Source organism: Tubulanus polymorphus, chromosome 10, assembly GCF_964204645.1.
Source record: "Tubulanus polymorphus chromosome 10, tnTubPoly1.2, whole genome shotgun sequence".
Lineage (NCBI taxonomy): Eukaryota > Metazoa > Nemertea > Palaeonemertea > Tubulaniformes > Tubulanidae > Tubulanus > Tubulanus polymorphus.
The window spans coordinates 8,903,464-8,975,552 of NC_134034.1; the positions used below are offsets into that span (position 1 = coordinate 8,903,464).

The 72,089-nt window shown below is 33.4% G+C and overlaps 3 protein-coding genes across 3 annotated transcripts; all 3 read right to left on the bottom strand.

Annotated features, from left to right (window-relative positions):
* Positions 1-1,795: 1,795 nt before the first annotated feature.
* LOC141911564 (uncharacterized) lies at positions 1,796-2,551 on the bottom strand. The gene has a single exon (XM_074802552.1). It carries the CDS (start codon positions 2,549-2,551, stop codon positions 1,796-1,798), a length of 756 nt encoding a protein of 251 aa, XP_074658653.1.
* Positions 2,552-13,676: 11,125 nt separating this feature from the next.
* LOC141911565 (plasminogen-like) lies at positions 13,677-38,061 on the bottom strand. Its single transcript, XM_074802553.1, has 7 exons — positions 38,015-38,061; positions 31,590-31,662; positions 31,186-31,428; positions 30,083-30,331; positions 26,668-26,916; positions 14,088-14,204; positions 13,677-13,846 (listed from the first exon to the last, which is right to left on the bottom strand). The coding sequence occupies exons 2-7, from the start codon at positions 31,660-31,662 to the stop codon at positions 13,677-13,679; spliced, it is 1,101 nt and encodes a 366-aa protein (XP_074658654.1). The 5' UTR covers positions 38,015-38,061.
* On the bottom strand, positions 15,733-20,454 carry LOC141912157 (uncharacterized). The gene is made up of 8 exons (XM_074803373.1): positions 20,219-20,454; positions 18,881-20,068; positions 18,378-18,501; positions 18,126-18,252; positions 17,773-17,891; positions 17,357-17,552; positions 16,349-16,427; positions 15,733-16,111 (listed from the first exon to the last, which is right to left on the bottom strand). The coding sequence occupies exons 1-8, from the start codon at positions 20,452-20,454 to the stop codon at positions 15,733-15,735; spliced, it is 2,448 nt and encodes an 815-aa protein (XP_074659474.1).
* Positions 38,062-72,089: the final 34,028 nt, after the last annotated feature.

Sequence of the window (72,089 nt, forward strand, 5' to 3'; positions counted from 1 at the left end):
CAATCAACAAATATGAATTTATTTGACCAGACATTTATTTTGGCATTCAAACATCATGATACTGTATCATCACCATGCTTAACTAGGGGTCCAGGGACACCATGCCCACTTGGGAAGTGGGGTTCAAAAGCTCAACAATCTAACAATTTCAATATTCAACGCCCCCTGGTGAACATATACAAAAACCAATGACCTTGAAACTCACCACAATCATAGAACATGTCATATGCAACGATTCTGTAATTGATTGTGATAACAAAATATGCCTCGTTACCAATTTAATATGGAAATACTAATTTATTCTACAATTCAACGCCCCCTGGTGACCATATTCAAAACCCAATGACCTTGAAACTCGCCACAATCATGCCATGAACTACAACTTTGCAGTTGATCATGTAAACAAAATATGCCTAGGCACCAATATGATAAGGAAATACTAAGTTATTCTACTATTCAATGCCCTCTGGTGACCATATAGAACAACTAATGTCCTTAAAACAGACCACAATCATAGGCGATGTCATGAGCTACAACTTTGCAATTGATTGTGGCAACAAAATATGCATTGGTACAAATATAATATAGAAATACTAAGATATTATATTATTCAACGCCACCTGGTGGCCATATACAAAAACTAATGACCTTGAAACTCACCACAATCATAGAACACCTTATAATCTACAACTTTCTAATTCATTGCCGTAACAAAATATGCTGGCCAAAATTGACAATTTTGGGCACTAAAAAGGTCATCGGATGGCCATCCTGAGTCCGATCGACCCAATTTTTGTTATGCTCACGGGCCCTGGGGGTTGCAAATATATACGAAAGATCAAGGTAATTGATCAAAGCGTCTTCAAAATTTCCCTCAAATAGTTCAAAAACGTATTAAAAAGTGCTGATTTTGGCAAACAACAATGGCTGCCAGTCGGCCATCTTGATTCTGACAGGGCCAGTTTTTGGGCTGATGATGTGTCTAGGGTAGATACACCAGTAACCCAAATATCAAGACATTACATTGAAGCGTCTTCAAAACTTCCCAAAATTACTGGATTCCGTCTATGGACGGACGAACAGACGGACGACGGACGAAAAGTGAACGCAATAGCCCGCTGGGACTAAAGTCCCAAGTGGGCTAAAAATGGATCTGTCCTTTTATGAACTCATCTTAAGCACCTGCTGAGTCGATAGATTGAGTGAATTTACAGATAAGAACGTTTTATGAATTGGAATAGTTTTAAGAAGTTAATCTTTTTATTGAAATATTTGAATATATACATATATTGTAGTGTAGATTCAATCAATAAATTATGAATTGATTTGGTCTGGGTTTCCGGCCAATTTTGATTTTGGCTTTAATCGATTACAAATTCTATAGTGATAAACAATTTATACCTGCAACATGTGTGTAAATCAAACCTATTCCACTAGTCGCGTGTGTTTCCTAATAAACGGGAGAGTCACTCTTGATCTGAGTGATTAGAAAAATAATGGGTATTTGGTTATAGAAGTTCATTGCCTTTTTGAAAATTCTATAATAATATTTGTTCTGTCCTAATTTTTTGACGCCTTATAAAACGTTAGCATTATGAAACCTAAACAATGTTAACCATTCAGCGTCATTTTACAAACGACAAGCGTAAATCGGTGTGCAAAACGTCACAGGTCTATGTGTACAGTAACAGTAACAGTAACAGTAGCATTGATTGACCGCTTTGGCGATCTTAACAGTGTTTAACGATACAGAGTTGTAAGATTTTAAAGTTAATGCACATTTGCCGAGGTATCATTAGCGTCTGTATAGTTTGTAGTTAGTTTTTAGTTCATAGTCTTTCCAATAATCGTCCAGCCGAGCCTTGAACGAATTCACAGATGGTGTTTCCACAACTTCTGTCGGCAGACTGTTCCAGTAATTGATAATTCTATTTGTAAAATATTTCAGTCTAATGTTCTTGCGGCATCGTCTTTTTTCCAACTTGTAAGGATGTCCTCTGGTGAAACGGCGTCTAGCATCTAACATGATAATATCATTATCGGTGGAATATACGTTAGTTACTAGTTTGAAGGTCTCGATCATGTCATAGCGTAATCGCCTATAAGTGAGACAAGGAATTTTAAGATATTTTAATCTTTCTTCATACGGCAAGTTTTTTACATTCACAATCATTCTCGTCGCTCTTCCTTGAATACTCTCTAATTTATCTATTTCCGACAGAGAAATATTAGACCACACTATTGGATTGTTGTAGTCCAGAATTGGTCGAACCAGTGATTTGTACAGCAACACAAACGCTTTGCTATCACGAACATTGATGGTTCTTTTTATGGTGTATAGCACCCTATTTGCTTTCAGAACGACGTCGTTCACATGACGTTTGAAATTCAATGTATCATCAATTGTTATTCCTAAATCGCGTTTGTGTTCCAATGTTTTGATGACATTACCCTGAAGTTCGTAGTTGGAAGTCGGTTCAACGCATCCAATTCGTAACCTATTTGCCTTATCAGGGTGGAATTTTAATTTCCACTCATCCGACCTACTCATTGCGATATCAAGACTATGCTAAAGATCATGACAGTCGTCTAAAGACTCGATAACTTTGTATAATTTCGTATCATCCGCAAAAAGCTTCACTGGAGTGGTAATTTTTGCAGGTACGATATTTTTTTGCTACATGTTTGTCACCCTTTTTAAATAATGGGGATATAGATCCCAGTTTCCAGTCAGAAGGAATTATGCCTGATTCTAGTGACTTCTGAATGATAATGGTTAATGGTTTATAAATCTCATTTCTCGCTTCGTATATTACTCGCGGATGTATGTCTTCTGGATCAGCTGATTTGTTCACATTCATATTTTTTAGAAGTTTCATCACTTTTTCTTCGGATATGACCAGATTTCCTAATTCAGTATGGTCTGAATGAAACTTGGGTTGGATGCTGCACAATCGGGTCTTCATGAGTAAAAACGGATCAGAAAAACTCTGACAAAACTTCCGCTTTTTCTTCGTCTGATTCAGTATAGCGATTTCCATCATCGGGAACAATTAAATGTGGAATACCATTGTTAGAGGACATTTTCGATTTGGCATACTGCCAGAAAACTTTCGGATTATTGTTCACAGAATTAGCAATATTAATTTCTATATCTCTTTTTGTTTTTCTCACTTCTGATCATGATCTTTTTCTCGCCTCAATGTAGATGCTGTAGTCTTGGTCGCTTCTGGTTTTCAGGAATTTTTTCCATGCTTTGGTTTTTGCTTTTACAGAGTTAAGGGTACACTTTGTCATCCAAAGCGGTCTTAGTTTTTTATCTCTGTTAATTTTGATTGTTGGGATACATATCTCTATAGGAGCATTTAATTTCTTTTTTCAGATCAGCCAACATTCTTCGGGATTTTTACCATTAAATAACTCATACCAATCAACAGACATTAATTCGCACAGTTTCTTGTAATCACCTTTCGAATACTGAACTCTCCTGTAGAGTGATCTGTCATATATAGTTTCAGTTTCATATTCCAATGAAATTAAATTGTGGTCACTTCTTCCTAGACCTGCATTGTGACAGATGTTTTTGACTTTCTCGTCTGTGTTAGTAAATATCAAATCCAAATTACTGGGTCTGTTATCGGCTCTAAAACGAGATAGTTGAAGTTGGTGTTGAATCAAGGATGCATCAAGGCTACTCTCTAGAAATTGTGATGCTGGATGAGTGTTTGGCTTAGCACACGTGAGATTTGTCCAGTCAATCTCGCCGTAGTTGAAATCACCAAAGAAAAGAACTTCACCATTCCATCGCGATATATCATCTAACAAGTTCATTAGATTGTCATTGTTATCTTTGCTGGAGTTCGGACTTCGATAAATACAACCGATGTATAATGATCTTTTATCACCGACATTAATTCTCGCCCAGACGTTTTCTGTAAATTCTTTGGTCTGTTTAGTAGAATATTTCACTGGACTTAAGTTAGTTTTCGATCTTAAAATAGGGATTGTCCCCATTATTTATTTATTTGGCTGGTAAATTTTGTTTGATTTTTCGATTGAGTGTCCCTTACAGACCCACCACACCTGCCGGGAGCGAACAGGGGGTTTGATTTTGAAATCGGAAATCGAAGTACAGATATAGATGTGTGATCGGCGGTCGAGTAAACAGAATATTTTAAAATCGAAGTACATAATTGGAAATTCGGTTCCGCTTCATCCAAACAATCTTCCATTCAGTCTGAACCGGCAAGCGACTGATTGGGATGAATTTTTCTGGCTGCCTAATTTAATACAATGAGATTCTGGAAATAGCTATATTACAAGATCATTTTGTCCATTTTTATATTTTTTGGTCGTTTTCTACGTGTAAATAGTCCGATAGTTTAGTGTGGTTTTTTTCCTCGGGTAGATGTTGATGTAGAAGTCCTCTAAGTTGATGATCCCGCGTGTTGACTAGATAGGAAGAAAGCACATTTCGAAACGCAAACTTAAGTTAGTTTTAATGTATAAACATATTCCACGTCCTTCTTCGTTAGAGGAAAAATTTGTAAAACACTCATAGCCATCTAGTTTCAATATGTTTTCATCAGCTCTATATCTCCGTTGATTTTTCGGTTTAACTTCACATACTCCTATGATTTGGGGCATTTGTTGATTAACTAACAGTTCGAATTCGTCAAATTTATTGAAGAGTTGATCGGCATTTGTACACATACAAGCTATTTGGCAAAATATAGTTGACTAAGATTTATAATGGCTTCCTGTGATTATATAATGACCTCTATTTGAACGTCGAAATGTTATATTGCATTGAACATCATTAGAAGACGTTTTGTAATAGTAAAGGATGTATGATTATATCAGAAGCGGCAGGCATAAATAGAAATGATAAGTAAATCGGATTTTTCGGTAGAATGGCGGATGTATACACGATAAAAAGTTTGATATAAAAGTCAGACACTGACATGGGGATGCTGGTGGAATGACGAAGCTATCTACGATCTGTGTAGGGCCGGCGTGAATTTCATCAGCGGCTACAAGTGGTCCATATAAAAATGTGTGAATATATTATTTCAATATTCAAATGTTTTAGAAAATATGCTGTCATATACGGCTCCGCGTCCTCGTGGCGTGTGTATTAATTAGGTGACAATTCAATTCAATTCTTTATTGATCCTTATTACATTGAAATTCCGGGATAAAATTCCCAAATTCAATAAAGTTACAAATTTTAGAATAAGAAAATTTAACATAGAAGACACACGGGTAATTCATACAGAATAATATAAACAAGTTATTTTGAATGACAATGTCTACTTCAACCCCCAGATCAAGATAGGATATCGAGTGACAGCCAAACCGGGCCGGCTGGCTAAGCCACATTATATGCTCGAAGTCATGATGAAGCAGACATCAGAAGAGCTCTTTCTTCAATCATGGAGGCAATGAAGTTGCATTGACAATTTTCAATAAAAAAAATTAAACCACTACTCAGTACAGTCAGATCTGTATCATCAACCCAATCGCCAAATCTCATAATTCCCCAAATTTCTTAAAGCTTCGATTTCAAATTTGCAATTCCACATTAGATTATCCCAGAAATTCTACATTTTTTCGCAGGCGTCAAATAATTTATTAAAATTAATTTTCTTGTTATTACTGTATGGACCAATGATATGCTATGTATATGATGTAATAAAATAAATTTGAATTTAAATAAATTTGAATATGAGAATCAAGCATAACTTGTGTTTTTTCAACTTGTCTTACTTGTCTCTCGTTAACAGTTCCAGAGTTTCAATTACAATCAAATCCAAATTGGCTAAAAAGTACATAGGACTAAATGAAATGAACTGTTATTCACTGCAAACCTATTCCAGTGTTATGTCGATCGTGTTGAATCACTTTGCTTGAGTTGAAAGAATCAGAAATTCTATGGTGCAACATCGGTCGAATAGAGATATCTCGGTGTTGACTGTCCTTGACCATTTAACATGTGTTTATTAGGGTTTTCTGTTGCTTCACAGAAAACCCTATTGAAATTCGCGTGATTATTATTTTTTTCCCTTTTCCACATAGTTTTTTTTAAAGTGTAAAGGCTTCCTTACCTTACCGCTGTCGCCGATACAATCCGTATGATATCCTTCAGCTCACTTCAATCTCCAGATACTGCATGGGAATTTTGATAAATCCACGTTATAAAGGCACTGTCGAGCCGTAAACATCGGAAATTTGGCTCCGTTCAATTAGAAGCCATGTTGTGTTTTCTTTCCGAAATTTCTCTCTTCTTTATGAGAAAGAGCTATCGAATTATTCCCTCTCTTCTCCACAATCAATTTCAAAGTCAATTTTATGAATTTATTGCTCAGTGGGTCCGAGTCCAAGAGTTGACGAGTCTGGCGTTTGCGTGTCTGACAGGTTAACGGGCATTTGTTTGTTACTACTTTAATATTTTTGATTTCTTGTTATTCCGGTTATTTCATTTAAGTATATTGCTGATCAGTTCATGTAACTAAAAGCGTCAATAAACAGATTTTGAATTGATCAAGTTTAAATCAAGGTCGTTGAGTCGCGGAGGGCTGCTAGAATTACGTTCGTCTCAGAGAGAAAACAAACGACGGAAAAGTATCAGGTGATTATCGATAGCCTACTACGGTACACACAGTTGACAAACAGTGTTAGGCCTGTGCCGGTTGGTGCGTACTGGGAATAAAAATACTGGTTGGTCAGTTGGTTCGGTTGTGAAGTGTGGAAGCTAAGAAAGCCTACCGCAGTACCGGTATTTATTTGTCTATAGGCCTATTATATAGTTGCCAATACCAGTAAGTACGTAGTTGTTACTCGTACGTGACTGTATGGTGATCTCCACAGGTTAACCGTACGTGAGTTCCCTACTAACGCCGTACGTGAGTTCCTAGTAGCCAATACCATTTTTTAAGTACGAAGTTGTTACCCGTACGTGCCAGTGACTGTACGGTGATATCCACAGGTTAACCGTACGTGAGTTCCCCATAAGTGAGTTCCTATAATCTGCAAACGTGCATGCGTGAAAGAATAGAGTTTGGGTTAGGTGAGGCTAGGCTATTTGTAAATCAAATTTCATCCACCCTGCAGTTACAGTTAGTCTGTGGCACATTGGGTAAATCACTGGACTACAACTGGATTTTTTTTTCGTTTGGTTTCGAATCCCAATATTGCAAGTCTGAGCGTCAACATACTCACATACGGCTAACCTGTAGAAATCACCGTACAGTCAATCAACCGTACAGTCACGTACAGGTAACAACAGCGTTTTAAGTACCGGGTATTAAGTGAGTACGACAAGCCTACCATGCCTATGTACTACAAACACAACTTTTTCCCTCTCGTCGGCCCTACAGTGATGTTACTATAACTGGTGCAATTATAACATGGATAGGATTTGGCCAGGACTAGCCTAAAGTCTAATTCAGTCTATGTACTAATTCACTCGATAGGCCTATTTTTAAAACAATACACTGAAGTATTCACACGCAAAAAGGCTAATTGATTTGAGCCATGCTATTAAATTTTGATGCAGATTGAAGTGAGCGGAAGGATATCATACGGATTGTATCGGCAACAGCGGTAATGTAAGGAAGCCTTTACACTTTTAACAAAAACTGTGTGGAAAAGGGAAAAAATAATAAAAATAGCTGCGAGCAGCGATAACGGGTTTCTGCCTTTCTGGATAAAATTTCGTTCAGGGATGCGAGCAAAGATTTCACCCGAAATCAGTTCGTTACATTCCGATTTTTTTGAAAGAGTGCCACCTAGGGGTCAACTCACAACATGGATATGTTGACCCACATGTGCTACTACGCGCAAAGTGCTAATCCTCTTCACCCGTCAAGGGATTCGAACCCACTCTGCTAAAGCCATTCCCCGAACCCCTTGACCTCACGAGTCGTTGGAGTCGTTACTAGCCGACCAGAATCAGGTCGGGCCAATCACAGCGCTTGTTACAAACGACATTAGGCATCTATGGAATTTCCCGGTAAATGGAGCAATCAGCGAACATGTAGCGAATGCGGAAGTATTGTCGCATGTTGATTTATGACGTCATGCACAACAGCGCCAGTAATGAAATCACGCTTCGTGAAGCCAGGGGGCTGGTGGAAGCGAGTTCGGGAGCGATACCGGACCCCTGGCAAGCGAGGATGAGTACTAATGTGCCAGGTTTTGGGGGAAATAACATCGAGAAGAACGAAGCTACGGTGTTTTTACGATTCCCTAGTTACAGTTTAAGCGCATATTCGGTTATTATTAGTTCCAAAAAAAGTTGACTAGATAAGAAAACCGAATTTGGCCCAAAGCACAAATTTGGCCTATAGGGTAAACTATGCAGGAGGGAAGGCCTTAGGCCTATAGTGTTACTATTAGTAGAGGAGTGACAAGTCAGTCTGACAAGTCAAGCGATCAGCTGGGGACTGCAATTCACAAATGAAATTGACATCCAATAACCTTTATAAAAACGTAATCACGAACGGTACCATCACTCCCCATTACTGACTGTCACTGGTCTCTGGCTCGCAATCATTCTTTATCGGTGCAGTGGGTAGGTATTTTCAACTGACTTTGTTCTTCTATGACATTACCATCGCCGCTGCGTCACGATGTGATGTACATGTACAAGGGACCTCCAATTTGTAATGTATGTGATGTATAAACTGACTTTAAACCGTTTAATATCGACGATAACAAGGTATCACCGACGCTGACATTTTCTGACGCTAACTAGTATGCTAGTATGACCCGCCTTTTGGACCGGACCAATTCAATTCAATTAAGAAAATGCGTACCGGTACAGTAAATAAATAAACCGCTGTTGATTTTTTCGAACTATTGAAGTATCCACGAACAAAACTATACTATTATAGAATGTTTAAAAGGAATTGCTTTTAATAACAGCATGAATAAACTTACTTTACAAAAGAGGAAGTACATTTTTAACTTTTGAATGGTCGAACCCCAGTTATTCACAGTAACCTGCAATTTGGATATTCTCGGAGCCTTCCTTCTTTATTTATTTATGAAATGACGTCACAAACAAAATTGTTAGACTGTTAAAATGTTAAATTTTTTGACTGTTGAAATGTTAAATTGTTATTTGATTTAATCATTTAAAAGTTTAACATTTTAAAAATGATTATAAAATATTAAATCAAAAACTAGTAAGTATTTATTAATCTTTTAATTTTTTTCCTTAAATAAATGTATGATTACAATATTCCAACCGGAAGTAGTGACTTGAAACATCATCGTGTAGCAGGAGGGCTAATTCTAGCCGCGCTATACTTTTATTTTAAGAATATTAGTAAAGATTTATTAAATGAAAGTATAGAATTAAGTAAGAAATTAAAGAAGTTGAAGTAAAATGGAAATAATCATTAGAATAATAATAATAAAAAACTTAATATTGAAAAACATTTAGCGGATTAAGACATTTCTTTACGCGACACTAGAATTATATTAGTTAGTTAGTTCATTAAATTTCTAATTGAACACTATTTAAATATAAAGTATCAAGAAATATAAGATTTAAATAAGAATTATAATAAATTACTTCATAATGAAACCTAGTTAAGATCTAATGTATAATTACCTAATAGATTTTAAAAAGAATTGAAAAAGAAATTTCAATATCTTTTTTATATCTCTCATTTTAATTCGATAATCTATAAGTATGTGTAACATCTTCTGTTGGATATTTACATCTTCATATTGCCCATATAAAATTGTTCATCATCACCCAATTTACACTTACTCACGAAGGCAGTTAAGGTTTCAGGTAATTTTATGAAATAATAGTTTAGTCGTACATGTATGTATGGTTAATGAAATATGGTATGATATTAAAAGAGATGAATCTGTTTAAGTTTGCCGTGGTTTGAGTCAGGAATCTCCGTCGCTTGTTGGTGGTTTAGACGAAGACCGGAGTTCTTTCGAAGCTGTTAAAGCGTCAGGTAGTTGTAAAATGAATAGTTCGTTGTTGTTCCTGATAAAATTCCAATCAAATTACCGCATCTAATTAGATGAGGCTCTTTTAGGCCGTTGTGGTTTGAGGCAGGAGTCTCAGTCGCCTGTTGGTGGTTTAGACGAAGACCGGAGTTCTTTCACATCTGTTAAAGCGTCAAGTAGTTATAAAATGAATAGTTCGTTGTTGTTCCTGATAAAATTCCAATCAAATTACGGCATTTAATTCGATGAGTCTCTTTTAGTTTGCCGTGGTTTGAGTCAGGAGTCCCCGTCACCTACTGGTTTTTTAAACGAAGACTGGAGTTCTTTCACAGCTGTTAAAGCGTCAGATAGTTGTAAAATGAATAGTTCGTTGTTGTTCTTGATAAAATTCCAAACAAATTACCGCATCTCGTAATAGGAGTCTCTTTTAGGTCGTTGTGGTTTAAGTCAGGAGTCTCCATCGCCTGTTGGTGGTTTAGACGAAGACCGGAGTTCTTTCACAGCTGTTGAAGCGTCAGGTAGTTAAATTTTTTCAACATTTAGATTATGTGAGTGCAAATATCTTTGATTTTGAAATTTCACATCAAATAAGATTTATTTGTTTGTAAAGTTTGTTTTGGATATTTTTACATTTTTGAGGAATTTCATTTGATGGGATATGCAAGGGACTTTCTACATGATTTTTCTCAGAGATATGAATCAATGTTAGAAAAGTTAGCCACTTTTGCTATGATGAATGGAGATGTTAGCGTAAGTCGCCTAGCCCAATTATGTTGATTTTTCAATTTACGAAGTACACTTTGAAGAGTTCTTCTGATACCGCTTGGATAATGTAACCCTGCTATTTTCATATGTTAGCTTCAACATTTTGTCCATGTTTCAACATTTGGCTAAATCTATATAGCTGCGTTCACACGACAACTAGTTAGACCGGTCTAAATGGGTCCGCACTGCGCCCGCAGGATGTCGCCATGAGTATTTTACCCCGAAATGTATGTAAATGATCATAGATTTATGATTCCCTGGCAGTTTTTTATTTGAACAATCTTGATGCAGTTTACCATATATCCGGACACATCAACCTATAATACATTCTAGGTAATTTCCAGAACGATTTATACGGATATCTATTCAACTCTCAACATACGCTGAGATTTTAAGATAAATAATAATCCTTTAGCGTACACATTAATTTTAGGTAATATAGAAATTATATGAAATCTTAAACTATAATAATAAGCTTGATAAGGAATTGCTGACGATATAATTGAATTCATATTGCGAGTACGATTTAGACCGGTTCCTACTACCATTTTCTCTCCGCACACACACGACCGTTCTAAATAATGTCATCTGAACGCGCCTATACATTATATGTATGATAAACCTACGTATTTATCATTCTAGGAGGATCAGCATCAGATTGCTTTGATTGAGTTTGTATACAAGGAAACAAGCTACAATTATTCACGTTGTATAATTTCCGTTATTGACGTAAGTTCATTTGCCTAAGCTTGAGCTAATTATGAAAATATCTGGTACTTAAAACATTTCAAAATTGTTCTCTGTATTTATCTCTGACTTGAATTTAAGGATAACTAAAATCTCATACAATGTTTTTATGGTAACAGTATTGGTATTTTTAGGAAGTGGACTTTGGAAAGACCAGCAATTCAGAAAATTCAGCATGGTTGGTGATGGGGTATCGTATTCGCAATATTTTCTTTCTATAGGAACAGTGCTTATCGATTATACCACCTACAAAGATCTATCCGGAATCGAGTTAGCATGACTGGCAACACTGGTATTGTACTACATTTTTGACTTGAACTATCCGAGACCTTTCAAGGAGTCCCTATCATATTTCAAGAAAATTGTCGTACAGGCGAACGGCCAAATTATTCAGCCATTTTACATGTAGTTAAATAATACATGTAGTTGAATTCCTGGAAAATCCAGCCTTGGTAAACTAATGAGTAGTTTGAGTAAAAATAAAATATCAGAGATGAAATTTGACAGTGGGATTTAAAAGATCAGTTCGGTGGAGCAGATTTTGTGGCCTCTTAAAGTGAGAAGGGTCAGTGTGATTCTACGTGGCATTCATCAATTCATTCATCCTGACCCTACTCACTTTAAAAGGCCACAACATTTGCTCCACTTAGCCGATCTTTAATTTCATGGTCAAATTTCATCTTCAATAATAATTTTTCATTAAAACTGTATGCTATAAAACTACATTTTATATAGGCAGTAACTATTAGGAATTTCATTTCAGGGGATATGTAAGGGATTTTCTAAGTGATTTTTCTCAGAGATATGAATCAATGATTGAAAAGTTAGCCACTTTGGCTTTGATGAGTGGAGATATTATCATTTAGATGAACTAGAAAATGCGCATTCAGAAAAGAAATAAACCTAGAAAATCGGCAGAATTTTGAATTTGCTAGAACTATATGCTCTTCTTTGATTGTGTTTTTATTCCATGCTTAAGGCTGAACTGTTCAGATATACTATATTATGTTTTTTTAGTGATGCTGACTGAGATGGTCAGATATATATTTTAACATGTGAATGACATGTACTAATGCAGCTATCTAAAGGCAGCATTCTCTTGAAAAGAGCGTGTATGTATTTGATTTGCACTTACCGTGGCCAAATACATTGGTTGAGAATTTTGATTCAATCGAGTTTGTGCACAAAGAAACCAGATATATTTTATTATGTTTTTCAGTGTTGCTGAATGAGATAGTCAGATATATATTTTAACATATGAATGACAGGTACTAATGCAGCCATTTAAAGGCAGCATTCTCTTAAAAAGAGCGTGTATGTATTTGATTTACGCTTCCTGTGGCCAAATACATTGGTTAAGAATGTTGATACTTCCTTTTTGACAACTTTAATTCAAGATAATAACATTTTGGATTTCAAGACTAATTTCATCTTTTTGGTTATTCTGCCGGGCATCTGCTCAATTCTATAATACATGTATTCTTATTTTACGTTCTCGATGAGTTTTGCAATGTTCCCACTGGTGTTCCGGAGTTCCGAGAGCATGTTCCCAAAAGGTGTTCTTGCAATGTTCCCACAGGTGTTCCGGAGTTCTACAAGTATGTTCCCAAAAGGTGTTCTTGCAGTGTTCCCACTGGGGTTACGGAGTTCCAGGAGTATGTTCCCAAAAGTAGTTCTCGTAATGTTCCCACAGGTGTTCAATGATTTAAATGTTCCAAAAGTCTACTCAACTGAAAATGTTCTAAGTAGTGTTCAAGATATGTTCTTAGTTTTTACAACGTACGTATATGAATACGTATACGGGAAGAAGGCTGAGGAAACGCCCAAATAAACAGGTCAGCCACCGAGAATAACCGACTAGAAAGATGATCCAGTGGTGCAGCCGGTCAACAACATTGATGGAGATTGTAGGGCCAACACTATGATTAACGTCTTGACGCAAGATCATCATTCCGATTTGCTGTGTGGCCTTCATCAAAAGTGATGTCAGATTAGATTTTAGAAAAATTTCGAATTTACCGCGTTGTTTTCTCACAAAAGATTTACCTCTTACATTACCTCCTATACATTATCTCCTCGGGTATTTTGGCAATCATTTTCAAGGAAGATAAAAAAAAACTCGGCGAAAACAGGAACATCTTCCATTAATTTTAATCATCGTTCTACATAAATGCACATCGACTTATTTAAATATCGGAAGTAGCGTATACAGAATTTCTGGATGAGCCTCCACATATTTCTTTTGGGTTTCCTCTGCATTTCATGTTGCATTCAACATCCGGCGCACGACCATATTTACCGACCTGGTCACCACAGAAACACGCCACGGTATATTGAAGTCCAGCAAATGCGAATCCTTGAGAGAAAGCAATCTTCATTATCAGTAATTCCTGTGATTATGTTTTTGGAGTCAATAACTCAGGAAGGGCGCTAGGAAAGGCAGTGGTAACAATCTGTTAAACTGTGGTGAGAAGTTTTTTCAGTATATGCCAAACGCACGAACACACGCGTATTTTTAGACAGTAAAATGGGTTTGGATAGCACCCTCCAGAATTTGACACAGTTCCCTAGGAAAATAATACTGCGAGAATCCTTACCTCTGTATTTACAAATACTGATGCATTTCTCAATAGTCATGGCCATGCTGTTTGCCGCATACGTTGCCAGATCTCTGGTATGACCGTCATTAAAACATCCAGCGTAATTCCGACCTCCTGATGAGATAGTAAAATGAGAAGTCAGAAAAATGGAACAAAGGGAAACAAAGTCGCTGTACAATTGCGAAAACTTGCATTCTTTTCAAACCACTCCTCGCATTTGAACTGAAATAAAATCACATTTCAATTTCATCGATCATTCATTAATTTAAAAATCCATAGCAGCAAAAACAGTACAAATCTCATTTCTAATGAGTAACATGTATTTGTTATAGCGAACGTTTTCAGGAGTTACATTATCCTTCCTTCAGGCATAGCGCAAGTGATTGAATTTATATATCATACTGGTATTTATATAGAATAAGACGACGCTTATTACAAACAATTTCAAATTACTGAGTGGCAAGATAATCATAATACAAAGATAAATAATTACACACAATCTAAATTACTGAGTGAAGATATTTGACTAGTAGTTAATTATCTCAAAACATTGAGAATGAATCCTGAACCGTGTTCGAATAGTTGTTGATTAAGGGAGGGCTGTTGAGTTTTGATAAAAAGTGCTTCTCTTCAGCAATTGGCCAACATGTATCAAACTGCCGTGACTGTCAGGTCTCGTTTAGCGAAAAGAATTTCAAAATTTTAGATAAAGGTTCCTCCGATTTAGATTGCAAAATTATAGAAGCACTTTCTATCAAAACTCAACAGCCCTCCCTTAATCAACAACTATTCGAACACGGACGGACGGACGGACGGACGGACGGACGGACGGACTAACGAAATGCACCTTTTGTGATTGCTGACCTATGTGGCTAAAAGGCTTATGTGGCTAGACATTATTATGTGTCTTCAAAAACTTTTCTAACAAAAAGCACCTTATGTGACTTGATATCCTAATTTCATACAATAACATCAGGGCTGCCTTTTTGCAACAACCATTCTGCTGTCTGTACGGGAGAATATCACTAGCCCGGTCTAATAATGGGACAGGGTCAATATTGACCATTAGTCAATCAGTGCTAATGGGTGAACGGTGGACAGTTTAAGCTATTATATGGCCTCTAGTATTCGATGAAAATGACTTGTGATTGCAGGCAACATGGCCTACATCCTCGCTTGCCAGGGTTTGATTGCCGCTAGCCAAGGCCCATGTCAACCAAACCCAGCTGCAAAGCCTTCATTGGTCTATTATATCGCCCAAGATTTTTTGGGCAGACAGGTTCCTGCTCGGCGCCCGCCAATCTATATATCTAGCCAATCAGATGCATGGTTATTCATAGAGCGAACTTGCTGGTAAAAACAACACATCTGATTGGCTTAATACATAGACTGGTGGGCACTGAGTGGGAAACTGTACAGACACCAATTATAGCTACATTTGTGAATTTTTTGAAAGGCCCCTTATGTAGAGAGTAAGCACCATCTGACAATTGCAAAAAAAACAATGAATTAAAATTCACCATTTTTTATTTCAACATCAGAAATGTTACAAATAGAATATTTCTATACTTGTGAAGGGACAAAGTACTTCTTGTCTTTAGCATATCGGTTCAGTATTATTTAGTTGCGAATGTGGATAAAATTACTTTTTATTTTTCAAAGATTGCCGTTTTGTTACATTCATGTTGCTAATTTTCTTTACGATAAGGTGACTTTGCCTTAAATGCAACTCTCCATTATTGGCTTTACTAAGCTTTTTAGCTTTTTCACATGCAAATGTGTTTGGAGTGATACCACTCTCGAGATATTTAATGAAATATTTCTTTATTTCATTGAGTTCTTTCAACGACCACTTCTGTCGCGTACTTTTTCGGTTCACTCCCTTTTTAAGGTTAACTGGTTCCTGCAACTGTTCACTGTCATTACTATCACGGTCATCTTGATCATCATCATCTTCATCTTCATTGCCACCGAACGCAACAGCTTCATCAGCATCAATGTCTGCGCTATCATTGATTTCACTGTAAGAATTAATTTGATAGACTTCTCGATATCAAAGTTCAAAGTACCTTCACATAGATGCGTAATGGAACCTGGCACTAAAATTGGTTTAGTCATGTTCAATTAAGACTAAACTAAATAGTAGTCGTTAAGTGGCTTCGTGCAAACACCTTTTTTCATACGTAAATTTGTAGATATTAGATTTTTTAATGATAGGGAGATATACTTAAATGAATGTAAACTGATCTAATACTCACTGATCATTTAGTGATGGCAGGTGTGCATTTTCAATTTCCTTTCTGTTATCATCCCTGGTAATATTACTGGTAACAATTTCTGAAAAGTGAAGAAAATTTCATGGACATAAATAGATTAATAAATGTGTTAATTGAGCAACTGCAGATGTTAATTGAATTGATATTGATATTTTTTATTAGCGAGCCTATGCTTTCACTATTTGATGACATCATACTTCCAATTCATTTGCCTATCGCAAAAAAAAATTCAGTAAAATGGGTGGCACACTTTTTATCTAGATTGGTCTGAGATCTCCTTTTCTCAAGGGAGGTGTCATATAGTGTCTATTTGCCATCTGAAAATTTCTGATAAGTCCAAACTCCATTTCTTGTGAAATAATTGATTGATAAAAATGCAATAATCAAAGCAAATTGCCAATCTTGCAGTGAATTCAAAATTGACCCGGACTGCTAGTACTATGAATTTTTTGGTGTTGTTCATACATTTTTACATGATTGCAAATTTCAAATTTATTACCAAGCCCTACTAAATGAAGGAGTCTCACCCATACCTAACTTTCTAATAACATGGCTTGACCATTGGACTATTGTTTCTTTGACAAATCCATCAAGAAATATGGTAGTCTATTTGGAACTTTCCAAACTTCAAGTATGGATGGAACACATCGAACGCTAGATTTTGTTTTCAAATTCAAACCAATTGGATGGGGTAAAATTTAATTGATATTTTAGTTGCAATGTTGACATTTTGTTTTCTAAACATTGATAGTTCCACGTTTCTTTGATTACATTTGAGAATGTCGCCAATGTGTCTCCATACACTACAGACCGTGCGCAGTACAGCGCATCACCTGTGGGTGTATTTACATAAGTAAATTGTCACTTTCATTGCCAGATAAGAATAAATGTGAATCTTTTTGAAACAAAAGCTGTAGTTTGATTTTACCTTTTTCCTTTGAAGGTTTGAAAGACAACACGTATAATGTATGGTTATTGCTGCGTACACACCTTTTATATCAATTTGACTCAAATCTTGACCTTCGTATTTCTTTGTCAAATTCAAATCTTGAAGAAGGAACAGCTTTGTTAAGTATACACGCTCAATCAGACCAGACATTGCCTGATAGTGCTCTATGTTGACTCGTTTTGTATGACCAAGATGTTTGCAAACCCATCCGAAGTGGTGTTTGTCAAGGTTCATCATCTGAAAAAATGCTTTCCATTAGGCACTTTAAAAAACTACACAAGCAATTAATACCTCTCACTCATGGGGCAGGTAGATAAGTATGGCAGTTTAGCAGGAAATACATATAAATGAGTGTTATTAATTATGAAAATTATCAGTAAAAAATTAAAGGCTGTATGCTGCCTGCCAATGGTCAGTATAAACGCATAATCTACTACCATCTACAAAGGATTATCACCTGTGTAAGAGTCGCGGTATACTTCCTTATAGTTACACTCGTGATTCGGGCTGGAGCCTTCAAGTTACATATTTCACATATCGATTTAAGTGAAGAATAGGCACGTACATAAGCCTTCCCTGAAAATTAAAAAACAACATTAGTAACAAAGGAGCAGGGCAGTTAGATGATAATCGGGGAGGTTCAAAGATCTTATAATGTAATGTAATAATTAGAATCATTTAATTTCAAGGAATAACTTATTGAGAGATGCTTTAAAGAGGTGCTTTTAGCATAGGCTAATTTTACAGAAATTTGCAGAGAACAGGCCTGCATTTTGATAATGTAACAAGGATCACATTAGGTATATATACCTGTGGTCGGAAAAAGATATTTATTTTCAACACAAATGCCTGCAGCACATCTATTTTCCAAAGATGCTATGAATTCCAGTGGTTTCAGTACATGGGGTGGTATCAAAACTGGAACAATTTTTGATCGCTAGAAAAGGAATTTTGATTAATGCAAAAATAAAACATACTTTCAATTAGTACCCATTGATGTGAGATGGGTATAAAAGATGGTGATAGAGAGTTGGTACTGCAGGATTTAAATGGCATTTTTACCTTTCCTCGAACACGCATCAAAGAATGAGTGATCAAAAGCTGTCGTTCAATGTCTGTAAGTTCACTGGCAACTGAATTATCGATATCCGACAGAGATGTCTCACGATTCAGAAAGCTCTGCAATCTGTAAATAACCATCTTCAACAATGTAGGATTTGCGAAGTATTGCACCTGTATTTTCAGCTCATTTTCAAATGATCTAAAATGCTTCATTAAATTTCGATTTAAGTAAATTGTATAAAATTTTGCTCTGTATTCATTCTCCATAGATAACCATCAGAGAAACGAGGTATAATTTTTTAGCCTTAGATTAGTTCATTTTCAATTCGTTTAACTATATTCATAGATTCAAACTTAATCAGGAACTGTGGAACAGGGTCCAGGATCTCTAAAAACTCAGTAGTTTTGTACTTAATATTTAAAATACATTAACATGTTATTGAGAATTTCACTTTGTGACGGTGTGATAACTATACATAAGTATACTATATATTTATACTTACTTGATGACTTCAAGTTCACCAGACCGTCTACGATTGAAATGGAGGAGCTTAGCTTGAACTAATTTAATTATTTCTGGAAAATTATCAATGATGAGGTCAATGTCTTTCAACTTTCTGTCCAAATAACGACTCAATTTCTCGATGTCGTCAGGGCTTGGAAGCTCCGTTTTTGATTCATATCTTCGTTTCATGAGTACATACTGAGCAAATTTCGTCAACTTCTCGGCCCACTCAATGTCCATGAGACCAAGAAAAGCCTTACATTCTGCTAATTCACGATCATTTCCTTCCTGCTTCACTAAAGTTGCCCATTTAGCATTGATTAACCGTTTCAAATCGTATTTCAATTTAAATGCGTTTGAAGGAGACATAAGATCATCCTCATCATCCATGTATGGAGAACATGTTTTAATAGCTGCCAAGACCACTGCATCAAAATTCTTTGGAAGCAGTAATTCCCACAACTCTTCTTGTTTGTATTCCTCAGGTTCATCCGGTGAATTTTCTTTATTGACAGCTGCACGCAAATTAATAAGGAACCGAGCAGCAAGTCTCATTCGTTGACTGGCGTAATATTTCCTTTTATCCACATTTTCAAAATTTCGCCGGAGCCAGCTTTCACCTAACACAAGAATGAGTCTATCATTTTGAGCAATTCGTCCAATATCATCCTGCGTCATTATACTAAAAACCTCATCTAACATAAGCTTGGATGGCTTAAGTTTAATATGTCCCGCCATCATTTGTGACTGGATAATCAAATCACGCTTTTTAATCTGACTCAGTTTTCCAGATTTTCTTAGCTTTCTAGTGCATCTTCTGTAGTGATATTTTATACTTTGAAGAACAATCCATGCTCGACAATGTGGACAAGGACCATATCGGCTGATATCTAGAAAGTTATCACTAGGTCTTCGTGCTAGAATAATCTCGCCATTTTCAGCTTCTATGACTGCTCTATTGTGACGGTCATCTCCACGCTTCCTAATATCTTCCCATTTACCAGGGGTATCACAATTTTTCAACAAATGCTGCACCTCCTCCACATCAGCATGAGTTTTCATGTGAACACCTATGTGCTGCACTAATTTACCACAATAAAGACATGCATGGTAGTTATCATATACACGCTTATTCTTCTTATGATGAGTGTTGCCATGAGCAGCGGCTCTGCTTGATTTTCGATATCTTCTTATGTAAATATTCCGGAAATTGACGTCCCGAACAATTGGAAATTCTGGAAAATCATTAGAACCTACATCTTCACCTACATCGTTGCTTTTTCATTTTTCGGGTTTATTTTCGGATAACTTAAGATGAATTTTGAGATTAGGATACATTTCATCAATATCCATGTCACTATCAGTGCTGCTGTCTTCATTAGAAATGTTTCGTTCTTGTTTTGACTGTGAACATATGTTTTCAGCCATCTGATCCAATTCACCCTCAGTTTCATCCTGAATTTCAATGATAAATTCATCTAAAATTTCTTCTGTTAGGACCTGATCTGTAAAAACATCTGATTCATTTATCTCCTGAAAGTAATCTGCACCCACGACCTTCAATTCGGCCATCTGCGAACAATCTGCACCAACGACATTTGCTTCAGTCAACTGAGAGGAATCTGCACCCGTGACGGTTGCTTCAGACATCTGCGAACAATCTGCACCCGAACGGTTTCTTCAGTCATCTGAGAAGAATCTGTATCAACGACGGTTGTTTCGGTCATCTGCGAACAATCTGCACCCGTGACGGTTGCTTTAGTCATCTGAGAGGAATCTGTACAAACGACGGTTGCTTCAGTAATCTGAGAGGAATCTGTACAAACGATGGTTGTTTCGGTCATCTGCGAACAATCTGCACCCGTGACGGTTGCTTTAGTCATCTGAGTGTAATCTGCACCAACGACGGTTGCTTCAGTCCTCTGCAAGTAATCTGTACACATGACGGTTGCTTCGGTCATCTGAGAAGAATCTGTACCAACGCCGGTTGTGTCAACCATCTGAGAGTAATCTGTACAAACGACGGTTGCTTCGGTCATCTGAGAGTAATCTGTACCAACGACGGTTGCTTCGGTCATCTGAGAGTAATCTGTACCAACGACGGTTATTTCAGTCATCTGAGAGTAATCTGTACCAACGACGGTTGCTTCAGTCATCTGAGAGGAATCTGTACCAACGACGGTTGCTTCGGTCATCTGAGAGTAATCTGTACCAACGACAGTTGCTTCGGTCATCTGAGAGTAATCTGTACCAACGACGGTTATTTCAGTCATCTGAGAGTAATCTGTACCAACGACGGTTGCTTCAGTCATCTGAGAGGAATCTGTACAAACGACGGTTGTTTCGGTCATCTGCGAACAATCTGCACCCATGACGGTTGCTTCAGTCATCTGAGAGGAATCTGTACAAACGACGGTTGCTTCAGTCATCTGAGAGGAATCTGTACAAACGATGGTTGTTTCGGTCATCTGCGAACAATCTGCACCCGTGACGGTTGCTTTAGTCATCTGAGAGGAATCTGTACAAACGACGGTTGCTTCAGTCATCTGAGAGGAATCTGTACAAACGACGGTTGTTTCGGTCATCTGCGAACAATCTGCACCCGTGACGGTTGCTTCAGTCATCTGAGAGGAATCTGTACAAACGACGGTTGCTTCAGTCATCTGAGAGGAATCTGTACAAACGATGGTTGTTTCGGTCATCTGCGAACAATCTGCACCCGTGACGGTTGCTTTAGTCATCTGAGAGGAATCTGTACAAACGACGGTTGCTTCAGTCATCTGAGAGGAATCTGTACAAACGACGGTTGTTTCGGTCATCTGCGAACAATCTGCACCCGTGACGGTTGCTTCAGTCATCTGCGAACAATCTGCACCCGCGACGGTTGCTTTAGTCATCTGAGAGGAATCTGTACAAACGACGGTTGTTTCGGTCATCTGCGAACAATCTGCACCCGTGACGGTTGCTTTAGTCATCTGAGAGTAATCTGCACCCACGACGGTTGCTTCAGTCATCTGCGAACGTTCAGCATCAACGACGGTTGCTTCGGTCACCTGAGAGTAATCTGCACCCACGACTTTCGATTTGGTATAGGAAGGACTGTTCATTACTAGAAAAATAAATTTAGTATTAGGATACGAATAGTGGCAATATTAGATAGCCAGTATTAATGCTCCCACAACATTCAAGGTAATTGGACAGCCGATGAAGTACGGGGAATATGTAATTACTTTTACTCACTCTCGGTCTCGACCCATTCATAATCATTTACGAAGCAGTTTAATGTCTCCCATATTTTCTTCTCAACAATCGGCCTATCAGCTGACTTAGCTCCGCCGCATTAAAAAATCTAAGCTCTTGTTAGTAAAACAAAACTGCTACGATAACTTCATTTATTGAGCAACATTCTCAGCTTAATGACTAATAGCAGTAAGTTCTAGATATGGAACCTCAGCAGAAAAGAATCTATTCACGAAATTAATACCGTAGTTCAAAAATTTCTATAAAATATAAAATTAGAAATTTGTACGATAATTGGAACACAGAAAAAGAACCAGAAATTGACATAAAACTAACTGCTATTGGTCTACCCTAAATAACGAATCATTTCTATAACAGAACTCGCTAAAAACTCAAAAAGCCCAGAAGAGCCCAATGAGGTTACCACATCAACTTGATGCTTTTTCACAAACACCCAGAGAGAAAATGACCCAAAAATAAATGGCCACCTCATTGTACAGTATAAAAGCAAGGTAGGTACTTGTTCCATTTTCTTTCAAATTCTTATTTTCTTCAAAACCAAATATGCATTTATCAACACGCACAAAAAATCTAAAATAATGAGATTGTGTACATCTTAAACTGCAGGACTAAGAATAAAGCATTTTGTATAGGCCTACATCTCGGGGAAAGACATGTCATTGAAAATAGAAAACTCAATAGAAAAGGTTCAAAAGGTGAATCAGTGTGCAAGAACTTTGAGTACAAAGTGTATCCCTGGGACTTAATGTGTTAAGTATTCACTTTTTGACAGCAACTATCATCTTACGGGTATTCTTGGTTAACCGTCTCACACCAAATACCAATCATTGGATCAACATGAATTCAAAATGCGGAAGATGTTAAACCCAGCTTATACTTACATAGCTTTGTCTGAAGGCACATATACTTGGATTTCTTTATCACATGCCGATACAATTCTTACAGGCCAGTATACCCCCCTAGGAATTCCCTTCAGTTGTGACCATCCATATTTTTCAGCCATTCTAAAAAATAAATTAAGGTTATGAATGCACCACAGGAGTTATCACTTGACCATGCCTTGGATTTTCCCTATATTTAAGTGGTTATTGTCTATGCCTTAGGCTGCTTACATCCATACTTAAGTGACCCTAGCGTTTAAGACTATCCTGCTTTAACTGATAAATGCTAATGAGTGTCCAAATTTAAGTGGTTATTGTCCATGTCTTAAGTTGCTTATGTCCATACTTAAGTGGCCATTGCGTTTAAGATTATCCTGGTTATGCTAATAAATACTCACCGAGTGTCTAACTTTAAGTGCTTATTGTCCATGTCTTATGTTGCTTATGTCCATACTTAAGTGACCCTAGCGTTTAAGATTATCCTGGTTATGCCAATAAATACTGTGTCTAAATTTAAGTGGTTATTGTCCATGTCTTATGCTGCTTATGTCCATACTTAAGTGACCTTAGCTCTTAAGACTATCCTGGTCATGCTAATAAATACTCACGGAGTGTCTAATTTTGAGTGGCTATTGTCCATATCTTATGTTGCTTATGTCCATACTTAAGTGGCCCTAGTGTTTAAGATTATCCTGGTTGTGCTATTAAATACTCACTGAGTGTCTAACTTTAAGTGCTTATTGTCCATGTCTTATGTTGCTTATGTCCATACTTAAGTGACCCTAGCGTTTAAGATTATCCTGGTTATGCTAATAAACACTGTGTCTAAATTTAAGTCGTTATTGTCCATATCTTATGTTGCTTACGTCCATACTTAAGTGGCCCTAGTGTTTAAGATTACCTTGGTCATGCAAATAAATACTGACTGAGTGTCTAAATTTAAGTGGTTATTGTCCATGTATTATGCTGCTTACATACATGCTTAAGTGACCCTAGCGTTTAAGACTATCTATGTCTTATGTTGATAATGCCCGGAATTATAGACTACAGTAGTTCAATCTTTCACTACATGACTAATCATTCACTAAATGACTAAGTTAATGACCACAAAAATTGCTAACCAAACCTGCAAATTGTTTTCCTGCACCACAACTGAACACAACAGCAATTCAAAGTCATTTTCAAGGAAAACACATAGTGCATCTGCATATTCACTGATGTGATGAAATAAAATAAAGTTCACATTGTCCTCAAAAATCTCTTCAATGTCAAACTCATACTGTGAACATAAATCCAATGCGCTTTCAAAGTCAGTACTACATGGAAATCCTATTAAGTGGCACACTATTACATTTCCAGACATTCTGTTTAGAAATCAAAAAGAGGCTGAAGGACTTACAACCACATAAGATTTTACTGGATTGACTGGCCACTTATGGATAGACAGTGATAGGCAGGCTTTCTTATCTATGAAACAAATTTGCAAAATAATATTTAGAAATATTACTAACTGACGCAAGTGACAAAGCGAAGCAGTAATTGTTAGGGGTACAAAATTTTTCTTTCATCAAATGAATTTTGATTTTCAACAATTTCATGGGTTAAAGTAATTCTATCAAACATGTCCACTTAAAAAAGACTTGAAGATTCAGGCAGCATTTTTCTGAATGGGTCAGACGGGGTACCGTAAACAAGCATGCCGTAGCCTATTTCTAAAAATGCATTATTTTTGAATTGAATTATATTAAAAATCCTCATTTATTAGATCTATTCTATTAATCTATGTATAAACATTAAAAGCTGAAGTCAATCATAGATTCATAAGAGCTTATTTCGGGTAACTTTAATTTTTCATGACGAAAATGTAGATGAGGCCTAGAGCCCATATAATTCCCCAAATGATGTTCTCATTCACATGTTTCAATAGAACTTCTGAATGATGTTATTTCGAATTATCCAGTTGCATCATAGATAGGCCTACAAAGCCTACAAGGCCTAGTATTGATGAAATAATAGACCTGAAAGGCCTAATAAATGGACCATGCCTTAATATATACTTGATGCAAAAACTTGAGCAGGCCTCCATAATCTTAATTACTTCGTTGAATTTCAATATCCTAAGTGAAAGAAGTTTTGAGACAAACCATGACATTTCTGAAGCGATAAAAAAGTCAGGAGTAGCACTACACTAGCCTAGGCTAGGTTTAGTCTTGTGATAATGTTCTTGGCAAAGAAATTATGATAAAGGCCTATTTCCAGAAATTAACAGCAAATCCAGGACCACATTTTTCAAATGTGAGGGGAATTCAAGGGGCTTTGAGGGAATAAATTATAAAAATTTGAGTGGCATTTTAACTTTAAGGTCAACTATAAACTACCAGTAATTGCTGGATAAATACAAGGGTGAATCTAGGAAAATTGATTTGAGGAATTTGAGGTGCTGTAGAACCCAGATTTATTACTTTTTCCTTATATCTTTGCCTGTTTTGTAATTGATTAAAACCTTTTGATGTAAATAAAGACTCACCTTGTCATCGAATTTGCCGCCATATTGAATTGATCATGTGACATATTTGTTTGAGTTGACTCACAGGTGGCAGCACTGTGCAGACACTGAATTGAACAGCACAATGGAAATCCATAGACAACGACGGACAACGGACAAAAAGTATCCATACTTGTGTGACTAATTTCGTGTGTGGCTCGGAGAAACCACATAGATGCCTTTTAGACACATCACAGATGTTGCTTATGTGGTTAACCACCCAAGCACCAATGATGAGATTTTCCAAAACCTTAAGTGGTTATGTAGCCACATAACACACATTTCGTGAGAACGGACGGACGAACGGACGAACGGACGAACGAACGAACGAACGAACGAACGAACGAACGAACGAACGAACGAACGAACGAACGAACGAACGAACGAACGAACGACAGCTCACCCCCTAACCCATTAGCTCCGCTGACCTTCGGTCACAGCGGAGCTAAAAATAAATCGCACGTGCACAACTGCATAACCATGAAAAATATACATGTGTAAAAAAAGAAGAGCCAACTGTTTAGGAGATCTCCGGACAAGGTTGTGCCCACGGACGGACGCCTGATGCCGGATGACCTGACTCCACTTCATTGTGGGGGGTATAATAATAGAATAAGAGCCGAGTTGCTCATAGGTTGAAATGAATCAGTGATGGATTCATTGAAGAATGAAACCTTAGGCGCATTTGTTTGAAACCGGTTTGTACAAACCGGTTTATGAATGATCGAAACCGGTTTTTACAAACCGGTTTATATCGGTTTATTGCGTCACAAACCGGTTTGCCATTGAGTGAACAAATGCCACAGAACGAAAAGTCGGTTTGAGTCAGCTGACCGCTGAAATCTCCTTATTCGGCCATGTTGAAAAGTCGGTTTGATGATGCAAACTCCCCGCAAAGCGGTTTATTCGGTTTGTTCAAAACGTTTAGGTTTACGCCTGAACAAAGACGCCGGTTTATGCAAACCGGTATGAACAAGGACCATTTTCCCGTGCAAACCGGTTTCAAACAAATGGGCCTCTTGTTACGGTGGTATTACGGATGGTTAACTTATTGTGGGGTTTGAACAGCTCTCCTCCTGTCAGATAGAAAATATTTACCTGGGCACATTTTTACATCGCAGTATTCCCAGCGTGTTGCTGGATCAGTGGTATAACACCAGGGTCCTTTCGGTGAATTGTCAGGGTTTCTACAATAATTGGCAGCCGTGTTCTTGTCAGAGAGCATGTCGTAACGGTTATGTCTATGAGGAGATTGAGATTTCCAGGCTTGACACATTTTACCGGAGTGTGCATGACTCAAAGTTCCTCTGTATTCTCTGCCCAACATAGTCCTTTTGCATTCATTAACTGAAATGAGTAACGCCGTAGAATCTTGACTGAGAAATTTAACAACAATTACTTAACAAAAGATAAGTTCCATGGTGTGTATCGTCTAGGCTTGTGATTTGTCCACAACTATGTATTCAATGCATATTGGGAAACTTCCAAGATCATATGCATCAGTTATCTTGTGGAAATGATAAGATAAGGATGTTGTCTGTAAGAATAGTTGTAGGAAAGTAATATTCAAACAGGGCTTAGTTAACCAAACGTTGCTGGGAGCTCGCAGTCTCAAATGTTTGTGACGTTCTCAAAATGTATCAAAAATTTAACTTAATTTTTAGTTTCAAGTCCTGTAGTGCCGTAAAATCAACCTATGAACAGTTCGCAATGTTTTTTCGATATGGATTTTTACCCAGGGCATATTTACGATGTTTACCTAGGGTTTATAGATTTTTTAGATTTCTACATAGGAAATTTTTACCCGGGGGATTTTTTTTGAACGGATGAAGGTATTTTGAGGGATATATTCTGGATTCGGGAATTTTAATTGTCCTTTCTAGCTATGGTAGAATTGCTCGTAGGTCGGATGGATGGACAAATTGGTGTGTACCGGTCTACAGTGTCTTTAATCAAATGTGTACAAACAGAAATATGAACCCCTATACCGGGTACAAATCAGAAGTTAAAACTAGGACAATGGCTGATTTGCAAACATAAAGGGGAAGATTTGTCTCATCACCCATGACCCACATAAGCCGGGGATCACATAGAAACAATTTGTCGGGGCCAAATTGGCTCGAATCAATCCGACTTAAATTTTACTAATGGCTTACCAAAGAGCGTGCCGATTTTCATGTTCAAATTCATTTCACATTCAGATTCAAACCCATTCATTCGATACTAAACAGTGCTTAAACTATGGAATCTAAAGCGAGTCCATACTTAAACCAGGGAAGTGTGATGAGTCTCATCACACTTCCCTGCTTAAACAAAGCGAAGTGACTGACTTCCAGAACCAGTTTGAATAAACACGCTTAATTTGACTCAGGTCTGGTCCGTCGTTTTTGGTCGGGCACTTAGGCACGGGCCCATTTTGCAACCATTACTGTTTTCTTTCGCCAGATCTATCCGTCCTACACTTTTTAACTTGATCTACATCATCCACGTATTTAAATTTCGATTTCTTCAGCTGCTGTTAATTTTATACTCATGCAAAGCACACTGATTACAATTCGCAGCAGTGCGCTATATAATGAAATAAGTAATATTGATTATTTATATCAATATCAAGTGTGAATTTGCGGTTGAAAAATAATTGATTTGATTAACAATATAATTTGATCTGGACCTTCCAGCGTGAATCAATCAAGAAAAATTTAACTAGTCAAAGCCTCAAGATCAAGTCAAGAAAAGGGAAGATGCATTCTAACAACTGCTTGCGACGTGAAGACTATATTAGGCTCATTATTAGAACCTGCACGACAGCTATGTAACTTTCTAAAAATCATTTGTCGCAGACCCTGAAATACCATGTATATTATCACTCAAATTGCCTAAATATCTCTGGTGTCGTCGCTATAGTATAATACTTATTAAAAACAATTACACCAATATAATCAATATGGTAACAGGTAAAAATCCTCCATAGGTAAAAATCCCCCCTTGTAAAATCCCCCCAAATTTGATTTCACAGCAATTATCAACAAAATACTTCAATATTCTTATATTGGAAAACCTATAGTAGTTTTTCAAAAATTTCAGATTTTCCGTGATGTTTTTCACAATATTCACCTTGGATAATCAATGACTTTGACCAGGCTACGTGCATAAAAATGACATTATTCTGTGACTTTTAGCTTGTAACATGCATAAAAATGATATAATCGTATTTCTGAAAATACATATAAAGAAATCTAGTTTAAAAGTAATAATAAAATATCTGTGTACCTATATGTATTATCTAAGTATTAATGTAAAAAGTATTATCGGTTTTCATTTAGGTTTTCTACTTAAATTTGATAGAAAACTGAAATTGGGGGATTTTTACCTGGGGGATTTTTACCTACATTCAACTAATATATATACCTATCATTCTAAAAGCTCAGGTTTTTAGCGTTTAGTGGTTTGAAAGAACATTCATCCCAAGTAAATATTTCGAATATCAGAACCGGTCCATTTTCCTTCGTTTGACATTCAAAGGAATATTCCTCCCGAAGTCGATACTTTGAATATCAGACCTGAAGGTCAAATTCTCTTCGTTTGACATTGGGATGAATATTCCTCCTTAAGTCAATTGTTAGAATATCGGACCCCTTGGTTAAGCCTCCGTCGATTTGAACTTGAACTTGAACTTGATTGACTTTGGGAGGAATATTCCATTTAGGAATATTCCTCCCAAGGTCAATTTTTTACAATAGCGGTCCTCTTAATTGGTGACACTCAAAGAACGCGTGGCTCAGATACTATTTTGCGCCTAATCAGATACTATTGTGCGCGGCTTAGATACTATTGTGCGCATAATCACTCACGTAATCGTTTCTGTAAATGTGAAGACCTCGGGGGCATTATGTTCTCTAAAGCCCGACATTATCCCACATTCCGGACTGTTAATAGGTTGATTTTACGGCATGTCGACATGTTTCAACATTTTTTAACTGTTCATTTATGAATATTTGAGGACTTATGAGTAATTGGAATATCAGGGGTTCAGATCAGAGAACGTGAGAACGACACAACAAACGCAGTCTCAAATGTTTTGTGACTTTCTCAAAATGTATCAAAAATTTAAGTAATTTTTAGTTCATAAGTCTTCAAATATTCATAAATGAACAGTTAAAAATTGTTGAAACATGTCGACTCAGCCGTAAAATCAACCCATTCACAGTCCCGAATGTGGGATAATGTCGGGCTTTAGAGAACATTATACCCCCGAGGTCTTCACATTTACAGATAAGATTATGTAAGCATGTCGCGCGTTACACCGGATAGGCACACAATAGAAATATGAGCCGCACGTTCATTTGATCATCACCAATTAAGAGGACCACTATTGTGAAAATTGACTGCGGAAGGAATATTCCTCCCAAAGAATACAAAAAGGCACAATTTTTCTGCGTCGTAGTATGCTTGACGTAGGTTACAGCCCATTGTGCCCCTTGATTTTAAGCATCTAACCTCCTAGCATATTTACCTGGACACATTCTTACGTCGCAGTATTCCCAGCGTGTCGCGGGATCAGTGGTATAACACCAGGGTCCTTTTGGTGAATTGTCGGGATTCCTACAATAATTCGCAGCCGTGTTCTTGTCGGAGAGCATGTCGTACCGGTTATGCGTGTGAGGCGATTGCGAATTCCAGGCTTGACACGTTTTACCGGATCGGACTTGGTTCAAAATTCCTCTGTATTCTCTACCCAACCTAGTCGTTTTACATTCTCTAACTGAAATATTTTACGGCGTAGATCTTAGCTTAGGAGAAATATAACTGCATTATTTGACAAGCACACATAGATTAGCTTTCTTTAGACGATTCACCGTTTCCTAATAGTAATTTTTAGTAATAGGAAATAAATCAATTCAATAATTCATTCGTTCATTCATTGATTTATTTGTAACAGCAGCTATGGAGCTATTTAGAACAATTTCCCAGTTCCTGGTATCATCACCGGATTATGTTTGAACCGAGCTAATTCGGCCTCGAAAAACAATTTAGGTCTGGGGTCGCCAATTTTATAAATCATTGTTTTAATATCGGATCAGCATATGGTTTTCATGTTAGTTACAGTTGCTACCAGGGACAATTATCACTTTCTCAAAAATTATTGAATTATTATCAGAAAAAGGCGACTTCAGACGGTTGCTGTTACCATGAAAGGGAATTTCGATATAGTTATCGCTCGCGTGACGTGGCAGTTTCGCGAGTGCCTATATAAGGAGTGTCCCCGAAATCTAGAGAGAGACACCGGGAGACGAGAACGGATTGAGAGCGAATTAATAAAAGCATATTATCTCACTGAAGAAGATTCTCCCGACTTTCATTCTATCATTAGGAACTGTGTTCAGTACTCTGTGTTCAGTACTCTGTGTTCAGTACGATGACCATTGGGATAGAATAGAACGGCGAAATAAGATACGTCATGTATAGTTCGATGAAAAACTTTCAGTCTTTTCCTTTTCTGTATTGAGGGATCTGTCGTATAATAGCCCCTAACTTTCGAATAATTGATCTAGGTAACAGCCTCTCGTGCCCCTTAATTATAAGCATCTTACCTCCTAATAGATAGAGCATATTTACCTGGACACATTCTTACGTCGCAATATTCCCAGCGTGTTGTAGGATCAGTAGTATAACACCAGGGTCCCCCTGGTTCATTATCAGGGTTTCTACAATAATTCGAAGTCGTGCCCTTGTCGAGGTTGAACCGATCATGTTTGTGAGGTGATTGAGATTTCCAGGCTTGACACATTTTACCGGATCGCGTTCGACTCAAAGTTCCTCTGTATCCGTTGCCCAATTGGGTCCTTTTACATTCTTTATCTGAAATGTGTGAATAGGGTCGGTACTGGAGCAGTATAAGTCTGAACAAAATAAACTGACTCTCTATTTTCTCAATTCAAACCGCATTGTTACCCTATCGCCGTCTAAATCCGTTCGTTAAAACCAGGACTGATACTCAATCACTGTACATTGAAACTTACCGTTGTTATACTGCGATGGTGTGCATGACGTAACCATTAGTAGCGTGGCTCCCAGGATTGGGAAATAAATCATCTAAAATGATAAACACGGTATCGTCTAATATTTGCCAGTCTGCTAAGACTGAAAGGGGCCTACTACTACCTACTACTACCCGTGTACAGCACGTCAAGTGTTTTTAGCCAATATCCAGATGTTTCGAATCCACTTCCCGTGGAGACGAGGTCACTCACCTGAACATGCTATGTGCCCGTGGATGCGACAGGTAACTGAGGTATGGGTAGCGATCGAATATAGTCCAGTTAGAACTAGATATAGGCGTAGCGTCTCCGATACCTCCGCACACACAATTTCAGAGAAAATTCATTGACAACGACATTTGCAAATCTCCCCGATTAGGTACCAGTTTCATGACCACATGTGCACTCAGGACACAATTTGGAAATGTTTTTGAGAGTTACACGCGCCATTAGGGTGTTTCTCAATCATGTTGCCGATTTTCAACACAGCCTCCCGTGGCCATATTTCGAAGTCCAGACACGTCAATTTCAATATAGCAATTTACTATAGATCAATCATTGCGCGTACAAATTTAAGAACAAAAGACAGTTAAGAATTTAAGGCTCTTATCGCGTCAGTGTTGTTTTTCGACCCGAACCCCTGGTACGTAACTAGATCTGTTACCCAAATAAGTTTAAATTTCAATACGAATGTACATTTCACCAATTTCTCCCTTGTACAATGTAATTAGAAACAATGGAATTAATCATATTTAATTAATCATTTACGACATGGATGAAATATAGAAAGTTTTGCCGAGAAGCAGTATAAAAGCCCGATCAATGTCGAAGATGGCAGCATAGTGGATTACTTTACGATTGAAACTGCCATTTCTCTGTTATCTCTTTCAGATCATCGATTTTGGTCATCCTTTTTGTCTGGCATATATAATGTGTGTATACATTTCATTTCTACAGTCGAAGTATCTTGTAGGCCCTCCTCTGTGAAATATTAAGCAATTTGTTGGTTATAATGACATTAAGGGAGGACGTATCTACGGTACAGCTTAAGAGTGAATTGCAGACGAAACATGAAGCCATAATGGCCGTTTAAATAAACATTATAGCAATTACAATTGAAAGATAATAATGATATACAAATTAAGTTAAAATTATGGCTATTTCTAAAATTATATTACTTATTTGTACTATATAGTCAGTGCGGAACGTTTGGTTTTGGAACAATAATGAGGGGTGGTAGGTAGTCATTCAATTCAAGTGATGATTTACCACATGTTACTTCCGTGTTGTTGTAAATCTTGCGAGAATGGCGCAACATTGAAACTGGCAATAAGTGCCAAATATCATACGTATTTCTTTTTGCACATATTCAAAATTTATCCGCTATAAAGTGCCAATAAACAATTTCATGTCTCGATCAGTATGTTTGGCCGCGACAGTTGCCTGGGACGCGATTTTTTTTCACAAGACAGTGAGTTTCCGCCATCTTGTTTGCAGTGCGCAAGCTACTCATTCTGTTTGTAAACCCAATCCACACATGTGCACTACACTCGCTTATCAGCGTTCGCGGCTCTCAACCTACAAACGAAACAGCGTCACATAGCCTACCTTGGCACCTTTCTTCGATTTTACATCTACATAAGTAAATCAATTTTCTGACAGCGCTTTCGCATTTTTTAATCTAGTGTATCTAGTGTTTCAACATGTTTATCATCACATCAGAGGACCTCCATCGGTTAAGATGGATTCGATTAAAACAAAAGAAATTCTGTAAATTCGACCACCGATCACACAACTACATCTGTACTTCGATTTACGAAGATGGAACTTTAGACATATGAAAAAATTTTGAAATATTGATTTTTGTCGCGTATGTTATTCATCTATTTCAACTCCTAAACTTTTAGAAGTTCATTAAAGAAACAGTCGTAATGCCTTCAAATGATAGCACATGCGGTCGGCCGCACCGCACGGCCGAACACTTGAAAAATTACTTAGTATCTCGTACGATGATGAGTGATCGAAAATAAAAGATGGAATCTAAATCATTCGATTCTTTCAAAGAGATGCATTGGGCAATGTGGTTTGGAAATAAACTGATTTTCTAATTACCTCATTTCACATGTCGCCAGCCTCTCCCTGGACGTATTAACTACATCGAATTATAATCGTTGTGATCTGTGTGCTGAGCAAAAATGCACACAGATCAGACTACACTACACAATCAACCCCCAACTACCCACTGCTTTGATTTATCCATCCTATTATCTGGTGTGTTTCCCTGGATATGAAGATGTTATGAAATTGTCAAATTGGCTGTTTATGACCTACAGCTACTGTTGTGAGCCTTCTGTATTCACTATAAACATTATTGCCAAGATAGCTACCGTATTTATTGGGACGGCCGATTTCAAGTGTTTGCCAACCGGTGACCTATAGTTGTTCAGTGTGTAAACACCGTTCGTTTTCAAAAAATCATGGTAATTTTTACTTCCAGGCTAGTGCTGTACAGACGGATTTTGCCGATTTTTTTCAGATTAATCGCACGATTAAACAATCTTAACGGCAAATCTTTCTCAAACCACTCGGTCTAACGCAGAAATTCGTTATCTCTAAGAATAATCTTACTTAAAGCGGATTGGATTAGTAATAATGAAGTGCACGATACACGTATCGACCGATGTGACGGAGATTTGGCTCCCTTGTCTTTTTATATATAGTACGTAGGATACTTGGATCAAAAACGGGTCCATGTGGTACAATGTAACGTAATACGATACAGTATTTTGCAAATATGACATGACACAATAGTCTTTATTTGCAAACGATACATGAACATGAACATATGTGCAGTTAATTGAATATTTTTTGCGGACCGAGCAAAGGCCAAAGGTTTCTTAACGCTCGCCACTAGAGATTAAAAGAAGCGTGAAAACCAAAACGAAGATTCAGCATTTCACAGAAATACAAGTTGATGACTGGGAAGGTATACGGAAATATAGTTATTCATGTAGCAATCAGTGTAATCATATTGCCTCGGTTGATATAGATTGCGATAGGTTCGAATTATATTGGGAACAGGTTTTTTGGGCAAAGTAATTTTTAAGAAATGAAAAGGTACCTTCTACCAATTGGTATGGAAAATACATTTTAAAGTTCATCAGTTACAATTAAAACAAAATTCGTAATATGGAAAGTAAGTTTACATGAGTGTATGTATAATCCAGCATAAAGATTTAAAAAATCGGATTGCGAGTGGACAATTCAATTCAATATTTTATTGACACAACTTTGTCGGCAAATATGTACAGGGGTGCTAAACATTTGCCTTTCTTACGGGGCTTTTCTCAGTCGATCGATTTTGGAAAACTTCAGTTTCTTCTCTATTTGATAGATTTATCATCTTTACTGAGGTATGTATATAAGAATATCTAAATTTATAGAAAGTCTCCGTTACCATTGACTTGTCAACTATCATTCTTATTTATTCGTATTTATTTATTTCCTGAATAATTTACATCAATAAATAAATACCAGACAAAATTACAATAGATGATTAATTTGGTTCATACAAAATATATATAAACTGATGTAAAATAACAGCAGGGCAACCAGAGGAAAGCAGAGCTTGTAATATCAGGCACCCCAAAAGGAACAAATAGAGATGAAATACGCACGATACACACAAACACACACACACGCACACACACTCGCAAGCAAGCAGCACACACGCACACACCAAAATACCCACCACATATAAGAAAACCACACACATATATTCACACACATTTACAAGTAGACACACACACACACACAAATGTATACATATAAATACATAAAGTTATACCTCGGAGTTTATTCCAAGGTTATACATACATCATATGAGCATAAGTAAGTACCATTTGAGAAGGTCATTGCACCTTATACATAATTATCATTATTATTATTTTCATGAATAAACTGTAACGATTAATAATGAGAAAGTAAAAGGTTTTTTGTTCGATTTTTGAAACTTTCAATAGAAGGGGAGTTTTTAATTGAATCATTCATAACATTCCAAATATTTGGACCGTTGACTTTTATTGAAAAACCTTTTAGATTTGATTTGAATGAGTCAGGGCGGATGTTGTTGCTGTTTCTAGTGTTGTATCCAACGTCATTCGTCTTAAAAAAATTATTGAACATCTCAGGTAACTTGTTATTGACATATAGATACATGAATTGTCCAATTTGAAAATTGTTTATATCTGCCAATTTAAGAATTTTTGCAGACTTAAATAATGGTGAGGTATGGGCTCTAAAATCGGTTTTAAAGATAATGCGGACCGCTTTCTTCTGGAGAAGTTCCAGCTTTCTTAAGTTTGAAGGATAAGTATTACCCCATACAATATTACAATAGGTGAGATGGCAATAAATGAAAGAATAATACAACTGCAGTAAAGTTGTTTTTGACAAAATTCCATAAAGTCTACCCATTATACCAATGAACCGTGATAGTTTAGTACAGATGCTATTAATGTGTGACTTCCAAGTAAGCTGGTCGTCAACTTGAACGCATTAGTACTCAATTTACGTCGATTGAACAAAATAACAGTACGTTCCAATTCATTTTTAGTTGTTGCACAGGCTAACATTAACCAGTAATAGTATACCAATTAGCAGTAACTACTAATAGTAGCAACTACCAATAGTAGACCAATTAGTAGTAAACGACTGGCTGCGCATACGCATTGACGATGACGTGGAGAAATATCTAAAAAAAGCGAGCATGCAAGCACCGTAGTATAAGCTATGGCCTTCTAACCGCAGGCTTACTTACAGCTATCAGGCATTCAGGGTTCGCTTCCTGCCACAACTTTTTAAATACTTTTACCCTATAGTAATAAACCAATAATCTAACCCCATTATCCTAACCCTCCAGACCACTTTCTCGCCCTCTTGAGGCTTTGCCCTGAAACTGGACGCTTATTACGTATAGGCCTAGAGGGCGGCATTATCGATCGACGCATTGGAAATAGACATTCATTTTGTCGGAGAGGCTATATCATCCAACCAGTCAAATTAAATACCAGTTAAATCATGCCCTGATTATTTTACTTAGATGTTTAATTCATTCATTCCAGTTAATCAATGAACAACATGTTGCGCCTTGCAAATTCAAACGCCAACTACAGTTGATTTATGAACAGTATTTTGTAATTCTTTAACAATTTGCCTGAATTGAAAAGCAAATTGGAAGAACATTCTGCTGATGTCTAATTGGTGCATTACTGGATAATAAATACAATAACACATTATGAAATGAAATAATTATAATTTTCATGATATAAATCAGTGTCTATTTTGTTATTCTTTAAAGGTTACGTTCCAAACGTAACCATTAAAGAATAACAAAATACTATCGGTGGTTGATTTTAAATTATATATATCACACAATGTTCTGTAATATCGGACCGGAGAAGTAATAGAAATAGAAAATGTTCGTCCCGGGGCCGATAAGCCAGTGATGGGCGATCGAGTGTACTGCATTTTATAATAAAATCTGAAAAATCTGGGGAGGGAGTGGAATTAAATTTTCAGTTTAGCCAATAATAACGCCGTCGATGATATATTTTATAGAATTATGCTGATAGAATGTCGAATAAAATTAAATTGAATTTTAGAATTCAACCTAATAACCCATATTGGCCAATAATAGCGCCGTCAATGATTACTGTCGAATTAAATCTAATTGAATTTTCCTGGTCCGGTTTTTAGGATTTACTCTCATATATCCCAGGTAATGCGCAATTTTGGAATAGAATTTGGGAAACCCTTGTATAATCTGCGAATTCCGTACAATCCAGAGAATCCGGACATTCCGCGAAGTTTAGAAACCCCATGCACAGATAAATGCACCAAATAGCACAGGTTTTCAACAACAAACAAATAAGTAAATTAATTAATAAGGAACGGATTCCAACGAAATTCAATAGGGTTAGAAATTTTATTACTGCATTGAATGTTTTGAAAGTCCCGAGGAGAAACTAAGCCTTGTTTGGAAGTTATTTTGTACCAACGGAATGAATTATATTCAAATTTGAATTGAGTTGATTTGCTGCGGAAAACCTGTCGATTCATTAAATTAGTCCAAATATACGATCAGGATGGCGCAACAGAACTGAATGAAACCCATGTGGCTGTACCGGAGAAAAACCAAACGCGCAGTGCGCACATTCACCCGGAGTGTTTCACCACTGACAAACACTAGCAAACCGCTACGAAAAAATTTGATGGGGGGGGGGGGTTAATTAAACAACCCACAGTGGATAGTGTTGAAAAAAACACTAAGCTCTTGAACTAGGCCCGTTGTCAAATAATGAAACCCTTTGGATGTTACGTGTCATGACGCGTGTAAACTTACTTACCTTGTTACTGTGTGCAGATGAGATTGCAGACAATCAGCTCAGTACAGTATCAATTCATTTTATAAATGTAATGAAAATGTATAATATATACTTGTTTTAAATAATCGCATTGAAATAATCCATCATGACGGAATCATATTACTAATTATGCGCGAGTGCGATTTATGTGAATAATCAGGATTTATCAGGTGTGATGGTGTGCTTGTGGACTACCAAAGAGTTCCACGTTTTGCTAGACGAATAGACCCTACGGTCTAAACCCGGGTTACCTCGAATCCTTGATCGGGCTTATAACAGAAACAAGTAATTTCGGCGTTAGTTTGTGAATTGCGCACTTTGAGGAAAGCAATATTATAGGAGAGCAATTTAGAACCTCATAAGCCATCTTTTAAGGATTCAAGCCCTGCATCATGCGATAACTGTTGTTTCTTCGTATCAACATTCCCTGTCACTCGTAATCATGTTCATTTTTGAAGATATGCCATTAGCAGAGCTTCAACTCAGCTAGGTTAGCTTTGGATGTCTGGGGTCATAGTTTGTGTCAGATCATTCTTCTGCAGCATAAAAAGAATTCCATTGTCTAGACAGTTTGAATAATATCTAATTAATGAGTGCAGAGTGGATCTCTCGTTAGGATTCAGGGGATCTTACGAGACATCAGTAAGACCCTGAAAATGTAAGTGCCCCTAATTTCATATGAAAGGCATTTTGTGTGATAATGGTTTGAAATCGGGATTTGTATACCCAAACGGATAATTCGTAAATGTATGCGGAAATGACACCATTTGGGAATCCGAAGATTATACATGATCCATGGTATGAGTGATGATAACATTATAGTAAAGAAGGTACATTCATCAAATGCTTTAAAACCATTACATGCGGTACAGCTTGGAATTAACTTAACCCATATCGTCAGCGTGTTTTAACGCGACTTGAACGCGTTCTTAAGCTGATACAACGATGGACGGTACGCGCCAATCATTCTCCATTTTAAACGAAAACGAGGCGGAAAATAATAGTTTACGATATTGATTTAATACTAGGTTGTGAACCCGAACACATATAAACTATTAGTATGGATTATTTTTGATAAATATGGCTGAATCTTAATACGATTCTGATTGTACTCATTCACACGTAGAACAGCTGGAATGAGCAGATTGTTTTCGGCTTAAATGCAGCGTGAACGCGTTGAATATGATACCCAGCAGAGTCGCTGCCAGATAAAATCCTAAATAAATTTTGAATACTGAATTTGAAATCTAATATAACGGACGAGTTTGAACTCTCTGACATAGCTCAGTAGCAATACTGGACCACAATTTGTTCTAGTGATGATTGAAACATTGAATGCGCTTTGAATATTACCAAACGTTTTCACCCGCTCGAGTGTCCATCGTGCTATCTATTGCGTGAATCCTGTAGATTTATCTTGTACTAACTTGTATTGAAGTTAGTTCTATTCATATTAGGGTTACTTCCATTATTAGAGAACCATCTCCTTTCCTTTCGGCCGGTGCAATTCGTGATATCTCAACATTTTACCAATTATCACTATCGATTGCAGTTCATCTCATCATGAGCTATTGTGAAACATTCACGTACCAAATGTGTTTTGCATACGTTAAAATTGAGATGAGTGAATTTTTACTATTTCGCATATATTTTGTATCTATTTCTGTATGTTAAATTGCTTCTAGTTTTATACATAGCTATAATTTGATAGAAATACCAATAAACGTTGGTGAAACATACTACATCAATTTTAGTTAAATATCTGCGCATCGCGTTTGCTTTAATTTTGTCATACATCAATAATAGGAGGATCCAGTTCATATTTATGTGTGGTCATTTGTATAGAGGGCGATAAGTGGTAAAGATATCTGCGCAGCGCCGACGTACTAACTCTTACTAGCGCTCACTCAATGAGTACTGCCTTCCATTGAGTAGTGTTTTGGGCTAGATATGCAGCAACAGCATACATCGATTGGGTCGGAAGATTAACTCTATACTTACGTTAATGATTCCAACTTGTAAACCAACTGAAAGTGTTTGAAATGCATACAAATTATGATAATTCCTGGTTTTTCAACTACGTGGACATGGGTGAGTTTAAACGGCGTGTCCGGACACGCATCTCGGATCAGAGATAGGTACAGATAGCAATAGTTCTTTTTGTTTCAGTTGGTCTAGGGGGTACCTTAGGCCTAGTGACCTAGATACATATATGATAAGCAATTAGGATTTCATTTCAAGGAAATAACGCAAAAAATGTTTCTCAATCTTTTCTGAAGAAGCGGAGAATACAATGACGGATTTTATCATCATCTATGCAGTTTGAGGTGCCCAGGGGTAACTCAGATCAAACGTTTCCCCACCAATACGATATTGTGCACGGTCGAGTTCTATATTTCCGTACCATATTTTTATGAAACGTTTTGTTCAAATAAATTTCTTTTGTCGTCATATATCATAGCAAAGAAGTGTAGTTATCTATTTCTATGTGGAATATGGCTCTATTTGAGGATTACTATTTTTCCAGGCTGCTATTCCAGAAACTTTCCATGGTAATTTCGAATCCAAGATGGGTGACATTGGTCACATGACCTCAACGCACCAATCTGAACCATGGAAAATCATTATGATATGTAGCCCTGATTCATATCTCAAATTTGGTGTACAGCTTGTTTATATAAGTTGAGTAGTTTCTGAGTAATGCTAAGTTAACTGCAGACACAAGTTTCGCCCAAAAATCATCTCAGTGTTATAACATATGAATGGGCCAGTACTGAAAGGGTTAATGTTTTATCAAGCAGTTCATTGTCCGTGAAGAGCGGATAACAGCATGTATGCCATACGCCAAACTGTATTTGGTGTTCCAACTAATCGGCGTATGGCAGCAGCTGTTGTTTCATCCAACAGAGAGTAGGCATCCTAAAATAAAAAGAATTTACAGTGTAAATGGTATTCTTTACTAAAGCTATTTCGAGCTTACAAAATCTAATATGTAAATACCTGAAGTAATTCAAGATCATTTGTATCAGCTTCCATATAATGCTGTTGTGGTGGTTGATGCAGCTGTTGCTGTTCTTGTGGTTGTTGTTGTTGCAGTGGTTGTCGAAGTGGTGGTAGTTGCAGTTGTTGCTGTCGTGGTCGTTGTGGGTGTTGTTGTTCTTCTTGCAGTTGTTGTTGCAGTTGTGGATGAAGTTGCTGTTTTTGTTGTATTCGTTGTTGCTGCGGTTGTATAAGTTGTTGTCGTCTATCATTGTCATATATTTTCATTTGCTGAATTAAAAAGCAAAAAAGAAGTGTCATAGTCATTCAATGTCACTGAAAATGCAGATCTAATCCATGGAGCAGAGATGTACCACGTTTCCTCAGGTTTTCAACAATAGTCTGCTTGATATGAATAGGCAAATCTGAAAAGTTTTGAAATACCATGATCCCTGCCTTGTTCTATTTCATACAAATTTAAAAAAAAGAAATATTTCTGCCCCTAAGATCAAATCGTATTATACAACCATTTAAGATTTTTACAAAATAAACATACCAGTTTGTAACTGCATGTTGAGGGCAAGCAGTTTTTTTATTTCGTTCCATGCTCTCTCTCTCTCAACTGAAGTCGAAGGGACTTGATTACATTTTCATGATGCCTATATTCCGGACAGTCGTAGTCAGATTCAGAGGATGAAGGATCAAGGTTCTGTTTCTATAATGACAAGTCAGGTGGGGTAAGCACATCAGGTGGGGTAGCTCGGTCAGTTTTAGGGGTACATTGATTTTTGTTCAAAACATTGGTTTTAAAAAAACTTTCATTGAAAGGGGTTTAAAGAGAGAAAAGACACTCCATGATTTGAAAGTTTAACAATATTTTTCCATGCCTACCAAACCCCTGTGAAGCTGGCTCCCGGTTCCCGGTTCCTTATTCAGCTCCCGATTCAAAATGCTTTTGAACCGGGAGCCGAATCGGGAACCGGGAACCGAGAGCCGGCTACTGGTTCAGCTCCCGATTCAAAATGCTGTTGAACCGGGAGCCGAATCGGGAACCGGGGGCCGGCTACTGGTTCAGCTCCCGATTCAAAATGCTTTTGAACCGGGAGCCGAATCGGGAACCGGGAGCCGAATCGGGAACCGGGCACCGGGAGCCGGCTACAGGTTCAGCTCCCGATTCAAAATGCTGTTGAACCGGGAGCCGAATCGGGAACCGGGAACCGGGAGCCGGCTACTGGTTCAGCTCCCGATTCAAAATGTGAAGCTGGCTACTTATTCGCCAGGTGGCGCTGGTATACACTATGCCGTAGTCCAGACATTTTACGTAACTATGTCTACTCTGCTGATAAACAAACTCGACCTCAACCTTGACAAGAAATCGCCAGGTGTGGCGCGAGCCAATCCAGACGTCTAAACACGATTGCGTATGCGACCGCGAGACTCGCGGTCAGCTGTATGTAGCTATACGTCAGTAAGCTGCGTCTATTAATAACATAACTTGGTTTAAGAACGTGCGTATTGCTCGGTCGTTTTTCTCGTCACCAATCGACTTCTTCATATGTTATTCGCCTCTTTAATCATTTAATCAATAAACCATCGATTGTTCCCGAGCTATAGGGTATTGATTAGTCAGCACTGAAAGGGTTAACAAGAGAGAAAGTTTCTAACGAAAGTTATCGAATCCCCAAGACAACAATATCTGCAAGCCCATGAAATTGTAAGATATAAAATAAACAGACGCTTTCTGCCCGCCGTATAAATCACCCTTCATGCAGGGTAAATCCATTGTCGAAGATGAAAAAACAATCACTTCAATATTCTATTAAACTTAATATTTTCCTATCTATCAAATTCCATAGAAACCATAAAAGAACATTTTTCTCATCCCTAAACCGAAAATAGCTTGAAATGAGAGCGCACACAAAATTCTAATCCAATAGTTACCACGGCTGCATGGTAAAACAGTGAGACCACTAACATTGGCGCAGAGATAAGATGGTTGTTTAGACGTCTCAATTGCAAAATGTGAAGCTGGCTACTTATTCGATTCGACTCTATTGCGGACAGCAGGTAAACATAATTACGTAACTATGTCTGCTGAAATGAGTGCAACCTGACCTCGGCCACCAGGCTAATCGAGACGTCTGAATTAACAACACGCGTGTGACTTCAATATACACAGTTACTATGCAACTATATTCTATACTATAAGCGGCTAAGCCATAGCGTATTAACTTTTTAGCGCGTAATCTCCGTTCGTGTGGCTTCGATTACGCGTTGAGTGGTATGGATTGAAAGAGGATTGTCTGATCTGTGTTAACGAATAGATTTCGTGCCGATACGATAAAGTTTAGGTACACTTTTCTACCATTAAGTTTGGACTTTCCGCGTGACGTCACTGCGCGCGATGATGAAAACAAACATTTGCGCGATGTGAGCGTCAGCTGTTGCTCGTTGACTACAGAGACGCCGGTGACCTAATTTCATTTTGTCTGCCTACAGAGACGCGGATGACGTCAATTCTGGGGAATGTAATAGTGGAGAATACTGCGATGTGAGCATCATCGGTCTGATACGAGAAAGACGTACTGCATAATTTGTTATATGTTACTAGTTCTTCTGCCCTGGGCCCGGTTTAGGTGATAATTCTAATGGAAAATGCTTAATTCGGGTTAGTTAATTGGTTTACCTTTGTCAGCGATATGAAGTTGGCTATTGAAATGTGTATTGAAATATTGTCAACATATTTGAAAATCATTTTCAATCGGGAGCCGAATCGGGAACCGGGAACCGGTAGCCGGCTCCCGGTTCCCGGCTCCCAATTCAAAATGTGAAGCTGGCTACTTATTCGCCAGGTGGCGCTGGTATATTCGATTCGACTCTACTGCGGACAGGTAAATGTTATGATTGCGTAACTATGGTGTCTGCTCTCAAGTGCTAGCCGCAACCTTGACCACCAGTCGAGACGAGGCCAATCGAGACGCCTAAACACATCGCGCAACCAGGTGTGCTGATTGCGAGCGTTGCCCGGAGCGTTGACATGCACTTTGACTCAGCAACTCATAATATCTTCTTTTATTCATTGAAGGTTTTGTGAAATAAGCGAAATCCTCGGAAATTTCTTTCCTTTTAAAAACTGCCAGCTGCTGCTAATACGTCATCATTCCGATATGAGTGTATGAAGCTACGAGATTGTACGCGTGACTTGTGATATGTAGTTTTTCCCACAGCCAAATGGGTTAATGCCCTGGGCCCGGTTTAGGTGATAATTCGAATTGAAAGTGCTTTATTCTAGTTAGTGAATTCGATGATTAAATCTCTTTCACAAACGCTAATTAGGGAAAAGTAATTAATTGTAATTATCTCCGAAGTTAATTCCAAATTAATTATTGCATTATTCCTATACGATGAAAAAACTATCATTAATAAAATGACCAGCCCCGTCGCTATCTATGCACACCGGAATTAGGAGGAGCTTAAATTCCCCTTCGTGAAACCCGAAACCCGACCCTGGTGAAAATGCGATCAACAAGATCAAAATTGTGACATCATCAAATAAACAGGCGTTCGATCGAGACGTCCGCCCACCGTCTGAATCACCTACATATACATACCTATAGTCGCCTTTTTTGTTGAGTATTATATTTTCCGTAAATATTATAACACACTAGAAAACGAAAACATGTGGATAATTTGGAAGAAAGGGTTGTAGTGTAGGTAAATATATTCATATGTAGTCTAATCCAATGGTTACTGTGGTTGCATAGCAACTGTGAAACTACTGAAATCTGCACACGCAGACGTCTCGATTAGCCTAGTGACCGAGGTCAGGTTAGCTATCGCTTATCTCAGGCGAGACATGGTTACGTAAATAAGTCTGGACTGAGGAATATCAGTAATAGGGATAATAGGCTTTCAAGCCAAAGGTCGAACGAGCGAGCTCGTAAAAAATGAAAAACATGAAAATAATTACAATTTCTACTTGAATTACTCGCGAAACTCATAAAAATGAAAAATAAATTCTCACACACTCGAATTTATTTTTCATTTTTATGAGTTTCACTCCTAATTCAAGTAGAAATTGTAATTATTTTCATGTTTTTCATTTTTTACTCACCCGCCCGTTCAACCTTTGGCTTGAAAGCCTATTATCCCTATTACTCTTAAAATAATCATATAAATGAATAACATTTAAATCATTGAACTTCTAAAATCAATTTTAATAAAAAATGTAGTATTAAAATGGAAGCAAATAAGTACTACTGTCCAACATGTAATATCAACATAGATAAATCCCAAAAAGCAAGACACAATAAAACTAAAACACATTTAGAGAATAAATTGAAACTAGAATATTTACAGTTATATTCAGAACAGTTAACAAAGGGAAAGAAATTTATTGAATTATGGAATAATGATCCAAATAATGAACAATACGTTGAGGAATTTGATATCAAGGATCTGATGTTTATACTAGAACATGATTCTATTTGAACCTATATACATTCAATGTACAGAGCTATGGAATAAATCTATAAATTCACAGCTGTTACAGCTGTTACTATGACGCCGAGACATTATGAATCATTATTACAAACGTGCAGAGAGAGAACACTCTAGAACCGGAACTAGATGACGTGGCATAATTAACGACGTGTCATTCTAGAAATCGCCCCGGAAATGGACATACGCTGTAATATTGTGCTCAGGATATTCTATCTTTCGAAACGAAATTAGGAGTTTATAGTTTACAATTATAAATCTAAATGTAAGTACTGTTTGTTGTAGTTATTAAGGCTATTAAATATGAAACCTTTAGATATATTTAAGTGTATTTAGTATATATTTTAGATGGTTAGAGTTACCGCTAATATCTTTTAGATTAATAAAACGCCATACGAATCAAGAAGTGATAGAGAAACTCAAGATACTCTTTCTGACTGAGGAATCAACAGCAATGGATATCAAACCAATAGAATCACCAAAAGATCGACGAAGAAACTATATAAGAATTTCAAAAACATTAAGACTCCAATGATTAAGTTTAACATTTGTTGATGTAGTTAAATATTTACCGGCAATTGAAAAATGTTTGTAATTATAAATTGTATTTATAGAAATCAAATGATGTATTGGAAGAAATGACTGAACAACTTGTATAATGAATTGTGTAAATCTGTTTGGTGAATTTTTATGTTCGGTCGTTTCTATTCAGAATGAATATATAATTAGGATTAGCGCATGCGCATTAAGCAAAACCGCGCACGAATGCGCGGTTTGCTCAGTTGTATGATTCAGATATTTCATGTTCGGTCGTTTCTATTTACATAATGAATATATAATTATGATTAACGCATGCGCATTGAGCAAAACCGCGCATGAATGCGCGGTTTGCCTAATGCGAACACGTTTTGATATTTTCTGTGTTCGGTTGTTTCTATTTTACAGAATTTATAGAATGAATATATAATTATGATTAACGCATGCGCATTAAGCAAAACCGCGTACGAATGCGCGGTTTGCTCAGTGGTATTATTTAGATATCAAGGAATCGAAACTGACTTATCAAAAGCAGCGAGGAATGAAAAAGGATGACGTTGGTCGAAGAAATGGAAGAGGATTCTAAAATTATTAACCAATTTAGTAAAGAAATACGTATAATAAATGGAACCAGAATAACCACAAATTATCAATATTACAAATAACACTGGTGTTATAAACATATACTACAAGAAGTGTTCTAAATGTGAATTAGATAAATCATTAACATAATTTAGTAAGCGTAAGATTAGCAAAGATGGTTTTCAATATTGCTGTAAAACTTGTTTTAAACTATATACCAAACAATATCGAGAAGATAATATAGAACATTATAATTATTATATGGCAGAATATATGAGAGAAAGATATCAAACAGATCTTAATTTTAGATAAAAACAATGCTTAAGATCTAGATTAACACAATTATTCAACAAAGAAACACATTCAGAAACATTATCTAATTTATTGGGTTGTTCAGATGAATTTCTCAAATCATGGATTATATTTCAATTCGATGATAAAATGAATATAGATAATTATGGGGATTATTACCATATTGATCACGTGTTACCAATATCTAAATTTAACATGAATGATGAATACAATAAAAAACTTATTTGGGGTTGGAAGAATTTAAGACCTTTAGAAAAGAAGGAAAACATAATTAAATCTAATAAACTAGATATGAAATTATATTTAGATCAACTGGATAAAGCAAAGACATTTGTTGAATTATGGAACAATAATCCAAATAATGAACGATACGTTGAGGAATTTGATATCAAGGATCCGAAATGACTTATCTGGACAGTTATAACTACTGCTCCTAATAGATAAACAAAAGTAGTGAGATATCAAATAGAATTTAAATAAAATATAATAAAAATTACATACCTTCAACTATCTATTATTTCTATTTTAATTTTTAATATTTTCTTTTCAAAAAAGAATACTTTATATCACAAATAAAAAATACTAAAAAAACAATAACTAATACTAGAATTCTTTAGCTTTAACTAGCTAGTATCATTTGAAGAATACTTATAATATTTTTTTTGCTTTTTTCCTCTAATATAAATGTCAAAGAAATCTAATAAGAATAGTATTGATATTGAAAAGACATTAGATGATTTGGGTATTAGTGATAATAAAGATACAGTTGTTTCTAATTCTATTCAAGTTAATAACAATATAGATTATGAATACTATTTATATTGTAAGCATCATCTTGAATTATTAATTGCTAGCGGAAAGTGTTAACAATTTTTAACTAAGACTATTACTTTTCAAGAATTAGATGCTATGAAACCAGATAAAGTAATAAAATATTTTAAGATTTATGAAGAGGCAAGATTAGCTAAAATAAATGATTCTATTTCGAATGGTATTGTCAAATGTTATTCTAAGTTATGTAACCAGTTAATACCAATTGATGATGAAAATAAATTATATAGTGATTTGAAAAATGACTACTTAGTTATGACTGAATTACAAAAATGGGTTGGATATGCTTCATTTCAATTAGGATCGGTTATGACATTAATTTCTACTGGTGTCATAACATTTTCGAACATCAAGCCTATGGAATATAAATCAGGTAAGAACGAAACAGATGTACTACAACCAAACGTCGAAACAGAAAATGAATCAGAACAAAAATTAACTAAAATAAATGAGTGATGGAGTTAAGAAAAAGGCTAGATCCGAGAAACAAATTAAATGGGCAAGAGAATTAGGTAAAAGATCTTCAGAATTAAAAAAAGCTAAGAAAAAGAAATTAACTGATATAAATGAATCACAGAAATTATCTGATATTGATTCAAATAATAATCCATCTGATTCTTCTTATGCTGGAAGTAATTATAAATTATATATTACAATTGGATTAGTAACAGTTATTATATTATCCGGTGTAATATATAAATCAAAATTCAAATCTGATAACAATAATGATTCCAATGACAACAAACCTATCATACCAGAAAATAAGTCAAATCATAAAGCCATTGAAACTAAATCTAAATTATTATTAATGGATTAAAAGAAGATGAAAAAAGAACAATATTTAAGAGATTTATATTATAACCCAGAAAGTGAAGTATCATATTCTAACGTTTCAGAATTATGGAATAAAATTAAATCTGATAATGGTTATGGTGCCGTACGGCACCCACACGGTGATATAAAATATAGTGACTTAAAATCATGGTTACAAAATCAACCAACATATCAAATCCACAAGAAAATGTATAAAACTTATTTAACAAGAAAAGTTATGGTTTCATATATTGATCAACAATGGCAAGCAGATTTAATTGACATGAAGAACTTAGAGGAATACAACAAAGGATATTTTTGGATACTAAATGTTATAGACATATTCAGTAGATACGCGTGGTCAATTCCAATCAAAAATAAAACGGGTATAGAAGTGACAAATGCTTTTAAATCAATATCTAAAGAAGCTATTCCAGATAAGATACAATTTGATGAAGGTAAGGAATTTTATAACAAACATTTTAAAAAACTATTATCTGATAACGATGTAGATTATTTTTCAACACACTCAGACAAAAAAGCATCTATTATAGAAAGATTTAATAAAACATTGAAAACTAGAATGTGGAAATATTTTACTGCTAATGAAACATATAAATATATCAATGTGTTAGATGATTTAGTGAAAGGTTATAATAATTCTAAACATAGTTCTATAAATATGAAACCTATACAAGCTAGAAAAGAAGATAATTCGGAAATAGTTTGGAATAATTTATATGGAGCGTTTGTTACACATGATTTCGGTAAACCTAGATTTAAAATTGGACAACATGTTAGAATATCTAAATATAGAAAAACCTTTTATAAAGGTTATACCCCAAATTTTACAGAAGAAATATTCAAGATTAAAAAGATAATATTAACTAAACCTTTTGTTTATAAATTAGAAGATTTAAAAGATGAAGAAATATTAGGTTATTTCTATGAACAAGAATTATCACTTGTACCAAATCCAGATGAAATAGAATACAAAATAGAAAAAGTATTGAAAACAAAAACTCTTAAAGGAAAAAAGTATTCTTTGGTGAAATATAAAGGATACGATGATAAATTTAATGAATGGATTTTATCTAGTAAAATTAAAAGAATAAATGAATAAAGATTTATTTATATTTGAACCGCATAATATGTTAATAACTGGAGTAACCAATTGTGGTAAAACACATTTCATATTAGACTTGTTAGAAACTATTTATAAGAATCATTTTGATAATATAATATTATTCTGTCCTACTTATGAAATGAATAAAACATATAATAGAGATATAGTTAAGATGAAAAAGTTTATCATATTAGATCCTAAAACAGTAAAAGAAAATTTAGATAATTGTATAAAAATAGCAATTGATACTTATAAAGGATCAAATACATTATTCATTATAGATGATTGCGCAAATTTACATGATTCAAAAGTTAGAGAAAGTGAGTTATGTTATCTAGCTTTCTCCGGGAGACATTTTGGGATAACAACTTGGGTTTTAAATCAAAAATATAATTCAATTGTTGAAGACTTTAGAGAAAACATTAGATTTCTAGTTTTATTTCATAACAAAGATAAAAAATCTATGCAACAATCATTGGAAGAAAATCAAATTATACCTACTGAATTACACGATGAATATATGAATAAATTAAAGAATAATAAAGGTTCAAAATTATTACTGAGACTACAATTTCCCTATGAATATAAATTTATAAAATAAAATTTATAATTTGGAATATTATAGAAACTAATTTATATATCTATGTACTAGACGTACGAGTAAGAAAGTAAGATTCTTGCCAAGAAAGTAAGAAAGTAAGAATCTTGGTAAGAATTCTTACGTACGTCTAGTATATAGATATATAAATTAGTTTTATAATAATTATTCTAAATTTAAATTATAAAAATGAATAAATTATATGTTTTCTCTTAATAAAAATAAAAATAGATTATATTATAACTATTTCTATACTTAGATTAATAATTTTATGTTTTTAATTTTTATGAAAACTAAATTATATATCTATGTACTAGACGTACGAGTAAGAAAGTAAGATTCTTGCCAAGAAAGTAAGAAAGTAAGAATCTTGGTAAGACTTCTTACGTACGTCTAGTATATAGATATATAAATTAGTTTTATAATAATTATTCTAAATTTAAATTATAAAAATGAATAAATTATATGTTTTCTCTTAATAAAAATAAAAATAGATTATATTATAACTATTTCTATACTTAGATTAATAATTTTATGTTTTTAATTTTTATGAAAACTAAATCTATGTACTAGACGTACGAGTAAGAAAGTAAGATTCTTGCTAAGAAAGTAAGATTTCTTGGATTCTTGGATTCTTACCAAGATACTTACGTACGTCTAGTATAAAGTTATATAAATTAGTTTTATAATAATTATTCTAATTTTGTTTCTAATATATTTATAAAATCATCTTTGTTTAATCTAATTCACCAAAAGTCTTAGGTAGATTTATTAATTTTAATTGAGCCATCTTAACATAATTATTAGTAGGTAAATTAGCTTTTTCTCTTAATTTTTCTAAGTATTCATCAAAATCATCATAATCAAAATCAAAATGATATCCAAAATTAGTTATCAGATAATTTAAATCTATTTTTCTTAAATATAATAATTTATATATTTGTTTAGGATTATCTTCTGCATGAGCTAATAATTTATCAAATAACAACTTATAGAATATATAATATTGGTTAGTTTTAGGATTGAAATATTTGATATATTTCTCTGGGTTATTTAACAATGGTATCATACTCACCATTTTATAAACATTAATTAGATGTAACTTTGATTTATAATGAGTATTTTCATCAACAGGTTCAATTTTCTTATTACATTATTGACACATTTTATTTCTTTCTATTTCTTCTAATTTCTTTTCATTTTCTATATGCGCTTGAGATTTTTTATGTTTAGAAAAATTACTTTTAGAAATATCTAAATTACAAATGTTACAATGTTTTTTAGAATCATCAATTGTTTCATTATCATTAGTTTCAATTGTATCAACATTATCTGTTATATTATCTATGGTATCATTTGTTTCAATTGTATTAACATTATCTGTTATATTATCTATGGTATCATTTGTATCAATTGTATTAACATTATCTGTTATATTATCTATGGTATCATTTGTTTCAATTGTATTAACATTATCTATGATATTATCTATTATATTATTATCAGATATATTATTATCATTATTATTCTTTTCTTTTTCTATATGTTTATTTGATTTCTTATGTGATGCCCAATTTTTATATGATATATATTTCTTACATACATCACAATATTTTTCATTTGTCTTTTTGGTTTTGATATCAGGTTCAATCTTATCATTATTAGATGTAGTAGGTATTATATTATTAGATGTAGAAGGTATTACATTATTATCAATTACATTACTTAAATTATCAACAACTTCACTTTTATTATTATCGATTTCTATTAGTTTAGTTTTATAAATTTTGAAAATAGGATCAAATATCAAAGCTATATTACAAGGTATTACATAATATAAACCATCATTATTTTCATGTGTATCGATGTATGGAATATGTTTATATACTTTACCTCCTTCCATTTATTATATATATTTTTATTAAAGTTAAAATTTTAATACATAACACTATCTAATTGTGAATTTACAATATTTAATTGCGCGTCAGATATAATATAAATGTGCATTTTAAAATTTTTGATTCCTTTATTCTTTGTCATGAATAATTGTATTCCATCTTTAGTGTTCTGTAGTTTTTTTCCAGAACCATGTAATGAATTATCCTCTGTTGTTCTAAAATCTAACCATAATGCATATTTATTACCGGTATAATAATCAATTTGATTAATCTTACAATTTTCAGATGATTTTACTTTTTCATTCATAAAATGTTTTCTAATTTCTGGCCATTGATCAATCATTCTCATTCCTTGACAAAATATTTTATTTGCTATTCCTTCGATAGTTATTTCTACTTTTGTTATTTCAGGATTATAATAATTATCAACATTTATTGCGCCATTAGTATATGTTGCAATGGTAAAAAATATTAATATGCCTTTAATAGATCTTCTTGGGAAGTTAATATTCTCATTAATTATTTCATCATTTGCATTAATAGTTACGGTTTTAAATTTATCAATATCATCATATAATAATGAACATCCTTGATTGTATTTAGTTTGAATTATACTTGAAATATTTTCATCAGTTACTGTATCATATTCTAAACATATATTCGATAATTTATAACTCATATCTTTAACAACGCTAGATAATACAATTTCATTTACAGGAGCAAATGTTATCTCAAATATAATATCTTCTTGAATTGCGTATTTATATAAAGGTGCATTATTATTTATCAATTCAAAGTCTAATGGAATTTTATATTTGCTTCCATATATACTTTTTATCAATTTATCTACAGCATTAGTTAATATTGCGCTATTAGCTTCTGATCTTAATTTATTTTGGTTTTCTGATTGGATGCCTTGAAATATCATATTATTTCTATTTTCTTTAGTTAACCATAAATCTTTATAATGCATAAATAAATTATAATCATCTAATGAGAAAACTGTTTCTGGACCAATCTTTATAGTTAATTTTTTAATCAAATATCTTCCAACATTATCAACAACATAATTATTATTATTACCGATTACTTTTATATCAGCCGATAAATAAATACTATTTGGAACATAACAAGTATTTTGTGTTAATCTCGGAATTCTAACATATAAAGTTTCATCGGGATTAATATTTGAAGGGTTATGAGTAATTATACGATGTGATCTTTCTGCTTTAATAGCATTAGATATTCTATGATTCTTAGAAGGATTGATATAACTCCCACTCATTTATTTAACAAAAAAATTAATTATTTATTTTTTATCAGGTTTACTTGATATTTTTTGATATCATGTTTACTAATCCAAAAATAATAGCACTTACAACAGTTATTAGAAATAAAATGATATGTTCAGCAGCAAAGTTAATAATGTTTCCTGCAGATTTCAATATAAAACCAACAATTGAAGCAATAACTCCAGGTAAAGCTGCAGCAGATTTTTTAGATAGTTCCCATAAATATTTTGCTAATTTCTTTAAACCATCTTTAACTCTATGTTGTATAGAATTATTACCTGGGGGTTTATCCGGTTTGTTAGGAGTGGGAGTAGGAGTAGATTTTAAAGCATTTGATATAGCTAAACCAATTGTTGTAAATAACATAGTTACAGCTGTTAGAATTGAAAGAATTGTTATTCCTTCTAACTTAAATAATAATTTTATTCTGTCTTTTAATGATATTTCAGAATCTGGTTTAATCAACAAATCTTTACAAATAACTTTTAATTTTTTAATATGATTAAGATCATATGATTTTAATAATATATCTCTTTCTTCTTTTTGTAATTTTATGTTATATTCTAAATCATCTATTTCTTTTTCTAAAGCTAACTTTCTGCTTTCATAATCAACTTCATAAATTACATTAAGATCTCTATTTAATTCTAATTGTTTTAATTCTTCATCTGCATTAGTTATTTCTTTTTCTAACATGGTTATTTTAGAAAATCTCATCTTAATATTAGCAATTTCATCAGTTGATACTTGTATACCTTTAATTTCTCTACGTATTTGTTCAGGAAATGTTTCTAATTCTTCATCAGTTAAATTAAGAAATCCTTTTTCTAGTAAATATTGCAGTCGATTTATTCCATCACTATTCATCAGTTCTTCTGAATCTCTTAATCTATCAATTTGTTTTTCTAATTGTAATTGACTTGAATAATTATCAATTTGTTGAGTGTCTCTTCTCGATGTTTCGGGTGTTGAAGATCTTAATCTATCTAACCGATCTCTATTCTCTTCCATTTCTGGATCAAAATCAGTAGGATTTAGATTTTTAAATGGATTTTTAAATGGTGAATATTTGTTTATATCAATTTTAGGAATTGGTTCTTCATTTATTCTATCGAGTGCATTCCATATAATTCTTAGAAATTCTGCGCCACCTTTTGAACGTTCAATTGTAGATCTTGCTAACATTTCAGGTTCAAAAATATTTTCTTGACCCATTTTAGATAATTGTATTGATGCAGTTTTGTTATTTAATTCAACATTATAATACCATGAATCATTTTTAAATTCTAAATTATTCGTGAAATATGGGTCATCTTTAAAAATTTGTTCTACAACATCTTCAGTATCAATTTCATCTATTACAACTATTGGTAATAATTCGTTAACAATTGTATCTGTTACTCTAGATTTCATTTTAAATAATTCCAAACGTTCATCAGGATATTTTTCTTGTTGTTTTACTAATAGTTTCATAAATTCTTCTCTTTCTCTTCTAGTTGAAATTCTACCAATTTCAGGAGCTTTTAAATATTTATTTAATTGTTCACGTAATTCGGGATCATCATCATAATCATCATCATAATCATCACCTAAATTAGTATTATATTCTGGCTCATTATCATCATTAAAACTTGTTTCACTAAAATCAGGTGGTTGTTCATCACTTATACCAGGTTCATCTAAAGGATCCATTGGAATATCTTCTCCACCTTCTACATCCATTTACATAATAAAAAAATTAAAATTTAAAATATAATATTCCTCCGATTACAATTCCTATACAAGTTATAGCTAATTTAGTATTTTCATGGGATTTATTATCATCATTAGTTTTAATTATATCATGTTGAATAATATCGGTTCTATTATTTTCTGATGTATTATAATCTTTTATTTTAGAATCATTATTTAATTTAATATTCTTAGTTTTAGTTTCAGTTGATTGAATGTGTTTTTTATTTTTTTCGCCTTCCATTAATTTTGGAGCAGTAATAATCTTTTTATTTATATCATTCAATCCAAATGAATTATTTATTGTTGCAGTTTTAATTAGATTATTGTAACCAATTATATTTCCCATCTTTAATACTAAATCATTAGAAATAATTAATAGATTAGGGCCTATACAATAATTAAGTCTTACATGAGATTTATCTAAATAATTTTGATATCTTATAATGTTTTCTGGAATCGATCTATTTTTATCATTATGAATGGAATCTTCAAATAAAACTTTAAATTGTTTCTGTGTATCAAATGATGTATTTAAATTTCCAATTATTGGTGATCTTGGTGCACCTAAAATACATATCAAATAAGTTCTAATAGATCGATTTATTCTTTGTATACCTGATTTAGTAAAACCTTCACTATTTTCTAAAATAAAATAAACCCAACCATTATTGTTTTCTTGTTTTAAATTATCATAAAATTTCGGTAATTTATTGAAATTTAATGTTTCTAAATCCTTAGTTTCTATTTTACCATAACCTAATTTATTATTATAAATATTATAAAAGCTATTAGATGGTATGGGAAGTGCGCAATATGCTGCAACATTTTCAGGGCAAGGAAGTGATCTTATTGTTCCAATTTTTGTTCTAAAATCAGAATTATTTATATCTATATCAAATTCATTACAAATTTTATAAAACTTTGATAAATTAATATTATTATCTAATTCTTTAAAATATCTAGATCCTGGTAAAGCACACTCTAATTCATTTAATATTATTCTGATTTGAAAGTATGTATGAAATCTAAATAAACTATGAATTAATTTATGTTTAGAATTATTCAAATGATCATTCCAACTTATTCCACATCCTGTTGTTGCACAATAAACAGCAAAATTTAATTGGTTCTGCCAATACTTCATATTAGATTTTAATAACCATTGTTTTTCATCTTTCAATTTTTTAAAATTAATTAAATATACATGAAATATATTTTCCATCTTTGCATTAAAATTATTAGTTTCAGTAACATAAATTTCTAAATTAGTTAATGAATCTAAAACTTCATTTCTATATGTAATATCTTTATTAAAATCTATTGCTGGAATATTATATTTAATTGATTTATTATATTGGAAAGCTTTTGGAAAACTATCTACCATTTATTTAATAAAAAAATTAATAATTTATTAATTCTTTTAATAATTTATCTTGTTCTTCAACTGTTATATGGCCATTTAAACTTATTATATAATCTTGTGTGTTCTTTAATTTATTAATTTCTTTTATATTAGTTTTAATTTTTTCTTTATTACTTTTTATATTTAATTTTGAACTTATACCAGTTAAAACACTTGAACTTAATCCTAATACACCAATTGATATAGCTAAAGGTGTTAATGGACTGAATATTGCTAAAAATGTTATTACAGAACTAATTATAACCGAACCACTTATAATCAAATAATATATAATTTTACTTTTTAGATATTTTTTCTTTTTTATCTTTAAGTCACTTTCAAATTCTAATATGTTTTTAATTTAGTTTTATTTATATCATGAGGAATAATATCAATACTATCAACTTTATCTTCCATTTATTTAGCAAAAAAAATTACTAATTAGTAAATTTATATGCTACAAATATAACAATAACTGTTCCACCTAAAATCCAAATTATTTCATATTTCTGTTGTTCTTTACTTGGGGTATAATAATCTGATAATTTAGGTTTGTGTAGATGTAATTTTTCTTTATTGGTTACCGCGTTATATAAACTCATAGCTTCATCAACTGATTGAAAATCTCTATGTGAAATCTTCTGATCATATAATTCTTTGTTAATATAATCCATATAGTTTTGCCTCTTTTCTCTATATTCTTCTGCTGCTTTATTATATTTCTCTAACGCTAAGTTATGTCTTCTTTGTTCTCCTAATGAACTATTTTTATCAATATGCTTAAATAAATATCCACCTCCAGTAAATGCTAAAGCGTTAACAATTGCCGATCCTATAATAGTTATAATTGCAGAAGCCATTTATTTAGTAAAAAAATTATGCATTTATATGGGAGGAATATATTTTTGTTTTTCCAAATAATCAATAGTTAAATTAGATAAAGTAACTGCTAATGTTAATTTTAAAATATCATTTATATCAAATCTATCAACATTAACACTTCCCATTTTGAATACTTTTTTTAATACAATTGAATAACCAACAGTTCCAACTGATAGTAATGCTCCATTATATAATCCAGTTATTATCAACTTATTATCACTCATTTATTTATCAAAAAAATTACTATCATCAAAATATTTAGTTATCTTATTTATGATTATTTCAACATTTATTTCATTACTAGTTTCATTTGTATATATTTCAATTATTATTTTTTTAATATCATCGATGATAAAATCTTCATCTAATTCATAAAATCTTAAAGATTCTCTAATTAAATTAGTAATCTTTTCTACATTTAAAGTTTCTTTATCTATTGTTGTTTCATACTCAAATGTTGTTTCATTAGAAAATGCAATATTTTTGATGTGTGTAATTACATCATTAATGTTAAATTTCATTTCTTTCTCACGTTTAAAATCAAACCCAAAACAGATACTCGGTCCAACAGTTATATTCATTTATATAATGAAAAAAATTACTTTCTACATCTTATAACTAATTCATAAAATACAGGGAAATTATTTAAATCAATTAAGTATCCATTATGATTTCTAATTTCTAATCTAAAATTATTAAAACGAGGAATGCATGGTTTGAAATCACATTCTGTTAGATTATAATTTATTTGCGTTCCAAATTCTTTAACATTCTTCAATGGTAAAATGTTTAGTAAACCAGAATTACAAGTTATATCTTTAGTTGCTTCGAATGTTTTTGTAGGATAGATTAAATTGCAATAAATATAAAAATGTGTGTAAGGTATTAAGTTTGGTGTAGTAGCGTCAATATTTGTAAAAGATCTTTCTGGAAGAATTCCTAACAGTTTAGCTATAGGTTTTTTTTACCATAAATTTATGTTTTTCACTATTAGACAACCTTATCTTTATTCTATCAGAACTCTCACTTTTTAAAAATCTAATACTAAACCCAGAACTACTACCTAATTTGTGCCAGGCTTTTCTATTAATTTCTTGTGCCAATGTATCTAAATTATATAACCCTGGTTTTAAATATATATAGACCCATTCATTTTTATTTTTATTAAAAATTAAAAAAGCTCTATGTTCAATAGTTTTATTCGATATATTGTAAAAAGAATTACATAAACTTATATTAACTAATTTTAAATCAACACAATTTTTGAATTCTCTATCTAATTGTACTAATAAATTATGTGATTTATAATTTGTAAGTTTTCTAGAATCTACAAATATTCTGTATTCTTTTAATTCTACCATTTATTTTACATATTTTCTCATTCGAAATCTATTTCATGGTGCCCTTTTTCATTCTTACCTTTGTATACGAAATAGAAATCTCCAGAACATAATTCTTCTAAATCTTCACTTGATAATCTATGAAATCTATCTGGTAAATATGTTCTGAATTTATATGTATTTCCTTTTAATCCTTCATATTCTAAGTGTATAACTAATTTATCTCCATATTTGTTAGTAACTGTATCAATATTTGTAATTAGATATTTCTTATGGATTGTTAATTCTGTTAACTTTTTGAATTTATAATCTACAGATTTTACATTTGTAGTATATTTAATTCTATCTAGAAATGATTTGTTTTTCTCACTGTTTGCTTGTTTACTCTCCATTTTAATAACATATTTTTATTAAAATTTGATTAACACGTTAGAATTCTTTTCATTATCTCGTTCTCTTTTGTTTCTTCTCTTTTAAATTTTAAGTATTCATCTAAATTACAACCATAAGCAACTGTATGAATTCCATCATCTAAAATATATCTTTTATCATCAAATGGGTTTAGACTTATCTTTTCAATTTCTTCAATAAACATTTCATGATCTTCAGATCTTAAACATCTCATCTTATGTTTTCTAACTTCTTCATTGAATATACAATTTATGTAATCTTTGAAATGAATATTCTTTTCTACTACACTTTTGGTTATTCCTTTTAACTTTTTAGCTTCATGTTCTTTAGTTTTATATGAATACATTTTAGATCTAATACCTATGAATTCAATCATTTCTTCACCGCCTAATTCATCTTTGAATTTACCGGGAACTTTTTTATTATCATTGCTAAACAATTCATGATTTTTAGGATAGTTACTAAAATCAAAATGATGTTTTAATGTTTTTAAATCATCTGTTATGTTATCAGTTTTTATCTTTAATATGTAAGAATCTGTATCAAAATATAATATTTCTATATGTTTTTCTCCAAAAAGTGGTTGTAATATATTATAATAGAATTCATACATTAGTAATTTTGATAATTCTAAAACTGAAGCGCCGACATAGATTGGTTTATTAAATTTCATTGATGTTCTTCTCATTTTAACTGCGGCTAAATTTTCATCAAATATTCTGTTACCAATGAACTTAGGATATGTTTGTAAATACCTTATCCTTTTGCCATTACTTACTAACTCAATATCATTTCTATTTCTAATATTTTCACAAGTCTTACCATAGAATGCATTATTCATTAACTTGAAGAAATGTTTCTCGAAATCAGTTTTAGCTTCAGTTCTCTGTTTGGTGTTAAAATCTATATATTTTTCTAACCACTTACATTGACTAAATGAAATATATCTATGTACTTTTTTTAGAATCATTCCTTGATTCAAATAGAATTTTAACATTCTATAATGTACTATATAATTATATTTATCTTCTTGAGTTACCATTAACTTTTCTGTATGAAAATGATTTTCGGGTTTAATTCTTTTTTGATAATTTGATAATTCTTCATGAGTTACAGTTTTATGTTCGGGACAATAAGCTAGATTTCTAGATTTAAATTTAATATGTTCAGGATATTCTAAATCTACAACAAAGAAGTAACCAGTATCTGAATCATCTGCAATATCTAGAATTCTTTTCTTCCAATCAAATTTATCATTATTTTCATTCTGTAAAACTTCACTTATTTCAAATACTCCATAAGGTTGTGGTTCCATCATTGCCCAACCATACAAATTATTTGCATTTTTATATAATAACTTATATCCATTTACATTGAAATATCTATCACCTAATACACCTGAAACACCTCCTCTTATAGATTTTTCAAATAATAATAATTGATCTATATTTGTTAACAAATCAATTTTTATATTTGTAAATTTTAATCCACAATCCCATGTTAATCCTGGACTTGAATAACAATGACAAGGATCAATATTGAAATATTTTAGGTTTACATCTCTAAACCTTTCGAATATATCGGTTAATAATAATACATCCGATTTTAAATATATATCTACTAATTGCCCATGATTTTCTATTTTGAAATGATTCCAAATATTCAATGTTCTATTATAGACTTCATCTTTAACATATTCATTTTTTAATTCATCATAAAATTGTTCTTTCAATAATTCAGTTATGTTAAAATCATTATGTGATTTATAAAATGAATATGGAATTGCGCCTTTATATCTCATTAATTTAAAATCAATAATATTTGGGTAATATTCTTTTAATATCTTAAATTCATCATCAACTAATGATTTTGATAAGTTATCTAATGAACTATTTAAAAATCTATATGAATCTATAAATCTTAGGCAACCAAATTGGAATGATATATAATTCTCAGATGTTTTAGCTAACATTCTAAATTTATAAGTTGGTATTTTATCTTTTGATCTATTTGAATTTAATATTTCTATTTCATTATTGATTTCTTCTATTTTATGACATAACTGTTTGATGAATAAATGTGCATCATATCCTGATAGATTATGAAATATAACTGGTACAAAGTTAATTTTCTTAGCTTGTAAGTTACAATTCTCATGTGCAGCGCCTCTAAACTTTCCGTTCAAATGATCATGGTCTCTTACTTTTTTATCTTTATAATTAAATATCTTTTCACAATAATAACATTTATCTGCAAACGCAAATGCTTCTTTATCTTCTTCTGTCATTATAATTTCTATATTTTTATTTAACTTTTCATTAAATTTTATTTCATATTCAATTAATAAGTCACAAAAATGATTGATAACATTTTCATTTCTATAATCATAATATTCACTTTCAATTAGTTCTGGATAATCAGATTTAATATATAACCCGAAAGCTGCAGCTGATTGATGAATCTTTTTAATAGTATTTGTTTTTGGCGGTTCTTCAGAATAATCATTTTCATTAGAATTTAATTTCTTCCTCTTATAATATATTTCTTTTCTATCTTGATCAGTTAGTTCTTTATTTAATGATTCAAAATCTCCATATATTACAAATGGTACTTTATTTTTGTAATCATATTTTTTGAATTCTAATATTTTATCCTTTTCATTTGGTAAAACTAATTTACAATAATCATGATTTTCACATAATTGTTTATGATTTAATAATGTACTTTCATTACTGAATCTATGTAAACATTTTCTACAAAGATATATTTTATGGTGATCATTTTCTGATTTAAAAAATAAATCGATTTGTTTAATCCACATATAATGATTCTCATAATATAATATATCTATAACATCCTTTGAATCATAATCTTTTGATAGGTATAAAGGTTCTAATGTATAATGTTTTATATTGTTACCTTTTGTATTTGGTAATTTAATTAAATCAAATACATTTATTTTTAGATTATTATCTCTTTCTATTTTTGGGATGTTTTTAATTATAACAGGATACTTATCTATCTTATAATTATTTTCAAATAGTTTATAATGAGTTAATCTAAAACTATGTTGTTTATAATCTTCAACTGGGTGTAAACAACTTATTATAGCCCATAGAAAACATTTATCATCTTCATTTTGTACATTTATTACAGCATTAGTTTTAAATGGTAGTTTAATATAACTTGTTCCATTTATACTATCATCTTTATAATATGATACATTATTTTCATCTATTGGTTTCGATTTAGTTAACTTATTATATTTTGTGTTATAAACATGTAAAGTCATAAATATTATCTCATCAAATATTAAACCAGATCCTTCAAAATATTTCTCTTCTATTTTAGTTTTTACTTCATTATAACATTTATCTAATTTATCATCTATATGTTGTTTAGATATAATATGTTGTGAATGAGAATTTATATTATATATTGGTTTATCTTCAGATTTTATGAATTTAACTTTAGAAGATATACTAATTTTAGGATATTCAACATCAGTTATTATTTTTATTATTTCTTTCATATTTTCTAAATGTTTTTTATTTTCTTCTAATGTTTTTCCTTTATGAAATTTAAACTCGATAGCTGCCGGGCCAATATCACTTTTAAATGCTTCGGTTATCTCTATATCTTCGTTATTATCTAATGAATTAATATATTTTCTTACATCTTCCATGTATGGTCTTTTATTGTTTAATTTATTTTTTATGCTTTTAATTGTCTTCTGTTTCTTATCATTATCTTTATCAAAATAATCTTCACCTAAAATATCATTATTCTTATTTCTAATATGACTTATAGATTTTAAATGTTCTTTATAATATCCCGAACGCGAGTAGACCGTAACGAGACGCCCGAAAAACTTTACAGTAGGATCCGTCTGTGGATGAATAACCTAATGTGGAAGAGCACATTAATCTGTTTTTGCTTCAACATCTAAGCAAAAATAACAAAAATGAACCCGCGTCTCGCAGAAAGGGCATCAAACTTACATGTTCCACTGACTTCCTTTTTCTGTTAAATCTTTTAGTATTGTGACAACTTCTATTGTAGCATCCCTGAATATGAAAACAAAGCTTTACAGCATAAATCATACCAATACCAATGAATTTCTATAATTTCATTTCGAGAAACATATTACTCACGTTCTTAGTCTGATAAAAAGGAGTAAATAATTTAGGCTTTAAACAAATAGCAACACCAGCCACATCAATTTTAGTCATGTACTGGAAAAAAAGACAGATTTGTGCATGCACAGCCTTTAGGTAATTGTTAAATAAAAGTGACCAAACTAATATCAAATCATAAGTTCTTGAGATGATATGTACCTGGTCGAATGTGAAAAAGGCTCTTTGATCTTCACAACAGAATTGTTTCCTTGTATGATGCGCAACGTCAAAACTGCTATACTGGATTGAAGGATACAAAAAACTGTTAAAATATATCTAACTTTATAAAGATAAATCACGTACAAATCACTTAGGAAAACAACTTTACCACTATTGTTGAATCATCCCATGCTCTTGCTTGATAATCCTTCAATTTGTTTTTTGCTATCAGCTATCAATATGATTCATTAATTCAATCCAAGGATTTTGAATAAAGTGGTTTCGTATTCAAGTTATAAAAACTAATTGCAAATCATTCATTTTCTAGGATATCAATGCTAAATGATTACCTTTCGTCGATGGACTGCTCTACTTCTTTGCATCTTTTCAATCTCATATGGAAAGTATTGAGGGCACCTGATTAAGAATCATTCATTATTTCCAGTACAATCATAAAAGTTATGTAGTTTGCATACCTGGTAATTGGATAAAATAATGCAATTCTACGTACATTTCATCTTTCCATTATCCTGTTATTTATGAACTGATTTCCCTTACGGCTGGGGTGTAACAAGTCAGTCCTAGATCACAAAATTTAGAAAAAAACAAGTTAGTTTAAATCGCGAAAAAATGCACATAACCTACTGGGCTTATTAAAATTAAACGATTACTTACGGAGAAAGGAGATCTCTTGAGAAGTGAAAATCAACGAACTTTACACCAAGTGTAAAGCATTCGCGGTGCAGCATTTCATTGTAATGAAATATCTTTGTGTCAGCATCGAAAAAGAAAGAAATTTAAAAATCATTACATCGATCATAAATATAGTACTTCAAGAAAAATCTATTCTTGATACTTACTCATCACATCGAGGAAAAAGAGCTGGTACAATGATGGTCCCAGTACATTTATAGAGCAACAATCGAATTAATTCAACGTGTCTTCGCAGAACAATCTCAAGCGGGACATCACGCGTCATATTATTTGTTCCAACATGGACGATTAGTTGTTCCACATTCAGCATCTTCACCTTTTTCAATTCTGTAATATACAACTAATCAGTAACCCAATGAAAATGAACAATATAAATCAGTACTGAACCGAGAAATTACCTTCCATCAATGTTTCAATGGTTCCTCCGGGGCACACGATCCTTGTCCATTCAAATAAGCCTACACCATCTAGCCCAGCATACTTTAAAATGCTGTCTGCTACGAGACCAATACGCTACAAAAAAGATTATTTGTCAGTCTCAGGCCAATATCACAGGGAGGTGTGAGAGAGCACACTGGTTACTGTAAGACCCTACTATATGCAAAAGAAGTGACACATATATGTATATCAATGTGATAGAATTGATTGAAAAAATTGTGCATAATAGTAGCTAGTGCCCAAAAATAGAACACAGTGTTATTGAAGTGAAAATTTCTAAAATCCTCTGAAGCGGTGCTTATTTGGTAGCTACATGGGTATTCTAATTGAATAAGCATAAAGATAAGCGTGCACACACAGTAGCCTATGCATAAACAAGGGCCAGTTTCACCTTCACCTAAAAGTCCTGCAGTGTGAAGACTAACTTGTTCACCTAAACCACCTCTACCAGGCTGTGGAAGGCCTAACATCAGGCACTAAATTAAAAGATTCCTCTAAATCAAATTATCTATAAACATCCTCTTAATTGCAGGCAGACTGATTCAGGGAGGGGTGCAGCCCAAAATAGGGCATACATATCAGTATCATATATAATTAAAAATCAAAAGGGCTCCAGATCATCAGAAAACATAATACCTATATTTTGGAAGTAGGCCTACAGAGAACATGTTTTGGAATATAAGCTTTTTAAAAATACTTGTTGATATTTTTAATTTTTCCTTTAAATTTCAGTGCAACTTAAAAGTTTTAAGGGGTGTACACCCCTGTATACTCTCCTGATCTGCCCCTGAATTGCCACTTAACAAAATTACTCAGCTTAATTGTTGGCTAACTAGCTCAGTGAAACTGGGACCAGACCTAATGCATACACCCTCAGTGGCCAGGGCCAGGATTAAACAGTTAGGCTACGTATATAAATAAAGGAATGAAAAGTACTTATCCTGAAATTGGTTAGGCTATCTATCTGCAACAAGAAATACATTTTCATTAACTCTGAATACAGGGAACTACCATTCTTCTGTTTCGAGGCCTTAAAATTTATTGTTTATTTTTTGTTGCTGGATTTGGAATGGTTGTTGGAATATTTAAGGCCTAATGTCTATTTATTAATTGATGAGACCTGTTTTTCTTGGATATTTTGCTTACTTTTTGGGGTACATACCTCATTTATGTCTTAACAGAATGCCAAAAGTCGCGGACAACAACTGAATATCCGATATATTTCCAGTTCTGTACCAATTAGATGGATTGGCAAAAAGACTAGTAGCCTTCCGCGACTCGACGACCTTGATTTAAACTTGATCAATTCAAAGTCTGTTTATTGACGCTTTTGGTTACATGAACTGATCAGCAATATACTTAAATAAAATAACCGGAATAACAAGAAATCAAAAATATTAAAGAGGTAACAAACAAATGCCCGTAAACCTGTCAGACACGCGAACGCCGGACTCGTAAACTCTTGGACTCGGACCCGCTGAGCAATAAATTCATAAAATTGACTTTGAAATTGATTGTGGAGAAGGGAATTATTCGATAGCTCTTCCTCGAAAAGAAGAGAGAAATATCGGTAAGAAAACACAACATGGCTACTAATTGAATGGAGCCAAATTTCTGATGTTTACGGCTCGACAGTGCCTTTATAACGCGGATTTATCAAAATTCCCATGCAGTATCTGGAGATTGAAGTGAGCTGAAGGACATCATACGGATTGTATCGGCGACAGCGGTAAGGTAAGGAAGCCTTTACACTTTTAACAAAAACTATGTGGAAAAGGGAAAAAAAAAATAATAATAATCACGCGAATTTCAATAGAGTTTTCTGTGAAGAAACAGAAAACCCTAAATAGATCAAAAGATAAAATACCAACTTATAAATTTAGAATGTTAGCTAAAACATCTGAGAATTATATATCATTCCAATTTGGGTGTCTAAGATTTATAGATTCATATAGAGTTTTAAATATTTCATTAGATAACTTATCAAAATCATTAGTTGATGATGAATTGAAAATATTAAAGCAACACTACCCAAATAATGATGATTTTCAATTAATGAGATATAAAGGAGCAATTCCATATTCATTTTATAAATCACATAATGATTTCAATATTACTGAATTATTGAAAGAACAATTCTATGATGAATTAAAAAATGAATATGTTAAAGATGAAGTATATAATAGAACATTGAATATTTGGAATCATTTCAAAATAGAAAATCATGGGCAATTAGTAGATTTATATTTAAAATCAGATGTATTATTATTAACCGATATATTCGAAAGGTTTAGAGATGTAAACCTAAAATATTTCAATATTGATCTTTGTCATTGTTATTCAAGTCCAGGATTATCATGGGATTGTGGATTAAAATTTACAAATATAAAAATGGATTTGTTAACAAATATAGATCAATTATTATTATTTGAAAAATCTATAAGAGGAGGAGTTTCAGTTGTATTAGGTGATAGATATTTCAATGTAAATGATAACCCCGGATATAAGTTATTATATATAGATGCAAATAATTTGTATGGTTGGGCAATGATGGAACCACAACCTTATGGAGTATTTGAATTAACTGAAGTTTTACAGAATGAAAATAATGATAAATTTGATTGGAAGAAAAGAATTCTAGATATTGCAGATGATTCAGATACTGGTTACTTCTTTGTTGTAGATTTAGAATATCCTGAACATATTAAATTTAAATCTAGAAATCTAGCTTACTGTCCCGAACATAAAACTGTAACTCATGAAGAATTATCAAATTATCAAAAAAGAATTAAACCCGAAAATCATATTCATACAGAAAAGTTAATGGTAACTCAAGAAGATAAATATAATTATGTAGTACATTATAGAATGTTAAAGTTTTATTTGAATCAAGGAATGGTTCTAAAAAAAGTACATAGATATATTTCATTTAACCAATCTAAGTGGTTAGAAAAATATATAGATTTTAACACCAAACAGAGAACTAAAGCTAAAACTGATTTCGAAAAAGATTTCTTCAAGTTAATGAATAATGCATTCTATGGTAAGACTTGTGAAAATATCAGAAATAGAAATGATATTGAGTTAGTTAGTAATGGTAAAAGAATTAGACAATTAGAATAACCAAAAGTGTAGTAGAAAAGAATATTCATTTCAAAGATTACATCAATTGTATATTCAATGAAGAAGTTAGAAAACATAAGATGAGATGTTTAAGATCTGAAGATCATGAAATGTTTATTGAAGAAATTGAAAAGATAAGTCTAAACCCATTTGATGATAAAAGATATATTTTAGATGATGGAATTCATACAGTTGCTTATGGTTGTAATTTAGATGAATACTTAAAATTTAAAAGATAAGAAACAAAAGAGAACGAGATAATGAAAAGAATTCTAACGTGTTAATCAAATTTTAATAAAAATATGTTATTAAAATGGAGAGTAAACAAGCACACAGTGAGAACAACAAAGTATTTCTAGGTAGAATTAAAGATATAACAAATGTAAAATCTGTAGATTATAAATTCAAAAAGTTAACAGAATTAACAATCCATAAGAAATATCTAATTACAAATAGTGTTACAGTTACTAATAACTATGGAGATAAATTAGTTATACACTTAGAATATGAAGGATTAAAAGGAAATACATATAAATTCAGAACATATTTACCTGATAGATTTCATAGATTATCAAGTGAAGATCTAGAAGAATTATGTTCTGGAGATTTCTATTTCGTATACAAAGGTAAGAATGAAAAGGGGCACCATGAAATAGATTTCGAATAAGAAAATATGTAAAATAAATAGGATTAAAAGAATACAGAATATTTGTTGATTCTAGAAGGCTTACAAATTATAAATCTCATAATTTACTTGTACAATTAGATAGAGAATTCAAGAATTGTGTTGATTTAAAATTAGTTAATATAAGTTTATGTAATTCTTTTTACAATGTATCGGATAAAACTTTTGAACATAGAGGGTTTATGATTTATATGAGAAATAAAGATAAATGGTTTGATATATTTTTAGAACCAGGATTATATAATTTAGAATCATAAGCGCAGGAAATTAATAGAAGAGCTCGGTTGAAAATCGGGGGCACTTCTGTATTTGAAATTAAATTTAGTAAAATTGATAGTACTAATAAAATAAGAATAAAGATATCTAATGAACAACATAAATTTATGGTAAACAATATGTATATATATATATATATATATATATATATATATATATATATATATATATATATATATATATATATATATATATATATATATATATATATATATATATATATATATATATATATATATATATATATATATATATATATATATATATATATATATATATATATATATACAAATAAAATCGCCCCACCCGGAGATATCGGATGAAAGGATGAGGTGCTGAAGCAAAAATGAACCAGAGGTGTTAAACAGAAACAGGGTCCATTTTCGCCACACAATCTGCTGCCTGTACCTTAGACAATCATGTTTTGGTATATGCCTAGACGATCTGATTTTACAATCTATTTGACTATCTAAGGTACAGTGCGTAGACAAATCGGTGCAGGGCCGTAGAAGCCGGTCAAATTAGATTCTTAAAGCAGTTTGAAACTAATTTGTCAATGTTTTAATTATGACTTTAATCGACAACTGTGGAACTGCATAGATCAAGATTGATAGCTGCAATAGGGGTCATTCATTCATTACGTACTCATTAGAGGAGGGGGAGGGGTAAGTGCAATTGCGTACTGCAATGCTTAATGTACATGAAAAAATGGCCGATTTGTGTACAGAGGGGGAGGGGGGGTTGAAAAAGTCAAATTTTATAACTTTAAAAAGATCTAAAAACTTCGGACTTTAAACATTCTATCGGCACTCTTTCAAAATTGATCGTCCACATCTCACATGTGTTCTTGAAACATTCACTCAAAATGAACTACACACACCATACATCAGACATTCCATTTAGCACACTCTTTCAAAAGGTGGCCCTCTACACTTCGCGTTCAGAATTTCACCAGAGGTATTTGCTGGTAACATATGTCATCAGCCTTCTATCAAACACTGATCGTCCACACTTCACGTGTTCAGAATTCCATTGCAGACGTTTATACTTGAAGACGAACTACAAACATAAGACATTGGACATTGTGCAGTGGGATTCGAACATAATTCAGTGCATCAATTGGTCCGGTGCCTTGTCCGACACAGGTATTAAATTATCATGTGTTCCCCTAAACTAACCAAAGCTCTCGGAAAGTTCACCGCATTGGGATTCGAACAACGTATGTAAATAATCGATCACTGTTATTGTTATTTAAAAAAAAAAAATGTTTATTCATATTTTTCAACTGCGTTTTTAGTATGATTTTCTTATAAATTTTGTATTTTACCCTTTTCTCATCTTTATTGTAAAAAAAAAAACCTGACTTGTATTTTATATTACTCAAAGGACAATAAAGATATATTGAATTGAATTGAATTGAATTGAATTGGTATTCCTCGGGGGAAAACCCGATTACTATTTACATTGATATTGAAGACATTTCACATTTCTTGAAAATTCAGCGATATGACAACACCGCACAATTTCTAGTTGAATTATGCGGGCCAGCTGCAAGCATTACGCGAGCCCTGGGGAACTGGTGATTTGAACAGCTTTCATCGCACACATTATTAGGTAGGCTCATACATATGTAAGTTCGAAGCATCGAGTACTTAAAATGTATGAACGACTTATTCGAACATTCAAACAACAAAATCGATAAATTGATTCCATTTCCTTTCATTGGCTGAACGACTGAACAAACTGTTAAATTTACAGTTTTATGTTCAACTAGTAAATGCTGTTCAAATTACTAAATACTGTTCAAACACTTATCTGCCTGGCACTCAAATGATCATTATGAGAATGCCGGTTTGCTAGCGTATCTATTTAACACCCGTATTGCTCGGGTTAGTTTTACTATCAACGGGTGGCGCTGTATGTAAATTTCACATAAATCAACGACTTTCGGCTATTAGCGGTACTTAAGACCACTTGAAAACATCATAGTCAATTACGGTAGTAGTGAACATAAAAAGATACAGTACAAATATACAGTACGGTGTACAGTTAAGGACATGATTCCATAGCACCCATACCAGAGACATTTTGTTCAGACAAGGACTATTAGTTAAACACTAATCTTAATTTTCAGCAATTAACGATCTGGTGAATTAATTAGTGATTCGGTCTTTCGGTGGTTCGAGATAAAATGCCCGCAAAATAAGAACCTAACGAACCAGGGCTGACCACAAATTGCCCAACAGATAAATTTTCGAAACGACACAATCCAATCATGTTTGGTAACAAATGTGGCGTGGACCATGGTCTTTTAACTGACCAATGCATGACCAGTACTGACCATATAGTAAATTATTTGTTTGCAAACAATTAAGTTGTTTGGTGTCAAATAACTAGATATGATGTGGGCATTAATCTAAAAATTGTTTAACTGACCAATGCTTGACCAGTACTGACCAGTTACCAGTGCTAACCAGAACCCCCATAAGTAATTTATATGTTTAGTGAATCCTTCGTTGGTACTACTAGCTCTTACATTTAAATGTGTCGCTTGAAAAAGTCTTGTCCGATTTTTGTTGTATGTAGCGAGCTAACTTTGAAATTCCGCTAAAATGCATAAGATTTTTACGTAGGGTTTTGAACGAACAACGTTTCCATTTGTAATTGTAACGTGCGCATTTGAGCCTGTAACGTGCACATTTCACTCGCGTGAACGTGCGTATCGGTACCAACATGCGAGACTTGTCAAACTTTTACGATCAAGACTTTTAAACTGAACAAAGAAGATATCATATCATATTATATATACGTGAATAGATGGAATGATAATGTAGTAGTTTTGATTGTTTCGTAGCTGCTGTCCACTGACCACAGATCAAAGCTAATTGCCTGATATGAAATATATTTTTGTTATAGAGATGTAGTAGATCAGTGAGAATTCAAACTTATGGTTAATTTTGAGTGATCACAACGCTAACCAATAGAGAAAGCTAAGGCCTAAGAAAAGATGCATTAAGTATAACATATCTTTCAATATAATGATGAAGTATTCAACTGGCCATCACAACAATAGTTTGACTTATCTTATTGAAAAAACCGGAGTGTTAATGGGAAAACCTTGAATTCGAAACAATTTCACACTCAATCGTTTACTTTGAAAACACAATTTGGATTTTGTGGACATGTATTTTTTTCTGCACCAAAAGCATGAAGTATATTATCTTTGCTTGTAAAAATTTGAAATTTT

Excerpts from the sequence above, each read along its gene's own strand:
- LOC141911565 (XM_074802553.1), bottom strand. The coding sequence starts at position 31,662 with ATGATTTATTTCCCAATCCTGGGAGCCACGCTACTAATGGTTACGTCA. Across the intron at positions 30,332-31,185 it reads CGACGTAAGAATGTGTCCAG|TTAGAGAATGTAAAACGACT; the intron begins GTAAATATGCTC and ends AAAATATTTCAG. Across the intron at positions 14,205-26,667 it reads CGATGTAAAAATGTGCCCAG|GAGGTCGGAATTACGCTGGA; the intron begins GTAAATATTTTC and ends CTATCTCATCAG.
- LOC141912157 (XM_074803373.1), bottom strand. The coding sequence starts at position 20,454 with ATGGCCGAATTGAAGGTCGTGGGTGCAGATTACTTTCAGGAGATAAAT. Across the intron at positions 18,502-18,880 it reads GGTGAACTTGAAGTCATCAA|ATTGCAGAGCTTTCTGAATC; the intron begins GTAAGTATAAAT and ends GGTTATTTACAG. Across the intron at positions 16,112-16,348 it reads CTGCCATCACTAAATGATCA|TGAAATCAATGATAGCGCAG; the intron begins GTGAGTATTAGA and ends TAATTCTTACAG.
- LOC141911564 (XM_074802552.1), bottom strand. The coding sequence starts at position 2,551 with ATGAGTAGGTCGGATGAGTGGAAATTAAAATTCCACCCTGATAAGGCA.